We start from the raw sequence: 72,089 nt of genomic DNA on the forward strand, positions 1-72,089 counted from the left end.
TTTTCATCTTTTCCCTATCTTCTTGCTTTTGATGATCCCAATTGGGGTCTCTTAAGGGCAACTTATCCTCTGCCTGATCTGCCCCTTCAGTTCCCATGGGATGTTCCCTGTCCCAGACCCAAATGCTGCTTTCCTTATCAACCCTCTTTCTTCTCCATTAAACAAAATATTTAGTATGGACATCAATTCTGTCCAAGTATATACATGCGGACCCAGGAATTGATCAATCTGTTCTGACAAACCTACTAGTTCTTCTATACGTAGTTTCATTTCTTTTTTAAAGAACCTTACTTCCCCACTAGTTAAAGGGGCATTAACAAATCCAACTTCTCTTTCCCCAATCGGGACCTCTCTTAATGGAAGCATGTTTTGGACCAACATTTCTTCCGCCTCCCCTTTGCTTTCTTCTAATCTTCCCATTTGGCTTCTGGTGCGTTTTGCAATCGGGATCTGACTTTATCTATTTCCTGTTCTGTCTCAGACGTGGTGGGACCTTCTTCCCCCTGCCTCAGTCCTACTGCCTACCAGAAACCACCACGGGCTGTTGGATTCTTCCATATGGAGGGGGTAAATTTTCTAATACCTAGGGTGTAGGTTTACTCGCTGAGCTGTATGTTTGATATCCAGACGTTTCATTACCTGGCGAACTCATCATCAGTGATGACCTCCAAGTGAAGCAAAGCTGTTGTCTCCTGCTTTCTATTTATATCTTTCTCCTGGATGGGGTTCCTGGGGTTTATGGTGATGTCATTTCCTGTTCATTTTCTGAGGGGTTGATAGATGGCATCTAGACCTATGTGTTTGTTTATGGCATTGTGGTTGGAGTGCCAGGCCTTTAGGAATTCTCTGGCATGTCTTTGCTGAGCCTGTCCCAGGATAGATGTGTTGTCCCAGTTGAAATGTTGTTTTTATTCATCCATGCGTAGGGCTACGAGGGAGAGAGGGTTGTTTCTTTTTGTGGCTAGCTGGTGTTCGTGTATCCTGGTGGCCTACTTTCTTCCTGTTTGTCCTACGTAGTGTTTGTGGCAGTCCTTGCATGGAATTTTGTAGATGACGTTGGTTTTGTCCATGGGTTGTACTGGGTCTTTTAAGTTTGTTAGTTTTTATTTGAGAGTGTTGGTGGGTTTGTGTGCTACTAGTCTTCCAAGGGGTCTTAGTAGTCTGGCTGTCATTTCTGAAACTTCTTTGATGTATGGTAAGGTGGTTAGGGTTTCTGGCTGTGTTTGGTCTGCTCGTCGTGGTTTGTTCTTGAGGAATCTGCGCACTGTATCTTTTGAGTATCTGTTCTTCTTGAATACGTTGCATAGGTGGTCCTCCTCTGTTTTCCGAAGCTCGTCTGTGCTGCAGTGTGTGGTGGCTCGTTGGAATAGTGTTCTGATACAGCTTTGTTTGTGTGTGTTGGGATGGTTGCTGGTGTAGTTAAGTATTTGGTCAGTGTTTGTCAGTTTTCTGTGTACGCATGATTGTAGTTCTCCGTTGTCCTTTCTTTCGACTGTGACGTCCAGGAATGCGAGTTTGTTGTCGGTTTCTTCCTCCTTGGTGAACTTTATGCCTGTGAGGGTGTTGTTGATGATGTTAAATGTCTCTTCTATCTTGTTTCGTTTTGCGATGACAAAGGTGTCATCTACATAGCGGACCCAGGTTTTGGTTTGATGTTTGGTAAGGCTGTTTGTTCTAGTCTTTGCATTACTGCTTCTGCTATGAATTCTGATAGCGGAGATCCCATGGGTGTGCCGTTGGTTTGTTTGTAGACTATGTTGTTGAAAGTGAAGTGGGTGCTGAGACACAGGTCCACTAGCTTCATGATGTTTTCGTTGGTAATGTGATTGATGATGGTTGGGGGGTGTGTGTGATGGTCTCTTCTAAAAGTGTGGTAAGCGTTTCCTTTGCCAGGTCGATGTTGATGGAGGTGAACAGGGCTGTTACGCCAAATGAGATCATTGCTTCGTCTTCCTCTATTTTGGTGTTTTTGATGATTTTTAGGAATTCCTGGGTGGAGTGGATGGAGTGCTGTGACTCTTCTACTAGGTATTTCAGTCTTGTGTGTAGTTCTTTGGCCAGTCTGTAAGTTGGTGTTCCAGGTAGTGAGACTATAGGTCTGAGGGGGGCTCCTGGTTTATGGATTTTTGGTAGTCCGTAGAATCGTGGGGTGTTGGTCCTGTCGGGTTTCATTTTCTGGAATTCCGTCTTGTTTAATTGTCCGGAAATCTGTAATTTCTAATACCTCCCATGGGGATAGAGGTGGTGCACTAGGGATCTTCTTTTCATCTGTTTTTACAGTGCACATCCGTATTTTAGATTCATTCTTCCAAAAGGAGGCATAATCAGACTCCTCCTGACTGAAGGGTTCTTTTTCATTAACATATAAATTTAAATAATGACAAACCCAGTCTTCGTCCGACCTGTACTTTAGCCAAAGACGGCAGGACGAAGAATAGGTTCCTTAATCCATACAAAACAATACATTATCATCTTCTTTCTATCTTTTTGTCGTATGTGTGTTCATTTTGTTTCCAATTTCCCAACATCCTACCCAACGGACTTTCTAGAGGAATGTTGCCAGGGACGCCTCCCTTCTCAACGGAGGATTTTCCTTTACTACTTGTTGCACAACCCATTTCACTCTGGTTCACCACCCAGTGGCCTCAATCACCTCTCCCAATAGGGGTCCAATCCCTACAGAATCTGAGGATTCTTTCCCCAGAAAATCCTTGAGTCCAACGCAAGGTAGGGCACTTTTTCGGGGTTAGCCTGACCCCTGTCAGGTGATTCTGGTGTCCTTGTAAATTGCGAAAAGCCAATAGAGTTGGGGTCCCACCGCTATGAACCAGAAACCTTGAGTCCAACTCGAGGCAGGAGTTTGGTACTCCCGAACCCCCAGGTTACTTTCGTTAGTCCCTCATAACTACTAAAACCCAAACCTCAGCCACCAAGGTAGGACTTAAAAGTCAGTTTTCTTACCTTGGTCTGTGCACAGAGTTACCTGGCTATTAGATGTCTTCCGGTTGTGCCTTCCCCCTTGGGACCCCTTGAGTCCAACACAAGGTACACACACTCACTGCCAACTGGTTCGGAATGACTCTTAAAAGATTCAATTCAGGCAATCCCTCAAGCCACCCACCGCTGAAAAACACAAAACCGTTCTAAAGGAACGGGGCACGCCTTCTCAGTTATCGACGGTGGGAGCCTTTTCAGGAGCTGAAGTCCATCCCAGACGAGAGCCCCCAATTGTGAGAAATGAACCCACTTACTCAATAATTTTCAATCCGAGTCAAAGAGTTCCGAAGCAGTACATTTATTTGAACATCTTTAAGGATGGGTGAATCCTTCATTTGGTAATTCCCTGCGCCCAAGCCGATCATACTTATTGATTACCTCACTTGTTTTTCTTTTAAAATCTGTCTCATTTGGCTGTCCTTGTTCGTTACAGCCTTCCTGTTATTTTGTCCAGTTCCTCTTTTCTTTTCTAACCTTCTGACTTCTGAGACCATCCTTTACTATTTTGATAGTCCAAAGAGCGGACCTACAAACTATGAGCTTATTGCGAAATGCCCCTCCTGCTTCTTTTGTGGCCAACTACAATACTCAAAGTTATTTCTTAGCTTAAAACCATTTCTTTAAAAGACCCTCTATATTTGTTAAAACCAACATACACCTGACAACCTGAAATTTTTCTCTCTCAAGGGGAACCAGAGATTTAATTAAATGTATTACATGCTGATGGTTTCTAACTGTTTAACTGTAGCTCAGTCAAATTATTTGTAATACATCATGATTCTTGTTCAGTACAGAAGGCTAGTCCATGTTTTTTATCATGTTGGGTCTGAAAATCAGTTAAATTGTGGAACTTTGCAGATTTTGTAAACCTTGAACTTTTTAAAAAAAACAACTCTGTTAATAGTGAGATTTGATTTTAAGTGTGATACCCTCGAGAAGCTTGAGACCAGGTACAGTCATCATAGTCTTACCAGGCTTCTCTCTCAATAGGGAGAAATGACTTGTCATGGTAGTTTGACCTTGGGGGTGGGGGTGGGGGTGGGGTGAGAAACAAAACTTACTCATAAATCAATCAGCCTGAGACAAAGCCTTGGAAACAAGAATTTATTACAGCCTTGCAAGAACCAGACACTTCTGCAATCAAGCAGAAGTGCGCACGAAAACAGAGCATATTAGCTTTCTTATTCAGTTTACAAATTGCGGAATCACGCCTCCCTTTTCCCATCCTATCATAAGCTGATTACCTCACTTGTTAGTTATTTTCTTATCTGGCCATCCTGCTGTCCTTGTCTGCATTCTTTGTTCCTTGTTTGTTACTGCTTGTTCTTTTATCCAGTTTCTCTTATCATACTATGAGCTTTATTGTGAAATGCCCTTGCTGCTTCTTTTTGTGGTCAGCTACAACCCTTTAAAAGTTATTTCCTAGCTTAAAACTATTTTCTTTAAAAGACCCTCTATATTGATTAAAGTCTTAGCCTTAAGTATGCTACAAGAATACCCCACACCTCCACCTGCAAAAACAACATTTCTAATCTCCCACAGGGGGAGGGGGGGGGGTCACCATGCCTCAAGCCAGGTAAGCTTTTGAGAAGAAAACTCCGTAATAGTACCCTCAGCTAGTGCGAGAATTGAACCCACACCAGACATCCCTCTGCATTTCAAACCAGCTGCCCACCAACCTGGACAAGAAGGGACAATGGTGCTACCATTACCCAGAAGGCAGCGCGACGGCCAACTGACCCCCATGGCGCAAGCGCAGCTCTCGAGCATGCGCAGTGGTAAGAACAGTGAGGAAAGTGGATAATGAGACGCTTCATCCTCTGCTTTGGCGGCGGTTCTTTAACCTCCTGGGGAACCTGGCCGAGGTGAACGGCCGCCGACTGATTTGGGGCCGATGCGGACAATAAATAAATATGAAGCTTTGGGTGAAATCACTGGGGCCTGAGATCTCCAAGAGGGTCGCGGCAAGTCAGCTGGAAGTTACAAAGGGAACAGGAGAAAGCAGCTACAGAATCAGCAGTCGCTAGTTTCCCCCTTCACGGGCCGCCCCGTGGCCGCCATCTTTGTCCTGTCCTAAGATCAGGCAAAGCCCGTGACGGGGGGGGGCGCGCGGGCGAAGTCACGAGCTGGGGGGCGGGCCTAGAGTCTGGATTCTCCAGCAGGGGCTGGGGCGGAGCATAGTGCTGGTGGGCGGGGTCTTCGTCAGGGGATCTCTCTCGTAGGGGCGGAGCCGCAGGCGGTGGGCGGAGCCGCAGGCGGTGGGCGGGGCTCTCCCTTGGAGTTGGAGGCGAGTGTTTGGGCTCGGGAGCTGAGGGGGAGGTCTATCTGGGGGGCGGGGCGCCCTCGGAAGTGGGCGGGGCCACTCCTGGTTCCTGGGGCAGTGTTTGCTGATATGTGTTACTGTGGGTAACTGATGTGCGCTAAGACTGGGTCTGTCTCTCATACTGACTCACAGCCAAACAGACAGTAGGAGCCGGAGGATAACCTTTTGAGTCTGTTTCTCTATCCATCATGATCCTGCTCATCCTTTATCCCACTTTTTTTCCGCATATTGTTTGATCCCTTTAGACCCGACTGCTGTATCCAACTCCTTGAAATGTTTGGTGCAGACTACTTTCGGTGCTTGTGAATTTCACAGGCCCATCACTCTCTGGGTGAAGAAATTTCACTCAGCTCAGCCCTGAATGGTTTACCCTGTATCCTACCTCATCAACAACATCCTTCCTGCACCAGAGGAAGCCAGAGGAAAGACATTCTGAAGAGACAACCATTTTCTTGGTGTGTTTGTTGTGCGTAAATCCACTCTTTCCAACCCCTTGGCAAAAGAGTTTAAAACTTTACTATTTACGCTCCAGCATAGAAATTCATATCATCCCCTCCTCCTGGTCCAGGATGACCATGCCTACTCTCTGCAGCACATTGCATCAAGGTCTGAAGCCTCTGCATTCAAGGATGGCAGTTACTCAGGGTCATTTCTGCCTTGGGTCTTCATGTCACCGAACAGAGCTTTTGGACACATGAAGCAGGATGTCCCATGAGTTTGTGGGATGCAGAGATCAGGTTCTGCTTTCTTTTCTTTCCTTCTGCATTGCTGATCTGACTCATCAATAAGAGATTGGGTCTGAAAGGCAAATTCAGCTTGATAAGCTCCATTCTGAATAAAGGGCAACAAAGTCCTCCTACTCATTCTGATATTAGAGAGGTGTGCTGAGAGAAACCTCGAAAGTTTTAACAGGGCTGGACATGGTAGGTGCAGGAAGGATGTTGTTGATGAGGTAGGATACAGGGTAAACCATTCAGGGCGGAGCTGAGTGAAATTTCTTCACCCAGAGAGTGATGGGCCTGTGAAATTCACAAGCACCGAAAGTAGTCTGCACCAAACATTTCAAGGAGTTGGATACAGCAGTCGGGTCTAAAGGAATCAAACGGTATGAATTTGTAAACTTCTTTTACAGGATGTTCAAGGAGGCTGCACCGAGATCTCACCTGCTCCCTGGATACTTCCTCAACTGTAAGAGTTTTCTCTGAATTCTGTGCTTCTGATATCTTTCCATTTGCAAGTTCCAAGGGGAGACTTTCAAATTGAAGAATGAAGTTATTACAGAGGTATATATTTTTGACATTCATCTCCAACTTTGAGCTTTTAGTTCTATATTATTTTATCTGTGAGGTTCCATGGCTCTGGAGTTGGTGTGGCTGCTTTATTGTGGATCTAAATCCATGTCCATTCATTGTTCTGTTTTACCTTTCTCCTCCCTAATCACCTCTCTACAATTATCTAACTTTCGTGATGTTTTGTATTTTACTCTCCTGTTGACTATTTCTAAGTGTGGTTTCTACTGCAGCCCAGCCATGACGTAACCTCTGTTGCTTTCTGGGGAGGGATATGAAAGGCTGTGTGCCTGGAGGAGGTCACCGTGGTAGAGATAATGACAATCAGAAAGGAAAGCAAACAGGAATGAGATTTTTAAATTTTGGTAAAGCAAAGAACTGCAGATGCTGGAGATCTGAAACAAAAGGAGTTCTGAAGAAGCATCACTGGTCTTGAAACCCTAACTCTGTTTCCTATCCACAATGCTGACAGACCTGCTGAGTTTCTCCAGCAATTTCAGTAGTTTTAAAATGTTACCCTTGAGCCTTTGCTGATCAGTGAGCCTGGGCTGGTGATGGCTGAACAAGACTTGGTGCGAGTTAGCACATGGGGACAGAGTTTTTGAGAATCTCAAGATGAGATGGAGGTTGATTGTGGAAGCCTAGCAAGGAGGGTGTCAGAATAGTCAACTCTTGAGAGGTAACAAAGGAATGGGTGAGCGTTTTGGCAGCAGATGAGCTGAGACTAGCAAAGAACAACAGCTAAAAAAAAACAGCAAAGGAACAGGCCCTTTGGCCCTCCTAGCCTGCACTGATCCAGATCCTCTATCTAAACCTGTTGCCTATTTTCTAAGGATCTGTATCCCTCTGCTCCCTGCCCATTCATGTATCTGTCTAGACCTATCTTAATTGACACTATTGTGCCTGCCTCTACCACCTCCGCTGGCAACGAGTTCCAGGCACCCACCACTCTCTGTGTAAAGTATTTTCCACACACATCTTCCTTAAACTTTTCCCCTTTCACCTTGAACTCATGACCCCAAGTAATTGAGTCCCCCACGCTGGGGAAAAGCTTCTTGCTATTGTTATGACACAGGTTAATTTAAACCAGCAATGCAGAAAAGATTTATCCCAAGCAGTAATCTGTGAAAATTCGATAGGCCAAGGACTAGTTAAAGTAAAAATTAACACCTTTATTTCTTAAAGTATAACAGAGAATAATTAACTAATAACTATTTACAATTCCTTCCTCTAACCTGTTACCTTCCCTTCTATAATACTAGTCCAATAAAACTCCCGATTATGATTTACAAAACAAATCATCTGAAAACGAGGCAGCTTTCGTTTTCTCTGAATTCCGGTCTTCTTCACAGGCTATTGATCGATAAAGGGACCTTTTAAGAGAGGTATTTTTCAGGTAGGCTTTTTACATGCTGGGGCTTGGCAGATCTCTGCTCAACTGTTCAATTTTCCCAGGTCTTATATCCCAAACCGTTGGATTGTGTCATTGGTTTTTAAGATTGGCAATGTACTGAATTCAAACTGGACTGGAGTTTGGTATTTTTTGGGGTGTAATTTAAACTGATAAGCCTAATTCAAATCTGTTTTGTCATTTCCAGGCAACCAGCTAATCGTATTGTTTGATCAAATGTTACATTATATTTCTTTTCAGAGCACTTGGTTCTGTCAGGTAGGTCTGTTGCTTTTAACCTTTTTAAAGGTACAGTACACCCACATCTTCATAACACTATCCACCTGGTCTATATCTCTCATGATTTTGTCGCCCTCAGGTTCCTCTTCAACCTTGTTCTTTCTAATGACAATAGTCCTAATCTACTCAGCCTTTCTTCATAGCTAGCACCCTCCATACCAGACAACTAGAGTGGAGTTGAATGATGTTACTGAGTTAGAAATAAGTGGTTTTGGTGATAATGGGGAAGTTGGAAACTCATCTTGGGGTGAAATATTTCACCATAGCTGAGAACTGTGTAGTTCAGCCTTCGATCATTGTCAGGGAAAGGGACAGAATTGTGACGAGGGAGTGGAGTTTGCAGGGACCGAAGACTTCAGTCTTCCTAATGTTTAAATGGAGGAAACTTCTTCTCATCCAGTCTAAGGTGTCACACAAGTCAGGACAATGGGGAACTTGGAGGTGACTGTATCAACATAAATGAACAATGCTTTTCTTCTTAGCTGATGGAGTTTGTGAAATTCTCATAAAGTTGTGGTTGATTTGTAGATATATTAAAATCATAAACTACACCCCTGCCATTCATTTTCTCTCTCCAATTCTGTTTCTTTGAGTTTACCTTCCTAAAAGGTCAGTGTCTTATGTATGTCCAGACTGATAGCAGGTTGCCTTCCCTGAAGGACATCAGGGAATCAACTTTGCTTTTTATGACAATCTAGCAGCTTTCATGGTTAGTTTTTTACATATACCAACTCCATAAATTACCAGATTAATTAATGTAACGAAGGCTACATCAGGTTCCAAGCAATCGATTGTGATAGGGGAAATTCTTGTCAGAGGCACAGACAGATGGTTCTACAGCTGACAACAAGAAATCAGAATAGTATATTGCCTCCCTGGTACCAGGATCAAGGATATCTCAGAGAGACTGCAGAATATTCTCAAAGGGGAGTGGGGCCAACAGCAGGTCATTGTACACATTGGAACTAACGACATAGGAAAGAACAAGGATGAGATTCTGAAGGGAAAATATAGGAGCTTAGGTAGGAATTTTAAAAGGAGGTCCTCAAGAGTCGTAATATCTGGATTACTCCCAGTGCTACAAGCTAGTGAGGATAAGAATAGGAGGTGAGAGCAGATCAATGAGTGGCTGAGGAGCTGGTGCAGGGGAGAAGGGTTCACATTTTTGAATCATTGGAATCTCTTATGGGGTAGAAGTGACCTGTGTAAGACAGACAGATTGCACTTGAATTGGAAAGGAACTAATATACCGTCAGGGAGATTTGCTAGAGCTGCTCGGGAGGATTTAAACTAGTGAGGTGGGTGGGACCCGGGGAGATAGTGAGGAAAGAGATCAGTCTGACACTGGTATAGTTGGGAATAGAAGCAAGTCAAACAGTTAAGGCAGGCAGGACCAAAGCAGAGAGCAAGGTAAACTAAACTGCATTTATTTCGATGCGAGAGGCCTAACAGGGAAGGCAGATGAACTCAGGGCATGGTTACGAACAAGGGACTGGCATATCACAACAATTACAGAGACGTGATTCAGCATTGGACTGGCAGCTTAATGTTCCAGAATACAAATGCTACAGGAAGGACAGAAAGGGAGGCAAGAGAGGAGGAGGAGCGGCATTTTTGATAAGGGATAGAATTACGGCTGTACTTAGGGAGGATATTCCTGGGAATACATACAGAGAAGTTATTTGGGTGGAACTGAGAAATAAGAAAGGGATAATTATTTTATTGGAATTGTATTATAGACTTCCCAATAGTCAGCTGGAAATTGAGAAACAAATTTGTAAGGAGGTCTCAATTATCTGTTGGTAGTGGTAGGGGACTTTAACTTTCCAAATATAGATTGGGACTACCATAATGTTAAGGGTTTAGATGGAGAGGAATTCATTAAGTGTGGACAAGAAAAGTTTCTGTTTCAGTATGTGAATGTACCTACTAGAGAAGGTGCAAAACTTGGCCTACTCTTGGGAAATAAGGCAGGGCAGGTGACTGAGATGTCAGTGGGGGAGCACTTTGGGACCAGAGACCATAATTAAATTAGTTTTAAGATAGTGATAGAAAAGGATAGACCAGATCTAAAAGTTGAAGTTCTAAGTTGGAGGAAGGCGAACTTTGACGGCATTAGGCAAGAACTTTCAAAAGTTGATTGGGTGCGGATGTTCACATGTTAAAGGATGGCTAGAAAATGGGAAGCCTTCAAGCAGACAGTAGGTTCCTGTTCGGGTGAAAGGCAAGGCTAGTAGGTGTAGGGAACGCTGAATGACCAGAGAAATTGAGATTTTGGTCAAGAAGAAGAAGGAAGCATATGTCAGATATAGACAGCAGAGATCAAGTGAATCCTTAGAAGAGTATAAAGGCAGTAGGAGTATACTTGAGGGAAATCAGGAGGGCAAAAAGTGGACATGAGATAGCTTTGACAAAAAGGGTTAAGGAGAATCCAAAGGGATTTTATGAATACATTTAAAGACAAAAGGATAACTGGGGAGAAAATAGGACCACTCAGAGATCAGCAAGGCAGCCTATTTGTGGAAGTACAAGAAGTGGGGGAGATACTAAATGAGTATTTTGCTTCAGTGTTTATTGTGGAGAAGGATATGGAAGACACAGAATGTGGGTAACTAGATGATGACATCTTGAAAAATGTCCGTATTACAGAGGAGGAGGTACTGGATATCTTGAAACATGTAAAGGTGGATAAATTCCCAGGACCTGATCAGGTAAACCCTAGGACTCTGGGAAGCTAGGGAAATGATTGCTGGGATGTTTGGATCATCGATAGTCAGAGGTGAGATGCCAAAGGACTGGAGATTGCTAATTGGTGCCAATGTTTAAGAAAGGTGGTAAGGAAAAGCCAAGGACCTATAGACCGATGAGCCTGACGTTGGTGATGGGCATTTGATGGAGGGAATCCTGCTGGACAGGATGCCCATGTCTTTGGATAGGCAAGGACCGATTAGAGATAGTCTGTGTGGATTTGTGCTTGGGAAATCTTGACTCAGTAACTTGATTGAGTTTTTTTCAAGACTTAACAAAGAGGATTGATGAGTGCAGAGCAGTAGACTTGATCCATATGAACATCAGTAAGGCATTTGACAAGGTTCCTCATGGTAGATCGGTTATCAATACAGGGAGAACTAATCATTTGGATAAAGAACTGACTCGAAGGTAGAAGACAGAGGGTGGTGGTGGAGGGTTGTTTTTCAGACTGGGGGCCTGTGACCAGTGAAGTGCCATAAAGATCGGTGCTGGGTCCACTACTTTTCATGATTTATATAAATGATTTGGATGTGAGCATAGGCGATATAGTTCGTAAGTTTGCAGATGACACCAAAATTGGAGATGTCATGGACAGCAAAGAAGGTTACCTCAGAGTACAATGGGACCTTGATCAGATGGGCCAATGGGCCAAGGACTGGCAGATGGAGTATGATTTAGATAAATGTGAGGTGCTACATATTGGAAAAGCAAATCAGTGCAGGATTTACACACTTAATGGTAAAGTCCTGGGGAGTGTTGCTGAACAAAGTGACATTGGAGTGCAGGTTTGTAGATCTTTGAAAGTGGACTTTCAGGTAGATAGGATAGTGAAGAAGGCGTTTAGTATGCTTTCCTTTATTGGTCAGAGTACAGGAGTTAAGAGATCATGTTGTGACTATATAAGACATTGGTTAGGCCGCTTTTGGAATGTTGTGTGCTGTTCTGATCTCCCTGTTGTAGGAAGGGTGTTGTGAAACTTGAACGGGTTCAGAAAAGATTTACAAGCATGTTGCCAGGGTTGGGGGATTTGAGCTTTAGGGAGAAGCTGAATAAGCTGGGACTGTTTTCCCCAGAGTGTTGCAGGCGGAGGAGTGAATTTATAGAGGTTTATAAAATCATGATGGGCATGGATAGAGTAAATAGACAAAGTCTTTTCCCTGAAATGGGAGAGTCCAGAACTAGAGGGCACAGATTTAGGGTGAGAGGTGAAAGATTTAAAAGGGACATGAGGGGCACGTTATTTCAGGAAAAGGCTGGAATGAGCTGCCAGAGGAAGTAGTGGAGGCTGGTACAATTACAACTTTTAAAAGGCATGTGGATGGGTACATGAATAGGAAGGGTTTGAGGGATATGGGCCGGATGATGGCACATGGGACAAGATTAAGTTAGGATATCTGGGCGGCATGGACAAGTTGGACTGAAAGGTCTGGTTCCATGCTGTACAGCTCTATGACTCTAATTCACTCAAATTATTAAAATTGACCGGGCTTTGAACGAAAACAGACACTCGGTTGTGCGTAATGGCACTTTTGGATAGCTAAGAAATACTAAAACAGGGATAAGGTTCAGGTGAAGAGAAATTTTGAAATCCAAAGAGGAAGGTTGAAGCAGATGAACAATATGGTGAAATAATTAAATATAGCAGAAAAGAACAGGAGAGGACAAAGAGTTTAACTGAAATTGTACATAAGTGAATCAGCATTGTACATGATAGAAAATAGTGGTAAAATGTATATGAAAGATTCTTTATTTGAATGGCCAAACTATCTGCATTAAGATAGATGAACATATGACACGAGAGAGGGAAATGATTTTGAATCAATCAATGTCAGGGAGACATGGTTAAAGGGTGATCAAGGGTTGGACGTAAACATTCCAGGGTATATTGCAGGGAGCCAGTCAGGATGGGAAAGCAGAAGGGAAAAGGAAAAGGAAAGTCCTTTTTGACTCAACTATTGGATTGTTTCTGAGGACATGCTGACAACAGATGATAAGTCCATATGTAGAATGAGGTCCGACCCACGCCGTGCTTGACACATGCCCCTAAAATTTCCTGATGTGTACACTGACAAGAAGAGTTGTAGCATCCAATGTTCATAAGAGTTTTTGAGAAATGTTGTGGCTGGAAGAAGATGTAAAGATGGAGAGGATTCTAGGGGATGAAATGTGTTTCACTGACAGAGAGGGCTGTGTAAGGTGGAACAAGTTCTTTAGAAATGGTGGAAAATTCACAGGAGTGGAACCAAGTTCCAGGAAAAGAGATGGACAGCTGCAGGGCTAGGTGAGACTACGGTATGAGGAATAGAGGGGATGGAGGATGTTACAGGAGCATGTCGATTGTAGAGTCTAAGGAGGTTACATTGAGGCGATTTGCATGGAGTTGGGACTGTTGTACAGGCTGAAAGAACACAGAGTTATAGGGACTAGATGATATTATTAGCTTAGGAATAATGGGCGGCATGGTAGCTCAGTGGTTAGCACTGCTGCCTCAGAGTGCCAGGGACCTCGGTTCGATTCTGGCCTTTGCCGACTGTCTGTGTGGAGTTTGCACATTTTCCCCATGTCTGCATGGGTTTCCTCCGGATGCTCCAGTTTCCTCCCACAATCCAAAGATGTGCAGATTAGGTGAATTGGCCATGTTAAATTGCCAAGTCGGGTAAATTTAGGGTAGGAGAATAGGTCTGGGTTGGTGACTGTTCGGAGAGTCAGTGTGGACTTGTTGGGCTGAAGGGTCTGTTTCCATACTGTAGAGAATCTAATTTAAACATTTTAGCCACTTGATGGAATGAAGAGAAAGGGAGCTTTGTAGGTGCTGCAGATATTAAAGGGGTAGTGAGGGTTCTCGTAGCAGAAGGAGGAAACATTGGATTTAATGAGATGATAGGAATCAGGAGAGTTGTGAAGTGTTGGAATTGGTGCCAGAGATATGGATTGTGCTAATGGCTGGAAGAGTTTAGAGTTAGGGAGGGGAATATGTGCTGCAGTTGGTTAAAGAGGTATGGAGGGTTACAATGGCATAGGAGGCAATTACAAATCCAGAGCATATTGTCGGACCCAAAACTGTATTTATAACATATTAAAAGTATGCATGTGCATACCGTTCACACTTCGCAAGATAAAGATGCCCTCCATACCTGCACACACAACTGTCAGTTCACAATCTACAGGATAAGGATCACCTACACGCTCACACATGCAGAACTGAACAGATTCACAATCCACAAGACAAAGACCCATACACTCCTCCACCACACACATACACGTGTGTGCATTTGCAGAACTGATGATGCACAATCTACAAGATAGAGACCAGCACCTCAAACAAGCATGCGCAGTGAGGAGGGAAAGGGGCCCAAAAACCAGGGGTGGGAGGAAACATAGAGGGTCCGTGACACAGAAGGCCCTCTGTCTCCCTTCTCCTATACTCCCCGCTTTAGCTCTTCCGCTTTGGATGACCACCACCACCATCAGCAATCACCCCACCCCAGTACCCCTCACTGACCTTCTGGGTCCCTCCCAGATCCTGGCCACTTTACCTCCCACTTTTCTTGGGTGCTCATCTCTTTCCACACAACTCGCCCATTCCTCTATCTGGACCTCTTTTTATCCTGTTCTGAATGATGCCTCTTGTAAACTCTCTCTCCAGAGTATAAGAAGGGGAGGATTAACAAAGAGCAAATGCAAGCCTCACATCAAAATCTGACTGAGCTGCTCCACTCATCAGCACCATCACACTCGTCTGTATTATCGGCCTCTGGATATGGAAGGCATTCGATTTGATTTCCTTACCTCTTTTTGACAAAAGAAACTTCAGTGGAAGTTCTCCAGTATACAGACTCTGGGACAAGTTGTAACCAACCTGACCACACAAGCAGGGAGAAACCAGCTGATGCTAGGTTGCTTTAATTGTTTGTGTTGCCTGGAAGCGCTCAAAGAACACTAATGCCATGGAGAGTCCATGGAAGTGCCAGGACTGCGGCAAAAGGTTCGGTTGTCAGTCCCGTCTGGAGTACCACCGACGGGGGCACACCGGGGAGAGGCCATGGAAGTGCGAGGACTGTGGGAAAGGGTTCAACCATCGGTACCTGTTGGAGTACCATCGGCGTGGGCACACTGGGGAGAGGCCTTTCAGCTGCACTGTGTGCGGGAAGGCTTTCACTCAGGCAGCCAACCTGATGTTGCACCAGCGGATTCACACAGGAGAGCGACCATTCAGCTGCAGCACCTGTGGAAAGAGGTTCAGTTGCTCAGCCAATCTCATTGGTCACCAGCGGATTCACAGTACGGAGAGGCCCTTCACCTGCTCCCTCTGTGGGAAGGGATTCACTGGGTCCTCTGACCTCCTAAAACACCAGCAGACACACACGGATGAGCGTCCCTTCAGGTGTCCCGCCTGTGAGAAGCGCTTCCGGAGGGCATCCACTCTTGCCACCCACCAGAGGATTCACACCGGGGAGAGGCCTTATGCCTGCCCTGATTGTGGGAAGGGTTTCACTGGGGCATCTGGCCTCCAGTCACATCGGCGGATTCACAGCAAGGAGAAGCCGTTTGGCTGCTTGTTGTGTGGGAAGAACTTCAGGCAGTCGTCCGCCCTCAATGCACACCAACGTGTTCACACTGGGGAGAGGCCATTCACCTGCTCTGTCTGTGGGAAGGGGTTCACCCATTCTTCTGGCCTCCAATCACACCAGCGAATTCACACCCAGGAGAAGCCGTTTGGCTGCACATCTTGCGGAAAGAGTTTCAGGCATTCAACAGCCCTCAGTGCGCACCAACGTGTTCACACTGGGGAGAGGCCATTCATTTGCTCCGTCTGTGGGAAAGGATTCACTCATTCATCCAACCTGCTGTCACACCAACGAATTCACACCCAGGAGAAGCCATTTAGCTGCACTTACTGTGGGAAATGTTTCAGACAGTCATCCACCCTCACTGCACACCAGCGTACTCATACTGGGGAGAGACCATTCACTTGTCCTGTGTGTGGGAAGCGATTTACACAGTCTGCCAACCTGCTGATGCATCAGCGGACTCACACTGGAGAGAGGCCATTCACCTGCACCGTGTGCAAGAAGGGCTTCACTCAGGCTTGCAGCCTGCTCTTACACCAACGTACTCATGCTGTGAAAGATGCCTCAGCTGTTCGGAGGATGGGAGGGAGTTCACCCAGTCGTCAGTTATTGAGGAACGCGAAACAAAACCACTTGGCTCCTGACTCTTCAAAGCCTGTCCACCATCTAGCAGGCACAACTCAGGAGTGTGAAGGAATACTCCCTACTCACCTGGATAAGTGTGGCTCCAACAACACTCCAGAAGCTTGATACAAACCAGGACAAAGCAGCCTGCTTGACTGACAAGTCATTCAAAAGCATTCAGTCCCTCCACCGCTGATGCTCAGTAGCAGCAGTGTGGATCATCTACAAGGAGCACTGCAGGAATTCGTCAAGGCTCCTGAGACAAACTCCTGACCACTACCATCTGGACGGACAAGGGCAGCAGATAACATGAGAACACGTGTGACCTGCAAGTTCCCCTCGAACCACTCACCATCTTGACTTGGAAATGTATCATTGTTCTTTGAGTGTTGCTCATCAAAATCTTGGTACTCCCTCTCTGACAGTGTTTTGGACAGCAACTCACAACACCTTCTCCAAGGCAGTTAGAGATGGGCATCACTGACTGGGCCAAACTTTATAGCCAATGTCCCATAAACAAATAAAAAGAAATGGGCATATTGCTTTAGGCAGAATCTGTGACAAAGACTGGTTTGAGACCTATTCACCAGAGGTGGCAACTGCCATTGAAGCAAATAGACCAGTCCACACAATGTCCAATGTAAATGCATCAGCTATAATATTGCATCAATTTGAAGTTATTGTGGGGGATATCCTGAACACAAAGACCAGTTCAACCTTTGTCAAAAAATACCAACTGCCCCATGATGATGTGCTTCTGCTTCTATCCCAGATACTATCTTTCAAGACAAAACGTTTGGGTAGGGGAGATATGGGAGTGTCTCCAAACTGTCGTTGCGAGTGTCTTTGTGTCTAATTATAATATCCAACAAAACAGTAAAATTGTTCCAGGGCTCATGGATAATTTAGAGTTGTAATGAATGGGTCGTCCCACTTAGATTAAAAGACAAAGAAAGTTCCATTACAAAAGGCAACTGGAACCATTCGCTCATAGTTCAGTGGAATAAACCAATCTGGTATCTCTATGCATTTCAATGAAAGGAGAGTAGATGAGGAAGTGGCCATCTCTTACAGATGTATGTATCTATGCCATTGAACATCGAAAGAAAACAGCATTTGACTCTCTGGTTGCTGGCTGAGACATCAGAATCATATAGGATAGGGAGAGATCATTGTACAGACAATTTAATGTTGTCTCATTTAACATTTTAAATTCCTGCAGTGAAGTGCTGTGTATTAGTAATAAATGTCACATCAGCAAGGCCAAGAAAACACAGGCTGACTTGGGAGGAGCCTTTAGGATTACTCTTCAGAGTGTTGACAGTTTGGAACTTTATCTTTTGCTATATTTCAATGAACTTTCCTGTTTCTACAACTAGTTCTGAATTCCTTTAAAGGAATATCTGTATTATCTTGCTGTTTATTTTGGTCCTAATGAAATCAATCTGGTACTATTATACACTAGAACATAACTGTTTATAAAGAATATTCAATTCCACACTTTTTAGTGAGGGCTTTATTTCATTTACTCATACCATAAAACACTCATGCCATTGATTACTAGCTTCCATCTATATAGTCAAATCGAACCCAATTAATGATCAACCATAAATCCATCAACTGTTGCCTCACTCCATTAGATTGCAAACATTCATTCAGACCTTATTAGATGATAATAGATTCCCTTTTAATGTAATAATTGTGAAATTAAACATACGGAATAAAAACACATTTCATTCCTTTTTTTTATTAAAGAGATCATTAAATTCCTAGGTGTCCTTCTTCCTGTATGTCCAATAGAACTAACTGCTGCTATCCACCCATTTCAGTTTGGAGATCTCCTCATTCTTCAGCATCAGATTAAAAACTCCATTATCGATCATCATTATTTTCTCACTCACTCATTCAGTAAAGCATACATTATCCCACATTGACTTATGGATAAGATACTCAATGGGTACTGCTGCTGAATTCCCTTTTAAATTTTCTTCCAATAATTTGTGAACAAAATACATATATGGCCATCTTTCCAAGAGTGAGCTTTTCTGTTGCTGAGGTAGTTTTTACAAGTCTTCTGATCTTTTTAGCTTCCCAAGGTATAGGGCAACACTTACCTCCCTTTCTGACAGGAGAAATTATAAATCCTCTTGCACTGAAAAACCATTGCAGAGATTTGCAAAACCAGTGTCACGAAAAACAAGAAGTTCCATGTTCCTGGCATCTCAGTGATGGAAATTTCACAAATCGAATCATTGAAGAAGTTTTTTTCAATTTTTTTTGCAGCAAATGATGTCTTGCCTTGGAATATAATGCAAGCTCGAGGAACAACTCCTCCCTTTCTGCTGAGGCACTTTACAGTTCTGAATGCTCTGTATTGAATTCAATGCATTTAGAAAATGTGCAGGCTAGGTGGATTAGCCATGGTACCCAAGGGGTTAGGGGGATTGGGTGTGGGGTGGGATGCTCTTCGGTGGGTTATTGCAGGCACGATGGGTCAAATGGCATTTTTCTCCATAGGAATTCTATGTAAATGTTATCTCTCCTCTTTCCACAATTTTTCTGTAATTCGTTTATTGGATATGGGGATTGCTGGTTCCACCAACATTTATTGTCTATCTTTAAATTGCCCAGAGGGCAGTAAACAGTTAACAATATTGCTATGGGAGTGGAGTCACACAGAGACCAGACCAAGTAAGAACACCACTATTACCATCCCTGGACTTTTTAAAATATTCCATCATGGATGAGGGTATCACTGGCTAGGCCAGCATTTATTGCCCATCCCAGTTAAGAGCCAGACCGCTGTGGGTCTGGAGTCACATGTAGTCCAGACCAGATAAGAATGGCAGTTTCCTTCCCGAATGGACATTCTTGAACGAGATAGATTTTGCCTGATAACCGACAATGGTTCATGATCATCTTCAGATTCTTAGTTCCAGATTTTCATTGAATTCAAACTCCACCATCTGCCATGATGGAATTTGAACCTGGGTCCCCAGACGTGGGTTTCTGGATTAACAGCGCAGTGATAATACCACTAGGCCATCGTCTACCCTAATGTCCTGTCTAACCGGCAGGACTGACACACCAGGGCACAGTGGTATATGATCAGGGATTTTCCCTGGGACTCTTCAACATTGAATCTACATGAAGTCTTATGGTATCAGGCTAAACATGGGCAAGGATACTTCATGCTGATTACTATGTGTTGTCCTCCTTTAGATGATGAGTGAGTACTCATATTGAACAGTCCTTGGTGGAAGCACTGTGGGGGGAAGGGGCACAAAATGTTCTCCAGCTGGGGATTTCACTGTCTACATACAAGAGTTGCTCAGCAACAGCACTACTATCAAGACGATCAGGTCCTAAAGGACAGAGCTGCTAGATTTGGTCTGTGGCAGGTGTTAAGGGAATCAACAATAGGGAATAAAATATCTGACTTTATTTCTTACCAATCTGCTGGTTGCAAATGCATCTATCCGTCATGGTATGTGTAAGAATGATCACTGCATAGTCCTTGTTGAGAAAAGACTCATCTTCATTGTGTTGTGTGGTACTATCACAGTGTTAAGTTTTTGAATAGATCTGGCAAATCAAGGCTGGGCATCCATAAGGGACTGTAGGCCATCAACAGCAGCTATACTGTACTCCAATATACAACCTGATGGTTGGCATATCCCCATCTCAACTATTACCATCAAGTCAGGGGATCAGTGTAGTTCAGTGGAGTGTGCAGGACAGCATGCCAGGAGCAATGTCAGGTTTAGCTAAAAAGGTGAAACGTTCAAACAGGACTACTGTAAGCCAAGCAGCAAGTGATAGAGCTATGTGATCCGACAACCAATAGATCAGATCTAAGCTCTGCAGTCCTGCCACATCTAATTACGGATGATGGCGGGCAATTCAATAAATCACTGGAGAAGGACCCTCCACAAATATACCTATCCTCAATAATGGGAGAGCCCAGCTCAACAATGCGAAAAATAAGGCTGAAGCATTTGCAGCAACCCTCAGCCAGAAGTGCCAAGGTGATTATCCATCTTGGCCTCCTCCAGTGGTCCTCAGCATTGCAGATATCAGTCTCCAGCCAATTTGATTCTCTTCACATGATATTAGGAAACAGCGGGAAGCATTGGATTCTGAAAAGACTGTGCGCCTTGACAACATTCTGGCTATAATACTGAAGACTTCTGCTCCAGCACTTGCCAATGCCCTCACCCAGCTGCTCCAGTACAGCTGCAACACTGCCAGCTATCCAACAATGAAAAATTTGCCCATGTACATCCTATATGTAAAAAAAGGACAGATCCAACCTGGCCAGTTACCATCTCATCAATCTACTTGTGATCATCAGCAAGGTAATAGAAGCTCTATTGAGCTCAGCAATAACCTGCTCGGTGGTGCCCAGTTTGGGTTCTGCCAAAGCCATTCAACCCCTGACCTCATGATAATCCTGGGTCAAACATGTTTAAAAGAGTTAAATTGCAGAGGTGAGGTAACTGTAGCAACCCTTGACATTAAGGTCACGATTGACCAAGTATGGCATCAAGGAGCCCGAGCAAAATTCAAAACAAATGTGGCACGGTGGCTCAGTGCTTAGCACTGCTACCTGACAGCACCAGGGACCCGGGCTTGATTCTAACCTTGGGCAATTATATGGAGTTTGCACGTTCTCCCTGTGTCTGAGTGGGTTTCCACTGGGTGCTCCGGTTTCCCCCCACACTCCAAAGATGTGCAAATGAGGTGGATTGGCCATGTTAGATTGCCCATAGTGTTCAGGGATATGCAGGCTAGGTGGGTTAGCCATAGGGAAAAAAAATGCAGAGTTACATGGGTAGGGGAATGGGTCTGACTGGGATCCCCTTCAGACAATTCGCATGGACCAGTTGAGCTGAATGCCTGTTTTTACACTGTAGGGATTCTATGATTGTATGAATGTGACTTCGGGGAAAACTCTCTGTGGATTGGAGTCATAGATGGCGCAAAGGAAGATGGTTGTGGTTGTTCGATGTCAGTCATTTCAGTTTCAGGACATCTCTGGAAGAGCTTCTCAGGGTAGTGTTCTTGGCCTAACTGTCTTTAGCTGTTTCACCAAATACCTTTCATCCATCATAAAGTCAGTAGTGGGGATGTTCACTTAAGATTGAACAATGTTCACCGCCATTTGTGACTCCTCATACCGAAGCAGTCCACGTTCAACTGCAACAGGATCTGAACAATTCCCAGGCTTGGGCTGACAAGTGGCTGACAGTGCATTCAAATGCTCTGAAAAAAAATAGCACGAATGGTCACCCCTTCCCAAGTTGATAACTTATTACTAATGAAACTTCTTATTAAACATTCTAACTGACATGGACTATATCCTTCTAACATCTTGATTCTGATCATTTTACCAGGAATGATAATTCCTCAAATCTGAAAATGTTGGAAGTCTCAAATGCCTAAACTTTTTACCAATCCTTATTAATCAGAGTCCAGGTAGTGTTTTAGACAGTCTATTCCACACACTGTCGAGATGTGTGAACTAGAAACCATAAGATGTAGGAGCAGAAGTAGGCCATTCAGCCCATCGAGTCACCTCCACCATTTAATGAGATCATGGCTGATTTGATAATCCTCAAGTCAACTTTCCTGCTTTTTCCCCATAACCCTCAATTCCCTTACTGATTAAGAATATATCTGAGCCTTGAATATACATAATGACCTAGTCTCTTCAGTCCTCTGCAATAAGGAATTCCAAAGAATACCTATTTTAAATGTATAACCCTTAATCTGAAATAATGCTGTCTTGTTCGAGACCCTTCCATATTGGGAAACAACCTTTTTGCATCTATCCTGAATCTCATATTTTAATAAGGTAGCCTCTCTTTTTTAAGCTCCAATAAGTATAAGCCCTATCTCTCCTTGTTCCTTCATCAGCAGTATCAACCTAAGGAGCCCTCACTGGACTGTCTTCATTGCAAGTAATTCTTTCCTTAGATAAGGGGTCCAAAACTGTTCACAGTATTCTAGTTGTGGCCTTATAAAGGTTTCTTTTTACAAGAATGTGTGATTTTTCTACTTCGTTCCCATTGAAAAAAGGACAACATTCCATTTACCTTCCCTATTACCTGCTGAACTTAGATGTAGTTTTTTGTGATTCACACATGAGGATTCCCAAATCCCTCTGTATAGTAACTTCCTGCAGTCTTTCTCCATTTAAATAATATTCAGTTCTTCAATTCTTCTTTCCAAAGTGCATAATCTCACATTTTCTCACACATCAACTGTTCAACAATGCACAACTGCTGAACTCTGTCAGTAATGTGTTCATCACCGGGCTAAACCTTTTGTAATCAATACAATGCCCTTTCTTGGATCTGAATGTCTATCTTCTTCTTCCAAATCGTGCATGTCATTTTTCGTTTTGAGTTCTCCATTCCACCATTTGGGAAACTTCATGATGTAATGTTACTTTAAATCACAACTGAAACATTGGATGACTACACTCTGAGTAGTTCTGGGGTTCATTCTCTTATTGGAAATCTGAAATTATAGAGTCACAGAGTCACACAGCACAGAAAAGGCCCTATGCACTGACATAACTACCACTAAAGGCTCAATAATCCCAATTTCCTGCACTTCTCCCATATTGTTGAATGTTAGGATATTTCAAGTGCTCATCCAAATATTTTTTAAAGGTTGTACGGTTTCCAGCCTCCACTACCCGCACAGGCAGTGCATTCTAGATTCCCACCACCCTGTGACTGAATTATTTTTTCTCAAATTCCCTCCGAATCTCCTGCTCCTTACCCTAAAACTATGTCCCCTCATGATTGACCCTTCAATCAGGGGAAACAGCTGCTCTCTGTTCACCCTGTCTATACCCCTCACAATCTTATACACTTCAATCATGTTTCCCCCTCAGTCTTCTCTGCCCTTAAGCTTATCTTGTCTCTCCTTATACCTCAATTTTTCCAATCCAGACAACACTTCGGTGAACCTCCTCTGTACCCGGTCTTGTCCTTCACATCCTTCCTATAGTGAGACGACCAGAATTACACGTAGTGCTCCAAACCAGCATTCAGTACTACGCCAACACTACCTCCTTGCTCTTGTGTTCTTTGCCATGAAAGCATGTGACCATTTGTTTTCTTAACTATCCTATTCTCATGCTCTGCTGTGAATAAGTACCCCAAGATCCTCTGTTCCTCCAAGTTACTCAATGTTCTGCCATTCACTATATACTCCATCATCTTGTTTGCATCACCTCACACTTAGCAGTGTTGAATACCATCTGCCGCTGTTCTGCCCAACTGACCAACCCACCTATATCTTTCTGTAACCTACACCCATCTTCAGTGCTGGCCACTGTACCAATCTTGGTGTCGTCTACAAATTTGTGTCGTCTACATTCCCCCCACATTTTCATCTATATCATTTATGTATATAACAATCAAGGGTCCCAGTACATTTTTAAAAATTTCTAATAGATTTGTTAGCTTCCTCTGACAAAGCCTTGCTTACTATCCCTAATGAACCCATGCCTTTCCAAGTGGATATTAATTCTCTCCTTCAGAATTTTATCCAATAGTTTCCCTATCACCAACATGAGACTCTCTGGTCTGTAATTTCCTGGTTCATCATGACACCTTCCTTGAAAAGTGGAATCTTACTGATGACAACCACCATCTCCCTGGTCCTGCACTCATCCCTGGAACATCTGGATAGCAAGGATAGCTACGTCAGGCTACATTGACGATAACAGTGCGTTCAACACCATAATTCCAACTATACTCATCTCCAAACTCCAAGACCTAGGTTTCTGCTCCCTCCACCACGTAACTGGATCCTTGACTTCCTGACCCATAAACACCAGACAGTAAGAACAGCTAATAACATCTCCTCCACATTAATCCTCAACACCAGTGCCTTGCAATGCTGTGTGCTCAGCCCCTTATGATACTCTTATAGAGTCATGACTGTGTGGCCAAATTCCACTCGAGTTTACTGATGACAAGCTTGCTGACGACACTACCAAAGTGGGTCGGATCTCAAGCAACTACAAGAGAGAGTACGGGAAAGCGGTAGCATGCTTAGTGTCATGGTGTAAAGACAGCAATCATAGAGCATAGAATATTAGAGCACAGTATAGGCCCTTCAGCTCTCAATGTTGCACCGACCTGTGAAACCAATCTGATCTAACCTACACATTTACATCCATATGACTATCCAATGACCGTTTAAATGCCCTTAAAGTTGATGAGTCTACTACTGTTGCAGGCAGGGTGCTCCACGCCCCTACTACTCTCTGAGTAAAGAATCTACCTCTGACATCTGTCCCATATTTATCACCCCTCGATTTAAAGCTATGTCCTCTTGTGGTAGCGATTACCATCTGAGGAAAAAAACTCCTACTATCTATGCTAGCTGATTCTCTGATCATCTTGTATGTCTCAATTAAGTCACCTCTAACCCTCTTCTCTCTAACAAAAACAGCCTCCAGTCCCTCAGCCTTTACTCATGAGACCTTCTCTTCATATCAGGCAACATCCTAGAAAATCTCCTCTGCACCTCTTCCAAAGCTTCCACATTCTTCCTATAATGCGGCGAACAGAACTATATGCAATACTCCAAGTGCACAAGACTCCATATTCTGTGTCTTATGATCTTATACACCACAACTACCTGATGAAGCAGCAGCGCATCAAAGGCTAGTGCTTCTAAATAAAACTGTTGGACAATAACCTGGTGTTGTGTGATTTTTTTTGTGCCATTCCAACACCGGCACCTACAAATCCTGACCTTAGTGTCATCCGCAAATTTACTAACCCATCCTTCTATGCCCTCATCTAGGTCATTTATAAAAATGACAAACAGCAGTGGCCCCAAAACAGATCCTTGTGGTACACCACTAGTAACTGAAGTCTAGGATGAACATTTCCCATCAACCATCACCCTGTTTTCTTTCAGCTAGCCAATTTCTGATCCAAACCGCTAAATCACCCTTAATCCCATGCCTCCATATTTTGTGCAATTGCTGATCATGGGAAACCTTATCAAACACCTTACTGAAATCCATATATCCCACATCAACCACTTTACCCTCATCCACCTGTTTGGTCATCATCTCAAAGAACGCAATAAGGTTTGTGAGGCATAACCTACCCTTCACGAAACCATGTTGATGATTCCTAATCAACTTATTTCTCTCTGATTATAAATCCTATCTTTAATAACTTTTTCTAACACTTTACCAACAACCAAAATAAAGCTCACTGGTCTATAATTACCAAGGTTGTCTCTACTCCCCTTCTTGAACAAGGGGACATTTGCTATCCTCCAGTCTTCTGGCACTATTCCGATAAACAATGGTGATATAAAGATCAGAGCCAAAGGCTCTGCAATCTCCTCCCTGGGTTCCCAGAGAATACTAGGATAAATCTCATCCAGCCCAGGGAACTTACCTATTTTCACACTTTCCAGAATTGCTAACACCTCCTCCTTGTGAACCATCTAGTCTAGTAGCTGGTATCTTAGTATTTTCCTCAACAACATTGTCCTTTTCCAGTGTGAATACTGACAAAAAATACTCATTTAGCGCTTCCGCTATCTCCTTGGACTCCACGCACAATTTCCCACTACTATCCTTGATTGGCCCCATTCTTTTTCTAGTCATTCTTTTATTCCTGATATACCTACAGAACTCCTTAGAATTTTCCTTAATCCTATCTGCCAATGACTTCTCATATCTCCTCCTGGCTCTTCTTAGCTCTCTCTTTAGGTCTTTCCTGGATAACTTGTAACTCTCAAGCACCCTAACTGAGCCTTCATATCTCATCCTAACATAAGCCTTTTTCTTCCTCTTGACAAGAGATTCAACTTCTTTAGTAAACCAAGGCTCCCTTGCTCAATCGCTTCTTCCCTCCCTGACAGGTACATACTTACCAAGGACACACAGTAGCTGTTCCTTGAATAAGCTCCACATTTCAATTGTGCTCATCCCCTGCAGTTTCTTTCCTCATCCTATGCATTTTAAATCTTGCCCAATTACATTATAATTACCTTTCCCCCAGCTATAACTCTTTGCCTGTGGTATATACCTATCCCTTTCCATCACTAAAGTAAACATAACCAAATTGTGGTTACTATCACCTAAAAGCTCACCTATCTCCAAACCTAACAATTGGCCAGGTTCATTACTAAATTCAATGTGGCCTCATCCCTTGTTGACTTGTCTGCATACTGTGTCAGAAAACCCTTCTGCCCACATAGGCCCATCTAAAGTACTTGAACTATAGTATTTCCAGTCAATATTTGGAAAGTTAAAGACCCCATAACAACTACCCTGTCATCTTGCTCCGACCCAGAATCATATTTGCTATCCTTTCATCTACATATCTGGAACTATTCAGATTCAGAACCCTATAGAAAACTCCCAACCTTTCCTTTCCTGTTTCTAACTTCAGCCCACATTACCTCAGTAGACGAGTCCTCAAACATTCTTTCTGCCACCATAATACTGTCCTTGACTAATAACGCCACATCTCCCCCTCTTTTCCCATCTTCTCTGTTCTTACTGAAACATTTAAATCCTGGAACCTGCAACAACTATTCCTGTCCCTGTTCTATCCATGTCTTCAAAATGGCCACAACATCTTAGTCCTAGGTACCAATCCATGCTTCAAGTTCACCACCTTATTCTGGATGCTTATCAAATGCCTTACGGAAATCCATATACACCACATCAACAGCTTTACCCTCATGCACTTGTTTGGTCATCTTCATCACCCCATCAACATTGGTAAAATGAAGGAACTGGGCATTGACTTCAGGAGGCAGAGTGGAGGTCATGCCCCTATCTGCATCAATGGTGCTGAGATGAAGATGGTTGAGAACATCTCATTCCTGGGACTGATGTTCAGTAACAATCTGTCCTGACCCACCCACATTGAAATGACAATCAAGAAAGCACAACAATGCTTCGACTTCCTCAGAAGGGTACAGAAACTTGTCATTTCCATGAAGGCTCTTACCACTGTTTATAGATGCACCATAAAAAGCAGCATCTCTGCGGGCATCATAACTTGTTATGGTAACTGATTTGTCCAAGACACTAAGAAATTACAGAGAATCATAAATACACTCTAGTCCAAGGAACAAAACAACTTTCCATCCATACACGCCACCTATACGTCCAGCCATCTCAGGAAAGGAACCAACATAATCAAAGACCCCTCTCAGCCCAGTTATACTCTCTTCTATCCTCTACCGTCGGATACAAAGAACAAAGGACAAAGAAAATTACAGGCCCTTCGGTCCTCCAAACCTACACTGATCCAGATCCTCTATCTGAACCTATTGCCTATTTTCTAAGGATCTGTATCCATTCATGTATCTAGATAGATAGATCTTAAATGATGCTGTCATCCTTGCCTCTACTGTCTCCATTGGCAACATGTTCCAGGCACCTACCACCCTCTGTGTAAAGAACTTTCCACGCCTATCTCCCCTAAACTTTTCCCACCTCACTTTGAACTTGTGACCCCTAGTAATTGAGTCCCCTACTCTGGGAAAAAGCTCTTGCTATCCACCCTGTCTATCCCTCTCATGATTTTGTAGCCCTCAATCAGGTTCACCCCTGAACCTTTGTCTTTCTAATGAAAATAACCCTAATCTACTCAACCTCTCCTCATAGCTAGCGTCTTCCATACCAGACAACTTATTGGTGAACCTCCTCTGCACCCTCTCCAAAGCATCCACATCCTTTTGGTAATGTGTTGACCAGAACTATACACAATATTCCAAATGTGGCCGAAACAAAGTCTTATACAACTGTAACATGACCTGCCAACTCTTGTACTCAATACCCTGTCCGATGAAGGAAAGTATGCCGTATGCCTGCTTGTACATTGTATTGACCTGCGTTGCCATCTTCAGGGAACAATGGACCTGAACACCCAGATCTCTCTGTACATCAATTTTCCCCAGGACTTTTCCATTTACTGTATAGTTCGCTTTTGAATTGGATCTTCCAAAATGCATCACCTCACAATTGCCCAGATTGAACTCCATCTGCCATTTCTCCACAGAACTCTTCAATCTATCTGAATTCTGCTGAATTCTCTGACACTCTCCTTCACTATCTGCTACTTCACCAATCTTAGTGTCATCTGCAAAGTTCGAGGGGAAAGTGAGGACTGCAGATGCTGGAGATCAGAGCTGAAAATGTGTTGCTGGAAAAGCGCAGCAGGTCAGGCAGCATCCAAGGAGCAGGAGAATTGATGTTTCGGGCGTGAGCCTTTCCTGAAGAAGGGCTAATGCCCGAAACATCAATTCTCCTACTCCTTGGATGCTGCCGGACCTGCTGCGCTTTTCCAGCAACACATTTTCAGCTCATCTGCAAACTTGCCAATGAGACCACCTATACCTTCCTCCACATCATTTATGTATATCACAAACAACGGTAGTCCCAGCACGGATCCCTGTGGAACACCACTGGTCACAGTTCTTCATTTTGAGAAACTCCCTTCTGCTACTACTCTCTGTCTCATGCTGCCCAGCCAGTTCTCCATCTGTCTAGCTAGTATACTCTGGACCGCATGCAACTTCACTTTCTCCATCAGCCTACCATGGGGAACCTTATCAAACACCTTACTGAAGTCCATATATATGACATCTACAGCCCTTCCTTCATCAATCAACTTTGTCACTTCCTCAAAGAATTCTATTAAGTTGGTAAGACATGACCTTCCCTGTTTTCTATCACCGATTAGCCCATTTTTTTCCAAATGGGAATAAATCCTATCCTTCAGTATCTTCTCCAGCAGCTTCCCTACCACTGACATCAGACTCATCGGTCTATTATTACCTGGATTATCCCTGCTACCCTTCTTAAACAAGGGGACAGCATTAGCAATTCTCCAGTCCTCCAGGACCTCACCTGTATTCAAAGATGCTGCAAAGATATCTGTTAAGGCCCCAATTATTTCCTCTCTCATTTCTCTCAGTAACATGGGATAGATCCCATCCAGACGTAGGGATTTTTCCACCTTAATGCCTTTTAGAATATGCAATACTTCCTCCCTCCTTATACCAACTTGACCCAGAGTAATCAAACATCTATCCCTAACCTCAACATCCGTCATGTCCCTCTCCTTGGTGAATACCGATGCAAAGTCCTCATTAAGAATCTCACCCATTTCCTCTGACTCCACACATAACGTACCTCCTTTGTCCTTGAGTGGACCTATCCTTCCTCGAGTTATCCTCTTGCTCCTTAAATATGAGTAAAAAGCTTTGGGATGTTGCTTAACACTGCTCGGTAAAGACATCTTATGACCCCTTTTTGCCCCCTCAACTCATTTGAGATTGATCCGACATTCTCAATGTTCTTCCAAAGCTTCGTCTGTTTTCATTCATGTAGACCTTATGTACGCTTCTTTTTTCCTCTGAGCTAGTCTCATAATTTCACCTTGTCCTCCATGGTTACCTAATCTTGCCATTTCTATCCCTCATTTTCACGTGACTATATCTCTCCTGCACTCTAATCAACCTCTCTTTAAAAGCCTCCCACATGTCGAATGTGGATTTACCTTCAAACAGCTGCTCCCAATCCACATTCCCCAACTCCTGCTGAATTTTGGTATAGTTGGCCTTCTCCCAATTTAGCGGTCTTCCTTTAGGACCACTCACATCTTTGTCCATGAGTATTCTAAAACTTACGGAATTATGATCAGTATTCCCCTACTGAAAATTCAACCACCTGGCTGGGCTCATTCCCTAACACCAGGTCCATTATGGACCCTTCCTGAGTTACACTATTTACATACTGCTCTAGAAAACCCTCCTGGATGCTCCTTACAAATTCTGCTCCATCTGGACCTCTAACACTAAGTGAATCCCAGCCAATGTCAGGAAAATTAAATTCTCCCATCATCACCACCCTGTTGATACCAAAAGGGTAGAAGATACAAACGTTTGAATACAAGTGCCAACAAGTAGGGCTGGCATGGTGGCTCAGTGGTTAGCACTGCTGCCTCACAGTGCCAGGGACCCAGCACCAGTTTGAATCCAGCCTTGGGCAACTGTCTGTGTGGAGTTTGCGCATTCTCTCAGTGTCTGTGTGGATTTCCTCCGGGTGCTCCGGTTTCCTCCCACAATCCAAAGATGTGCAGGATAGGTGAATTGGCTGTGCTAAATTGCCTGTAGTGTTCAGGAATGTGTAGGTTAGGTGCATTCGTCAGGGGAAAAATAGGGTAGAGGGATGGGCCTGGGTGGGTTACTCTTCGGAGGGTCGGTGTGGTCTTGGGCTGAAGGGCCTGTTTTCACACTGTAGGGTTTCTAAATTTTAATTAAAAACAGCTTCTTACCCTCTATTCGAAGACTTCAGTGGACTTCAAGTTTTAATATTGAATTGAATTTATTGTCATGTGTACTGAGGCACAGTGAAAAGTTTCTGGATTAGTGGTGCTGGAAGAGCACAGCAGTTCAGGCAGCATCCAAGTAGCTTCGAAATCGACGTTTCGGGCAAAAGCCCTTCATCAGGAATAAAGGCTTTAATCCTGATGAATGGCTTTTTCCCGAAACCTCGATTTCGAAGCTCCTTGGATGCTGCCTGAACTGCTGTGCTCTTCCAGCACCACTAATCCAGAATCTGGTTTCTAGCATCTGCAGTCATTGTTTTTACCACAGTGAAAAGTTTGTCTTGTGAGCAATACAGGCAGATCACAGAGTTAAGTAGCATAGATAAGTAAATAATAGGTAAACAGCAGCAAAAACAAAAACACAGGTACAAGCAAATGTTAAGGGTTCGTGAGTCCACTCAGTATTCTAACAACAGTAGGGTAGAAACTGTTTTGAAACCGGTTAGTGCGTGTGTTCAGGCTTCTGTACCTTCTCCCTGATGGTAGAGGTTGTAGATAAACATTGCCAGGATGGGATGGATCTTTGAGAATGCTGGCTGTCTTTCCTTGACAGCGGGTCTGGTAGATGGATTCAATAGGTGGGAGGTTGGCTTTTATGATTGTCTGGGCCGAGTTCACCACTCTCTGTAACCGTCTCTGATCTTGAATGGTACAGTTGCCATACCAGGTAATGATACATCCAGACAGAATGCTCTCAATGGCACACCTATAAAAGTTGGCAAGGGTATTCACCGTCATGCCAAATTTCCTCAGCTGCCTGAGGAAGAAGAGACAGTGTTGGGTCTTTGTAAGCAGTGCGTCCACATGAAGAGTCCAAGAAAGCTTGTTGTGGATGATCACTCCCAGGAGCTTGACACTCTCCACTCGTTCCACGTCTGTGCTGTTAATGCGGGGGAGTGGGGGGGCATGAGTAACATTCCGCTGACAGTCAATAGTGAGTTCCTTAGTTTTGCCGGCATTGTTGTTCTCAATGCACCATTTTCCAGGTCTTCCATCTCCCGTTTGTAGTCTGTTTCATTGCCATGTGAGATTTGAGCGATTATGATGGTGTCATCAGTGAACTTGTAAATGGCATTAGTCTGGTATTTGGCGACGCAGTCATGGGTATACAATGAGTACAGTAGGGGGCTGAGTACGCACCCCTGAGGGGCTCCAGTGTTGACTGTTAGTCAGGATGAAATATTGTCCCCAATCTTCACTGAATGTGGCCTGTGGGACAGGAAACTGAGGATCCAGTTGCAGAGAGTGGGGCTTAGTCTGAGATCACTGAGTTTAGGAATCAGTATCGAGGGGATAATAGTGTTGAAGGCTGAACTATAGTTAATAAATAGGATTCTTATGTAGCTGTTCTATGTGTCAAGATGTTTTAGGGAGGTGTGAAGGGCAAGTGATATGGCATCTGACATGGATCTGTTGGTCTGATAGGGAGATTGGAGTGGGTCAAGAGTAGTGGGGAGGCTGGAGTTGATTAATGCCGTGACCAGCTTTTCAAAGCACTTCATGACCATCAAAGTTAGGGCACTGGGCGGTAGTCATTGAGACATGCTGCATGAGCCTTCTTAGCCACAGGGATGATGTTGGCCCTCTTGAAACAGGCAGGGACAGTGGTCTGACGCAGGGAGAGGTTAAGGATATCTGAGAAGACCTCTGCCAGTTGATCTGTGCATGCTCTGAGTGCACGGCCTGGTCCTGCACCTGGTCCCATCACTTTCCATGGATTCACACGAAGGAAAACTGATCTGACCTCTGATGCAGTTACTGTTGGGATAGGTTTGTCAGGACTTGATGGAAAATCCTGCTCAAAGTGAGCATAGAAAGTGTGGAGATGATCTGGGAGGGATATGTCACCATCTACTATCTTGCACTGTCTCTTTTTAGAACCTGTGATGTCATTTAGCCCTTGCCATAGTCATTGGGTGTCTGTCTGGGTCTCTAGTTTGGATCGGTATTGGTCTTTAGCTGTCTCAGTGGCTCTGTGAAGGTTATACTTAGATTCTTTGTATTTGAGTGGGTCTCCTGATCTGAAGGCCTCACACCTGGTTTTTAGCAGGTTCTGTATGTCCTGATTCATCCAGGGTTTCCTGTTGGAAACTCCCGGATTGAGTTCCTCAGTATGCCGTCCTCCACACACTTGCTGATAAAGTCTGTGACGGTGGTGGCGTATTCGTCAAAGTTACCTGCGGTCTGTTTGAACACGGCCCAATCAGCCGATTCCAGACAGCACCAGAGTTGATCCCCTGCCTCCTCCAACCAGCACTAGACCTGTATCCGCGAGGGGGGTCTCCTGCTTGAGATTTTGCCTGTGAGCCGGGAGAAGAAACACGGCATTGTGGTCAGAAGGAAAAGTTGAGGAAGCTCTGGACGTGCTGTACACCAACACTAACACCCTGAGGGTGGGGGATGGAGCGGTAGGCATTCTTCACACTGGTGTGGCAGTGGTCTAAAAGGTTCAGGCCCCTGGTGGGGCAGGTAATGTTCGGGTGGTACTTGGGCAACACCTTCCTTAGATTGGCTTGATTGAAGTCACCAGTTAGAATAAACAGGGCCTCAAGGTGTTCCATCTCCAAGGTGTTAGTGGTGGAGTACAGCACATCCAGAGCTTCCTCAACCATTGCTTGTGGTGGTCTGTACCCAGCGGTTAGTATAGCAGCGGGAAATTCCTGTGGGAGATAGATGGGGCGGCATTTGATGGTGAGGAATTCAAGGTATGGGGAGCAATGGCTGTCCGGGGTTGTAATGTCCATGCACCACAAATTGTTGATTGAAAAGCAAAGCCCTCCACTCTTTGTCTTACTTGTGGAAGCTGTACAGTCCATACGATGGATAGAGAAACCATCAGCTTGAAGTGCGCAGCTGGGAATGGATGGGTTGAGCCAGGTTTCTGTGAAGCAGGGTGCACAGCAGTCCTGCAGTTCACGCTGGAAGCTGAGCCGTGATCGGAGTTTGTCCATCTTGTTCTCCAGAGATTGTACATTTGCTCGGAGTAAGCTTTGAACGGGGGTCTTGAAACCATGTAGTCTCAGTCTTACCAGCAGGCCGGCATGCTTATCCTGCTTCCTTGCAGGTTTCTCACTTGTTGCTCTCTCTCTCTGCACCCTTCTCTGCAGCTGGAGCAATGTATTCTGCACTCTGTTCTATTACGCTGCATATATCCGCTGCACCCGATGTGGCCTCCTCTATATTGGGGAGACAGGCCGCCTACTTGCGGAACGTTTCAGAGAACACCTCTGGGACACCCGGACCAACCAACCCAACCACCCCGTAGCCCAACACTTCAACTCCCCCTCCCACTCCACCAAGGACATGCAGGTCCTTGGCCTCCTCCATCGCCAGACCATGGCAACACGACGGTTGGAGGAAGAGCGCCTCATCTTCTGCCTGGGAACCCTCCAACCACAAGGGATGAACTCAGATTTCTCCAGTTTCCTCATTTCCCTTCCCCCACCTTGTCTCAGTCCCAACCCTCGAACTCAGCACCGCCTTCCTAACCTGCAATCTTCTTCCTGACCTCTCCACCCCCACCCCACTCCTGCCTATCACCCTCACCTTGACCTCCCTCCACCTATCGTATTTCCAACGCCCCTCCCCCAAGTCCCTCCTCCCTACCTTTTATCTTAGCCTGCTGGACACACTTTCCTCATTCCTGAAGAAGGGCTTGTGCCCGAAACGTCGATTCTCCTGCTCCTTGGATGCTGCCTGACCTGCTGCGCTTTTCCAGCAACACATTTTCAGCTCTGATCTCCAGCATCTGCAGTCCTCACTTTCTCCTACTCTGTTCTATTACCCTGATATACTTTTTACGGTGTGATCTGCCTGTAAGGAACGAAAAACAATATCTTGGTACATGTGACAATAATAAATCAAAATACAGTGGGCCAAAAGCTGGAAAGTGAGACGAGTAGAAATTTAATACAGTTTTGACTGTTTAGATTAAATGGACCTAACCACCCTATCTATATTGTGTCTATGATTCTATATGCTCAAATTGGTCTCCAAACACACTGCTATGACTTCCACAGATTAAAATGAACAAAGCCTACTTCAGCCATATAAACTAGTGGCTCTGTAAAATAGTTCATCACATTATAAAGCATCTATTAAAAGTCTGCAAAACAGCAGATCCTTGATCTCAGTACATTCTGTGTCTTGGAAAATGTGCCGGGAATGTAATATAAGTGGGAATTGTTCGTTATATAACCAACGCATCTTTTGTTTATTAGCATCTAATTAAATCTGTGTTGTCACCTTTGTAGTGACTGGACTTTGATGAAGTCAAATTAATCATGTCTTACGGTTCCACAGTGAGATGTAACAAAATAAAAGTGGTGATGACTGTATTAAGTGGAAAATTAACATATTGAGCGGTAAGTATGTATTAGACAGTATATATATATATATATATATATATATATATACATCTAAAAGTCAGTAAATGTATCGTGACACTGAGTCTTTCGCCCTTTTGCCAGTCGGGGACTCCACATACAGTCACTATCCTATCCGAAATATACCATGTCCAATTAATCACAGAGCTTTGCTATGCTCCTCCTATTTCATAAGTGGCACTGTCTGATAATACCCATGTCAAATGAGCAGATCAGGTCGAAGCAAAACCACTCGTTTTGTCCTTCGGTTTTTCCTAATGCCCAACAGCACGCTAACAAAAGCTTGTAGCGAGTTGCAATCTCGGGTAGTTTCGGTGACGAGAAACCAGAGAGAACTTGCTTCCCGCGATTTTGCCGTCGCCTCTAAAACGCTATATCTCAGCTCGGGGACTCCTGCAATATGAGGAGGGTCCTGAACAATCCGAGCCAAGGGGAGAGCCTGTGGCACCGCTTTCTCATAACCCTCACAAGGATTGTTGCTGTGTGCTGCATTCCAAATGCGACTTGTTCCTGGTAACAGCGTGAAGGGTTGTGCGCTATATCATCGTCAACATCCTAACAACTCTACAAAACGTTAAGCCTGTTCTTTATTGTGGGGGACGGCCATTTCTTGTATTTGATTTTGCACCTTCTCGGGAATCCTTTGCTTACCTCAAAATTGCACAGATTTGCTTGGTCCCGGTATTTTCTTGGGATTGATTTCCCATCCCCATGTTGTAGTGAAGTTCCAATGCCTCACTTCTCACTTCTTCGGGTGGCCCACTTTTGAAAACATTTATGTCATGTGTTATTGGCATGGTAGGCGCCAGTGTGCACACATCCACATCCCCTGGGTCACGAAACTATGACATAAGGTCAGACTATACATTCCTTGCAGTCAAAAGCTATATTGTTTACATTCCCACGTGAAAGTAAATTGACACTGAGGTTATTCTGTAATATGTACATAGAAAAAAGGCTTTTGCTAAATCCACTACTGTTTACATTAGATGGGCCTTACCACCTTTTCTACATTGTGTGAACCTATGATTCTGTAAATTCTATAAATCTACCACTGCAGATTGACACCTTGTCATAGTTGCTCTATAATCCTGGCCATGATGGCACAGTAGCAGTTAGTGGGGCTGCACATTTATTCAAGAGTCTCCAGGCCATTGTCATTGTCCAACTGCCATCAGGCTTTCCTATTGGTCACCTTGGATTACATTCCGATACAGCCATGACGTATGAAAACTGATTTTAACAGTCCATCTCAAGATTGTCCTATTTCCTTGTGCCCGGCAGGCATAGTGTATACCGTATTGTATCATGATGTAAGTTTTGTGGGGCATGGGATGATAACAGGTTCCCATTCAGCTTCCCCTGCCAACACACTTACAGCTAAACCAAAGGTGAATTTACCTCCAGGTGTTTGCAATGTAATACCCCTTAACAAATCCATACTAATTGTATAAGGTTTGATAAGGCTCCCCACGGTAGGCTCATTCGGAAAGTTAGGAGGTATGGGATACTGGGAAATTCGGCTGGACACAGACTTGGCTGGCCCATAGAAGACAGCGAGTGGTAGTGGATGGGAAGTATGCCGCCTGGCGGTTGTGACCAATAGTGTCCAACAGGGATCTGTTCTTGGGCCTCTGTTCTTTGTAGTTTTTATAAATGACTGATGAAGAAGTAGAAGGGTAGGTTAGTAAGTTTGCTGATGACACAAAGGTCGGTGGTGTTTGTAGATAGTGTCGAGGGCTGTTGCTGGCTACAACAAGACATTGACAGGATACAGAGCTGGGCTGATGTGGCAGATGGAGTTCAACCTGGATAAATGCGAAGTGATTCTTTTGGTAGGTCGAATTTGAATGCTGAATACAGGGTTAAAGACAGGATTCTTGGCGGTGTGGAGGAACAGTGGGATCTTGGGATCGATGTACATGAATCCCTCAGAGTTACCATCCAAGTTGATTGGGTTGTTAAGAAGGTATATGGTGTGTTGGCTTTCATTAAACGGGGATTGAGTTTAAGAGGCTGCGAGGTTTTGTTGCAACTCTATAAAACCCTGGTTAGACCATACTTGGAATATTGTGTCCGGTTCAGGTGACCTCATTATGGGAAGGGTGTGGAAGCTTTCGAGAGGTTGCAGAGGAGATTTACCAGGACACTGCCTGGACTGGAGGGTTTGTCCCGTGAAGAGCGGTTGAGTGAGCTTGGGCTTTTCACACTGGAGAGAAGGAGGAAGAGAGGTGTCTTGATGGAGGTGTACAAGATAATGAAAGGCCTAGATAGAGTAGATAGCCAGAGACCTTTCCCCAGGGCAGAAGTGGCTGTCAGCAGGGGTTCTAATTTTAAGGTGATTAGAGGAAGGTAGAGGGGAGATGTCAGAGGTAGGTTCTTTATGCAGAGAGTGGTGAGTGTGTGGAATGCACTGCCAGCGGTGGTAGTAGAGTCAGAGACATTAGGGACATTTAAGTGACTGCTGGACAAGCACGTGGACGGCAGTAAATTGAGGGGTATGTACGTTAGGTTGATCCGAGATTAAGATAAATGCTCAGCACATCATGGGTTGAAGGGCCTGTACTGTTCTATATTTTCCTGCATTTTTGAATATTAATAATTGGTGGGTTCCAGTTTCCAATGCACATAACTTCGCACTGCGGGGACTACCACCCCTTCAAAGCCGTTTGTTGTCATTTTGGTTTCTATTTGCCTACCCCCATTCCTATTTACGGTTGCTGCTTCTGCACCAGTATCGACTCATGCGATGTCTATTACCTCACCTTCAGTGCAGTGTGGCCTCAGGTCTCAGAGAATCCGACTTGGCACTTTTCTCACGGAAACCGGAGTCCTGGCCCACCCCTAACTGATAGGATTACTCTGTTCTCCCTCCCCCAATTTAGGGTGGCTTCGGGGGGAGGGGGGGGGGGTGCGGTGTGGAGTAGGTTCGACACATCTCATTCCCTCCTCAGCTTTATTTTCCTTGTCTGATAGTACTTGGCTCACTGGTGATTTTCCTTGAAACCCATTGTCCTTAGGGGCAAAATACCGCTTCCATTGAGTTTACAAAGTATTCGTGGGTATCCCATTGATCTCCTCACAGCATCAAACTTGTCCCATCCATGGAGCCTTTACAAAGGACTCGACACCCAGCATGAGCAAAAACCAACGTAGTGTACAAAATCCCATGCAAGGACTGCACAAAACACTACATAGGACAAACAGGAAGACAGCTAACGATCCGCATCCATGAACACCAACTAGCCACGAAACGACACGACCAGCTTTCCTTAGTAGCCACACACGCAGATGACAAGCAACATGAGTTCGACTGGGACAACACTACTATTATAGGACAAGCTAAACAGAGAACAGCCAGGGAATTCCTAGAGGCATGGTACTCATCCACAGATTCTATCAATAAACACATCGACCTGGACCCAATATACCGGCCACTGCAGTAGACAGCTGGAACTGACAACCGGAAGCGGCAGAGACAGGCCACTATAAATGCCGGAGGAAACAGCACGGAAGCGCTTCACAGGAGGCTCCCAAGCACTGAGGATGTCACCTAGACAGGGGACAAAACATCTGCAACATAAATTCCTAGCTCGGCAAACAGAACCACAACAGCCTTTGTGTGAGCCCAGTACCACCTGATGGCGCTTTCCCCCTGCACTGTCACCTTTCCCCCTTCCACATCCTCTAACCATCCCAGAAGCAAAATTCCCTCTCCCACTACTCGACCCTGGACTGGTCCTCATAATGTCAACAAAGTGTCCCTCCAGTGTGGAGGTCCAAACCTCATTAGCCGAGCTCTCACCCCTGCTGTAAACACTTCCTGATCGGTCCCTGAACATCTTGATTGTGCATCCCATTTATGCTGATACGTCCCTCAATCTAGTTATACCCTCCTAGATTTGTGCTTAGGAAAATTATCCCATTTTGCATCCATAGCTGATGCTGTTTGAATACTTTGAACACTGCACCAAATCCTAGGATGTAACAAAGTATGAATGAAGTGATTCTAATTAACAAGTTTGTTAACAGTAGCATACACATATCCAAATATTAAGTAGTGATGAATATATTAATCGTTAAATTAATATATTGAGTGGTGATATATATTAACCAATAAATACATATGCAAAGCAGTAGATACATTATATATATGTTAAACAGTAAATGTGTAAATGCCCATTGGGAACCCCGCTTTAGAATGGCCGATCTGGGGTTCCTGGCACTGTTCCTGAATTGGGTCCGAGGTGAAGTCTGACAGCTGTGTACAGCCACAAATCCCAATCCAATGCGAGTCGGGCAAATTACATGCTGTTTCAGCCTTCCAAGGCACTTGCATTATCTTTCCAGATATTCCATTATACAGAGAAGCATCTCCAGGTGGCTTCCCGTGATAGCCCAGCAGAAGTCTCACAGTCAATTTAGTATCACGTGGTAATCTCTCAGTCAAAACAGGCTGTTTTATCATTCGGCCTGTTTTCCACTCCTTTTCCACTTTATTTCAATTGCTCGTCAAATTAACCCTTAATGATTAACCCTTGATTGTCCGTTCTGATGTTGTAATTTTTGACTCTACCATCACATCATGTCGTTGGTAGCAAGATTATAGATGGCACACTTAATATTCTTCCTCAAGTAATTGCCTGGTATATCACATCCACAGCTGTACAAGACAAGATAATTAATCATCTTGCACAGAGGACAACTGTATGGATACTGAGTTTGATGGATGAATTGTATAACCTGAGCTAATACTTCCCATGGTGATCCCTTTCTGAGACTTGAATACTGTTATGACTTCTCAATGAGAACTGTGAATAGGGTAACAGGTATGACAACTTGTTAAATTTTCAAAGTAAAAACTTATGTTAAAGATCGATACTAGCACTCTGCGGGGGGGGTTTAAACTAATTTGGCAGGGGGATGGGATCCAGATTTGTATTGTATCCGTTGCTCCCGATGTGGTCTCCTCTACATTGGGGAGACTGGGCGCCTCCTAGCAGAGCGCTTTAGGGAACATCTCCGAGACACCCGCACCAATCAACCAAACCGCCCCGTGGCCCAACATTTCAACTCCCCCTCCCACTCTGCCAAGGACATGGAGGTCCTGGGCCTCCTTCACCGCCGCTCCCTCACCACCAGAAGCCTGGAGGAAGAACGCCTCATCTTCCGCCTCGGAACACTTCAACCCCAGGGCATCAATGTGGACTTCAACAGCTTCCTCATTTCCCCTTCCCCCACCTCATCCTAGTTTCAAACTTCCTGCTCAGTTACTGTCTCCTTGACTCGTCCGACCTGCCTATCTTCTTTTCCACCTATCCACTCCACCCTCTCCTCCTTGACCTATCACCTTCATCTCCTCCCCCACTCACCAATGCTACTCTCTCCCCACCCCCACCCTCCTCTAGCTTATCTCTCCACGCTTCAGGCTCACTGCCTTTATTCCTGATGAAGGGCTTTTGCCCGAAACGTTGATTTCGCTGCTCGTTGGATGCTGCCTGAACTGCTGTGCTCTTCCAGCACCACTAATCCAGACTTGTAGTCCAGCAAGTAGGTTAGCTGTTTGTCAGGATGTCCAAGAATGTAGGGAGGCTGTGGAGAAGGTAGCACTAACAGGGAATACTTGCGGACACAGAGATGGGTTCAAGTGTGTATACTTCAATGCAAGGAGTATCAGAAATAAGGTGGGTGAACTTAAGGCGTGGATTGGTACCTGGGACTACAATGTTGTGGCCATCACGGAAACGTGGATAGAAGAGGGACAGGAATGGTTGTTGGAGGTTCCTGGTTACAGATGTTTCAGTAAGATTCGGGAGGGTGGTAAAAAAGGAGGGGGTGTGGTGTTGCTAATTAGAAATGGTATAATGGCTGTAGAAAGGCAGTTCGAGGGGATCTGCCTTTGGAGGTAGTATGGGCTGAAGTCAGAAATAGGAAAGGAGCAGTCACCTTGTTGGGTGTTTATTATAGGCCCCCCAATAGCAGCAGAGATGTGGAGAAACAGATTGGGAAACAGATTTTGGAAAGGTGCAGAAGCCACAGGGTCGTAGTCATGGGTGACTTCAACTTCCCAAATATTGATTGGAAGCTCTTTAGATCAAGTAGATTGGATGGGGCGGTGTTTGTGCAGTGTGTCCAGGAAGCTTTTCTAACTCAGTATGTTGATTATCTGACCAGAGGGGAGGCCATATTGGATTTGGTACTCGGTAACGAACCAGGACAAGTGATGGGCTTGTTAGTAGGTGACCACAATTCTGTGACTTTCACCTTGGTTATGGAGAGAGATAAGTACATGCAACAGGGTAGGTGTTACAATTGGGGGAAGGGTAAATACGATGCTGCAAGACAGGATCTGAGGAGCATAAGTTGGGAGCATAGGCTGTCAGGGAAGGATGTCATTGAAATGTGGAACTTTTTCAAGGAACAGATACGACGTGTCCTTGATATGTATGTACCTGTCAGGCAGGAAAGAGATGGTCGTGTGAGGGAACCTTGGTTGACGAGGGAGGTTGAATATCTAGTAAAGAGGAAGAAGGAGGCTTACATAAGGCTGAGGAAACAAGGTTCAGACAGAGCGTTGGAGGGATAAAAGGATAGCCAGGAGGGAGCTGAAGAAAGGGATTACGAGAGTTAAGAGAGGGCATGAAAAATCTTTGGCGGGTAGGATCAAGGATAAACCCAAGGCCTTTTATGCGTATGTGAGAAACATGAGAATGACGAGAACGAGGGTAGGTCCGATCAAGGACAGTAGTCGGAGACTGTGTATTGAGTCGGAAGAGATAGTAGAGGTCTTGAATGAGTACTTTTCTTCAGTATTTACAAATGAGAGGGACTGTATTGTTGAAGAGGAGAGTATGAAATGGACTGGTAAGCTAGAGAAGATACTTGTTAGGAAGGAAGATGTGTTGGGCATTTTGAAAAACTTGAGGATAGACAAGTCCCCCGGGCCTGACGGGATATATCCTAGGATTATGTGGGAAGCAAGAGAGGAAATTGCAGCGCCGTTGGCAATGATCTTTTCGTCTTCACTGTCAACAGGGGTGGTACAAGGGGCCTGGAGTGGCGAATGTTGTGCCCCTGTTCAAAAAAGGGAATAGAGATAACCCCAGGAATTACAGGCCAGTTAGTCTTACTTTGGTGGTAGGCAAAGTGATGGAAAGGGTGCTGAGGGATAGGATTTATGAGTATCTGGAAAGACATTGCTTGATTAGGGACAGCCAGCATGGATTTGTGAGGGGTATGTCTTGCCTTACAAGTCTTATTGAATTCTTTGAGGAGGTGACCAAGCATGTGGATGAGGGTAGAGCAGTGGATGTAGTGTACATGGATTTTAGTAAGGCATTTGATAAGGTTCCCCATGGTAGGCTTATGCGGAAAGTCAGGAGGCACGGGATAGAGGGAAATTTGGCCGGTTGGATAGAGAACTGGTTAACCGGTCAAAGTCAGAGAGTGGTGGTAGATGGTAAATATTCAGCCTGGAGCCCAGATACAAGTGGAGTTCCGCAGGGATCAGTTCTGGGTCCTCTGCTGTTTGTAATTTTTATTAATGACTTAGATGAGGGAGTCGAAGGGTGGGTCAGTAAATTTGCAGATGATACGAAGATAGGTGGAGTTGTGGACAGTGAGGAGGGCTGTTGTCGGCTGCAGAGGGACTTAGATATGATGCAGAGCTGGGCTGAGGAGTGGCAGATGGAGTTCAACCCTGTCAAGTGTGAGGTTGTCCATTTTGGAAGGACAAATAAGAATGCGGAATACAGGGCTAACGGTAGGGTTCTTAGTAAGGTGGAGGAGCAGAGGGATCTTGGGGTCTATGTTCATAGCTCTTTGAAAGTTGCCACTCAGGTGGATAGAGCTTGTAAGAAGGCCTATGGTGTATTAGCGTTCATTAGCAGAGGGATTGAATTCAAGAGTTGTGAGGTGATGTTGCAGCTGTACAGGACCTTGGTAAGGCCACATTTGGAGTACCATGTGCAGTTCTGGTCGCCTCACTAAGGAAAGATGTGGAAGCTTTGGAGAGGGTGCAGAGGAGATTTACCAGGATGTTGCCTGGAATGGAGAATAGGTCATACGAGGGTAGGTTGAGAGTTCTCAGCCTTTTCTCGTTGGAACAGCGAAGGATGAGGGGTGACTTGATAGAGGTTTATAAGATGATCAGGGGAATAGATAGAGTAGACAGTCAGAGACCTTTTCCCCGGGTACAACAGAGTGTTACAAGGGGACATAAATTTAAGGTGAAGGGTGGAAGGTATAGGGGGGATGTCAGGGGTAGGTTCTTTACCCAGAGAGTGGTGGGGGCATGGAATGCGCTGCCTGTGGGAGTGGCAGAGTCAGAATCATTGGCGATCTTTAAGCGGCAATTGGATAGGTACATGGATAGGTGCTTAAGCTAGGACAAATGTTCGGCACAACACGTGGGCCGAAGGGCCAGTTCTGTGCTGTATTGTTCTATGTTCTATGTTCTATAATGACTGATTGGAAAGTCCAGTCCCATGTGAGGTTACTAAGAAACTTGGCAATGTATGCACTGAGGAGGTCTGTACCATTTTGTGATGTGAACAGACCAGTGTGGAGTTACCATGTGTTATATCACATAGAAGGCTAGGGATGCAGGAAGGCTAGTGATGGGAGATAAGGAAATAGCTGAAGAACTTAATAAATACTTTGTGTCGGTCTTCACAGTGGAAGAAATGAGTAATATCCCAACAATTAAGGAGAGTCAAGGGGCAGAGTTGAGTATAGTTGTTATTACAACAGAGAAAGTGCTAGAAAAGCTAAAAGGTCTAAAAACTGATAAACCTCCTGGCCTGGATGGGCTATATCCTAGAGTTCTGAGGGAAGTGGCTGAAGAAATAGCAGAGACATTGGTTGTAATCGTTCAAAGATCACTGGAGTCAGGGAAAGTCCCAGGTGATTGGAAAATCGTTGTTGTAACACCCTTGTTCAAGAAAGGATCAAGACAAAAGATGGAAAATTATAGACCAATTAGCCTAACCACGGTTGTAAGTAAAATTCTAGAATACATCGTTAAGAATGAGATTTCTAAATTCTTGGAAGTGTTGGGTCGGATTAGAACAAGTCAGCATGGATTTAGTAAGGGGAGGTCGTGCCTGTTAGAATTACAAACCTGTTAGAATTCTTTGAAGAGGTAACAAATAGGTTAGACCAGGGAAACCCAGTGGATGTGGTCTATCTAGACTTCCAAAAGGCCTTTGATAAGGTGCCTCACGGGAGGCTGCTGAGTAAGATGAGGTCCCATGGTGTTTGAGGTGAGCTACTGGCATGGATTGAGGATTGTCTGTCTGACAGAAGGCAGAGAGTTGGGATAAAAGGTTCTTTTTCGGAATGGCAGCTAGTGACAAGTGGGATCCCGCAGGGTTCAGCGTTGGGGCCGCAGCTGTTCACTTTATATATAAATGACTTGGACGAAGAGACTTGGAGGCATTCTGGCAAAGTTCACCGATGAAGTTAGATGGACAGGCAGGTGGTCCTGAGGAGGTGGGTAGGCTGCAGAAATATTTAGACAGTTTAGGAGAGTGGTCCAGGAAATGGCTGATGAAATTCAATGTGAGCAAATGCGAAGTCTTGCACTTGGGGAAAAAGAATACAGGCATTGACTATTTTCTAAACGGTGAGAAAATTCATAAAACCAAAGTACAAAGGGATCTGAGAGTGCTAGTCCAGGATCCTGTAAAGGTTGATTTGCAGGTTGAGTCCATGGTTAAGAAAGCAAACATAATGTTGTCATTTATCTTAAGAGGGTTGGAATGTAAAAGCAGTGATGTGCTACTGAGACTTTATAAAGTTCTGGTTAGGCCCCATTTAGAATACTGTGTCCATTTTGGTCTCCACACCTCAGGAAGGACATATTGGCACTGGTGCGTGTCCAGCGGAGATTCACATGGATGATCCCTGGAATGGTAGGCCTAACAAATGATGAACGGCTGGTGATCCTGGGATTGTATTCATTATAGTTTCAAAGGTTGAGGGGAGATCTAATAGAAACTTACAAGGTAATGCATGGCTTAGAAAGGGTGGACGCTGGGAATTTGTTTGCGTCAGGCGGGGATATTAGGAGCTGTGGGCACAGCTTTAGAATTAGAGGGGATCAATTTAGAATGGAAACGAGAAGACATTTCTTCTGCCAGAGAGTGGTGGGCCTGTGGAATTCATTGCCACGGAGCGCAGTGGAGGCCGGGACATTAAATGTCTTCAAGGCAGAGATTGATAAATTCTTAATCTCGCAAGGAATTAAGGGCTACGGGAGAACGCGGGTAAGTGGCATTGAAATGCCCATCAGCCATGATTGAATGGTGGAGTGGACCTGATGGGCTGAATGGCAGAGATCAGTGTTAAGTGGGGTCCCACAGGGCTCTGTTCTTGGGCCTCCTCTCTTTGTAGTTTTTATCAGTGATTTGGATGAGGAGATTGAGGGGTGGGTTAGTAAATTTGCAGATGACACAAAGGTTGGAAGTGTCATTGATAGTATAGAGGGTTACTGCACGCTGCAGCGCGACATAAACAGGATGCAGAGCTGGGCTGAGAAATGGCAGATGGAGTTCAACCTGGATAAATGTGAAGTGATGCATTTTGGAAGATCGAACTCGAATGCTGAATATAGGATCAAAGACAGGATTCTTGGAAGTGTGGACGAACAGAGGGATCTGGCTGTGCAAGTACATAGATCCCTCAAAGTTGCCACCCAAGTGGATAGGGTTGTTAAGAAAACATATGGTGTTTTGGCTTTTATTAACAGGGGACTGAGTTTAAGAGCCGCGAGGTTTTGCTACCGTTCTACAAGTCCCTGGTGAGACCACACTATGAATATTGTGTCCAGTTCTGGTCACCCTACTATAGGAAAGATTCAGAGGCTTTGGAGAGGATGTAAAGAAGGTTTACCAGGATGCTGCCTGGACTGGAGGGCTTGCCTTATGAAGAGAGGTTGACTAAGCTTGGACTTTTCTCTCTGGAGAGGAGGAGGAAGAGAGGAGACCTGATCAAAGTATATAAGGTAATGAGAGGCATGGATAGAGTCAATAGCCACAGACTTTTCCCCAGGGAAGGATTGACTGGCACAAGGGGTCATAGTTTTAAGATATCAGCAGGAAGGCATAAAGGAGACATCAGAGGTAGGTTCATTTACGCAGAGAGTTGTGAATGTATGGAATGCATTGCCAGTGGTGATGGTGGAAGCAGAGTCACTGGGGAGATTTAAGCGACTGCTGGACATGCACATGGATAGCAGTGAGTTGAGGGGTGCGTAGGTTAAGTTACTATATTTTACATTAGGATTAGCCTCGGCACAACATCACGGGCCAAAGGGCCTTTTCTGTGCTGTACTCTTCTATGTTCTATGTTCTAAAGCGTCGATGTGGACTTGTTGGGCCAAATGGCTTGTTTCCATACTGTAGGGATTCTATGAAAAAGGGGTTATTGGCTGATTATTTGTGTAGAAATAGTGTTCAAGGGTACAGGGAGAAAGCAATTTATTGACATGTGGTAATGATGATCGTTTGAAGAGCTAGTGCATCAGCAAAGGGCAGACTGGCCTCGTTCTGTGCCACAGCAATTCTGTAGTTTTCTCTTCCCTTGCACAATGTACTTCTAGCTCTTGTTTTGTTTCTGACCAGATTTACCAACCTGCTTTGTTAGCTACAAGCCTACATTTTTTCTTATAATGAGATTCACTCATTTATTAAATAAATTGATGTCTTATTCTGAAAAGACCATGACCATAAAGTTTCTTTATGAACAAACTTGCACCAACACACATAGTGTGAATTTGAGCTACAAATGAAGCTCACAATCTCTCAACTACTCCACTGTGTTTAGACTGATGCAGTCCAAGCTCATGTTTAAGAGTTCTTCTGAAGTCTTATGACAGTGTCAAAGAACACTCGAGTTGTATAATACGTTTGTAGTGTCAGCATTTTTGTTTCATAAGGCCACATGTGAAAAATTTCAGTTTGATTTTTTTTCAAAAACTAATTTGCACAACCGACGAATTGCTATGGAGAGAAATAAAGACTGAAAGAGGACAGGTTTGCTGATAACCACAAGTAGAGTACAAAGATGGACTTACAATTAGAAGTTGTGAGTATGTTATGTTATGATTGGATAACATAATCATGTGTATTAGTTTAAACATGACTGTTCAATGTAGTCATGTGGACCCACCTGCAATATAGACAATGTAAAAATTATTGGACTCATAAAATTTGATTTGATTTATTGTTGTCACATGAACCAAGATCCAGTGAAATGTGTTGTCTTGCGTGGTATCCAAGCAGATTGTATCATACAAAGTGCATCAGGGTAAATGAACAGCCTGCAGTGTTACAGCTGCAGCTGGCCCTGGAGTGTCATAGAGTCACAGAGTCATAGAGTGTGTTCAGAGGAGATTCATGAGATTGGTCCAAGGACTGCAAACCTTGACAGATGAGGAACGTTTGAGGACTCTGTTTATACTTGATGGAGTTTAGAGGGAGGAGGGGAGATCCAATAGAAACTTCCAGAATACTGAATGGAAAATGGATGTTGGGAAGATGTTTCCATTTTTAGGAAAGATGAGGACCCAGGGCACAGGCTTAGAGTAAAGGGAAGGCCTTTCAGAATGGAGATAAGGGGAAACATCTTTAGCCAAAGAGTTGTGTCATTGGAATTCCCTCCCATAAAGGAGTGTGGAGGCCAGGTCATTGAATATATTTAAGGTGGATATAGCTAGGTTTTTGATTGTCAATGGGATCAAGGGTTCCAGGGAGAAAGTGGGAGAATGAGGTTGAGAGACTCATTAGCCATTATTAAATGGTGGAGCAGACTCTGTCTTATGGTCTGAAAAGGTGGAGAGGGAGAAAGAGACAGAGAGATGTCAATTCAAAAGCCAGATCACACCAGGGAAGAAGCTGTTCTTGAATCTGTTTGTAAGTATGTTCAAACTTTTATATCTTCTGCCTGTTGGAAGATGGTGGAAGAGATTATAACCAGGATGGGTGGGGTCTTTGATTATTTTGGCTGCTTTCCCGAGGCAGCAGGAAGTGTAGACAGAGTCAATGGTTGGAAGGCTGGATTGCGTGATGGACTGAGTTGTGATCACGAGTGTCTATAGTTTCTCATGGTCTCGGGAAGAGCAGTTGACATTACCACACTGTGATGCATCCAGTTAGGATGCTTTCTGTGATGCATCTATAAAAATTGATAAGCGTCTTTACTGACTTGCCAAATTTCCTTAGCCTCCTGAGGGATTAGAACCATGATTGTGCTTTCCTGACAGTTGCGTCGATGTAGGTGGACCAGGACGGATTGTTGGTGATCATCACTCCCAGGAACTTGAGTCTTAGCTGCAGTGTCAGATAGAGGATATAGACGTTGGGGAGTAAATGTTGATTGGAATTTTTATTATCTGTAGAAATCATGGATGGGAATGTCATGGTGTGAAAATAGCATTCCTTGATAGCAAAGATATTTTGTTGTAAGCCATCTCTTGATGTGTGCTCTTCCCCTGCAAGCATGCATAAAAGATTTAGAAGGAAGCCTGGGTCTTGTTTAGTCTAAGAGGAAGGAGCAATCACAGTATGGGTGAATTCAGAATACAGATGGAGAGTGTGAAGCTAAAATCCAATACCAGGATCCTGTGCTTAATTAAGGGATGCAACAATAGAATGAGGGAGGACTTGGCTAAAGTAAACTGGAAACAAAGATATTCTGGTGGGACAGTTGATGAGCAGTGGAGGACTTTCAAAGCAATGTTTCAAAGTGCTCAGCCAAGTATATCCCAGTGAAAAGGAAGGACTGTAAGGAAAGGGGTAATCTGCTATGGGTGCCTGAGGAAATAAGGGAGGCTATCAAATTGAAAGAGAAGGCATACAAAGTGGCCAAAAACAGCAGGAATCTAGAAGGTTGGGAAAACTTTAAAGGTCAACAAAAAGCCATAAAAAGAGCTATAAAGAAAAGTAAGATAGAACACGAGAAAAAACTAGCACAGAATATAAAGACAGATAGGAAAAGTTTCTATCAATCTATAAAACGAAAAAGAGTGGCTAAAGTGAATGTTGGTTCTTTAGAGGATGAGGACGGCATTTAGTTATGGGATATGATGAAATGGGGGAGCCTTGAACAGGTATTTTGTATCGGTCTTCACAGTGGAGGGCACTAATAACACGCCAGAAATTGACAAAGAGACGAAGGTAGGTGAGGACCTGGAAACAATCATTATTATGAAAGAGGTAGTGTTGGGCAAGCTAATGCAGCTAAGGATAGACAAGTCTCCTGACCCTGAAGGAATACAAACTAGGGTACTGAAAGAGATGGTGGGAGAAATAGCAAGTACACTTGTGGGAATTTTCCAAAATTCGCTGGACTCTGGGGTATTTCCAGCAGATTGGAAAACAGCAAATTGGACACCACAGTTTAAAAGGAGAAGTAGACAAAAGATGGGGAATTATAGACCAGTTAGCTTAACCTCTGTAGTGGGGAAGATGCTTGAGTCCATAATCAAGGAAGAAATAGCAAGGATCGAGATAGAAATTGTCCTGTTGGGCAGATGCAGCATGAAGGGCAGGTCATGCTTACAAATCTTTTGGAATTCTATGAAGACATTATGAGCAAGGTGGACAATGGGGAGCTAGTGGATGTGGTGTACCAAGATGTCCAAAAGGCTTCGACAAGGTGTCGCACAAGAGACTGCTGCATACGATAAAGATGCATGGCGTTATCGGTAAAGTATTAGCATGGTTAGAGGATTGGTTGACTAACAGGAAGCAAAGAGTGGGGATAAATGAGTGCTATTCTGGTTGGCAATCAGTAAATATTGTTGTGTCTCAGGGATCGGTATTGGGACCACAATTATTCCCAATTTATATAGATGATTTGGAGTTGGGGACCACGTGTAGTGTGGCAAAGTTTGCAGATGACACAAAGATGAATGGAGACCAAAGTGTGCAGAGCACTGTGAAACTTTCCAGAGGAACAAAAATACTTTAAGAGAGTGGGCAAAGGTCTGGCAGATGGAATACAATGTTAACAAATGTGAAGTCATCCATTTTGGTCAGAGTCACAGTAAAAAGGATTATTACTTGAATGGTAAAAAGTTGCAGCATGCTGCTATGCAGAGGGACCTGGGTGTCCTTGTGCATGAATCACAGAGGGTTGGTCTGTGGGTACAACAAGTAATTAGGAAGGCAAATGGAATTTTGTCCTTCATTGTTGAAAGGATTGAGTTTAAAAGCAGGGAGGTTATGTTGCAGCTGTACAGGGTGCTGGGGAGGCCACACCTGGAATCCTGCATGCAGTTTTGATCTCCTTACTTGAGAAAGGATGTACTGGCACTGGAGGGAGTGCAGAGGTTGATTCTGGAGTAGAGGGGGTTGGCTTATGAGGAGAAACTGAGCAGACTGGGATTATATTCAGAAGAATGAGGGAGGTCTTACAGAAACATATAAAATTATGCAGGGAATAGAAAAGACAGAAGTAGAGAGGATGTTTCCACTGGCAGGTGAAACTAGGAAAAAGGGCATAGCCTCAAGATTAAGGACAGCAGATTTTGGACTGAACTGAGAAGGAAGTTCTTCACCCAGAGGGTTGTAAATCTATGGAATTCCTTGCCCAGTGAAATAGTTGACACTACTTCAATAAATGTTTTTAAATAATAAAGGAATTAAGGGATATGGTGAGAGGGTGGGAAATGGATCTGAGGCCATAAAAAAGACCACCCATGATCTTATTGAATGGCAGAGCTGGCTCGAAGGGCCAGACGGCCTACTCCTGCTCCTAGTTCTTATGTTAGATTAGATTCCCTACAGTGTGGAAACAGGCCATTTGGCTCAACAAATCCACACCGACTTTCTGAAGAGTAACCCAACTCGTACATTTACCCCTGACTAACACACCTAACACTATGGGCAATTTAGCATGGCCAATTTACCTGACCTACACATTTTTAGACTGTGGGAGGAAACCGGAGCACCCGGAGGAAACCCACACAGACATGGGTAGAATGTGCAAACTCCACACAGACAGTCATTCAAACCGGGAATTGAACCTAGGTCCCTGGCACTTTGAGCCACTGTGCCACTACATTCTTATGTTTAACTGTGTCCCAGATATGTGTTCTAAGAGTCGTGTCACAATGGTGAGAGTTCCCCACATACATGATATGCACAATATAAACATGAGTATCAAAGTTCATGATCTATACAAGTGATACGTGATGTCAAATCGAGGCATTGTGTTTATTTTGTGCAACTCGGGAAATCATAGCAATGGAGACAAGAGAATAAACAGGGTTACAGACATATAAGGGGCAATGTCACTGTGGCTAATCCTGGAGAGACATTTTAAAATTTGAGGTGCTGGAGGTTTGGATCAGCAGATAGGGTTGATGGGGTATAGACTTAAAGTTGTATCAATTCCCAGATTATCAAGTGGGAAATGTGAATAATGAAAAATATTCTTAAAATGTCACATTGGAAGATATCAAATAGTTGGAAATATAAATCATTGAAGATAGTTTAAGGTTGCAAAGAATTGTAGCCTTTGAGATGAGTGGGATATGGCAAAGAATTTTATCTGGCAATAGTTTAAGGCATGGGTGGAATTATATAAAATTTGGATTATCATGGCAGTTTGGGGCTGTAATGTTCATCCAAATGTGCCTATTTTATATCATCAGATTTGGCCCTATAATAAAAGTTGTCTAAATTCAATAATATAACATTACCAAATTCAACACATTAGTCAAGGGTTGTGAGGAACAGAAAGGAAGATCAAGTTGAGGATTATCAGATCAGTTTTGATTTAATTGAATGGGGGAGCAGGCTCAATTGTCTGGAATGTCTGCTCCTGTGTACTATGGTCTTATGATAGTGGGCTTTTTGTTGCCATGGTCTTGAACTGCTGTCTGAAATTTGACTGTTTTATCCCACAGATAAATATATTAGTGTAGCACCTTAAATCGTATAGCATATATTGTGTCACTGGAGAGTACACAAAGAATTATTGTAATGGGGATTTGCTCACATATCAGTGTAATATAAGAAATGTACAACATCTACTAGCCACAAAAGAATGAAGCTGTCAGATATTATGATGTGAAAAACCACAGACTTTTTCCTGCTCTCTGTCTCTGGATGAATCCCATTCAGTGCCTCTCTCTGACCTCTCAGTCCCTCACAGATTCGGTTCCACACTAAGATATGTTGGATTGTCAGAATGTTGAGCAACAGAATTAAAGCGAATGGGAAGTGGAGGGTTAGCAAGTTGCCAAAAGAAAAGCAAAGCCAACCTGACCAGGTTCACTAAATAACTTCCCTTTGTAGGACACAACCATAATATGCTGTCAATTGTTTCCCCAGGTTCCTGGACAAATTGGAGGGAATATTTTTTCAAATTGAGTATCATACTGGTTATTCCCAGCAATTGCTGTATTCCCACAAACTATTGTTTCCTTGGTACATTATATTTCCTTGTCAGTCTCTGCAAAGGCCACCAATCAATTAAAAGTGAATGTTACAATGAAAATCAGTGAACGGCCTTGGGGTGCATGAGTTACTACAAATAGAAAACTTCACACAGGGGTTATGTAAATGAAAGTTATTTGGAAGTAATAATAACTGATTCATCTCAGTATAATCTCAGTGATAATGGCCAATTAATGCACCACTGGCACGCCTATGAGGTAGGGAGTGGTACATGTGGGAAAGCTACACTCTTCCCAGGATAGAATCGCAATTGCCATGAAACTAATTGAAAGAGAATGAAAAGAACATGCTGAAAATTATTGTCAAAGAATATTCTTATGTGAACTTTGAAATTAATGGTTCCACTCTATCACAAAAAGAAAGAGGCTTAGTTCTAACTGAGTTAGAGAATAATTCAGACAAAATCAACCCCTACCATCTAGCCATAAGATAATGAAGCAGAATAAGGCCAATAGGCTCATCTAGTGTGCTCCACTGTTCAATTGTGCATGACATATTTCTCAACCTTAGTCTCCTGACTTCTTTTTGTAACCCTTGATCTCTTCCACAAATAAGAACACATCATTCCTGTCTTAAAGACCCTCAAAACTTGATTTCTGCAGCCTTCCACAGAGCCACCACCCTCAGAATGAAGAAATTCCTCCTCGACTCAGTTCTGAAGGTCTGTCCTTTCACATTGAGTCTTTTCCCCCAGGTCCCTCATCTCCCCTTCTAGTGGAAACATCTTCTCCATGTTCACTCTATGCAGATCTCTCAATAGAGTCACAGAGTCATACAGCCCGGAAACAGAACCTTGGGTCCAAACGGTCCATTCCGAACATAAACCCAAACTAAACTAGTCCCACCTACCTGCAATCCCGGGAGCAGCTGCAAGACCCATGCTGCTGTGACTGAAGTTTAAATCAGATCAGATCTCCCTTCTAAACTCCATCGAGTATAGACACAGAGTCCTCAAACACTCCTCAAATGACAAGGCCTTCATCCTCAAGATCATTCTTGAAAACCTCCTCTGGACCCCCCTCCAAAATCAGCACATCTTTCCTTCAATATGAGGCCCAAAGCCACTCACAATATTCCAATGCAGTCTGACCGGAACCTTATATAACCTCAGCAGTACATCTCTGCTCTTGATTTTAATTATTTTGAAATAAGTGCAAGCATTACATTTGCCTTCCTAACTGCCAGTGGAGCCTGCCTGCAACCTTAAGAGAATCCTGAACCAGGACTCTTAAGTCCCTTGTGTTTCATATTCCAAAGCCTTTCCTCATTTAGAAAATAGTCCAAGTCTCCATTCTTCCGATAAAAGCGCATGACCTCACAATTTCCCAACTGCCATTTCTTTGGCCACTTTTCTAGCCTATCTAAGTACATTTACAGTCTCCCCATTTTCTCAAAATTACTTGCCCCTCTACCTATCTTTGTGTCATCTCCAAACTTTGCAACAATGCCCTCAGTTCCTTCATCTGTATCGTGAAATTATAATGTGACAAGTAGTGATCTCAACACTATACCCTGCAGAACTCCACTAGTTTCCAGCTGCCATCCTGAGAATGGTCCCTTTATCCCTACCCCCGTCTCATGCAAGTCAACCAATCCTCTATTCATACCAGCCTAACATCATGGGCTCTTATCTTATTCAGCAGCCTCACGTACATCACCTTATCAAAGGCCTTCTGGAAATCCAAATGCATCGCATCCATGGGCTCTCCTTTGTCTAACTTACTCATTACCTCTTAAAACATTCTAACAGATTGGTCAGGCCTGACCTCCCCTTAAAAAAGCCATGCTGACTCCGGCCTATTTTACCATCTCCTTCCAAGTACTCCACAATCTCATCTTTAACAATGGACTCTAAGATCTTACCAGTGATCAAGATTAGGCTAACCGGCCTGTATTTTCATGCCTGCTCCATGGATTGTAGAGAAAACAACTTTAGTTTTTTAAAAAAATTAGACAACATTTAAAAGGGAAGGTGAGATGATGGCTTAATGGTATTATTGCTAGTTTATTAATTCAGAGATCCAGAAAATGTATCCCGGAATTAGGCGTCTACTGATGACCATTGTTGATTGCGAGAAAAACCCATCTGGTTCAGGAATGTCCTTCAGGGATGGAAATCTGCCATACTCACCTCATCAATTCTGAGGAAGGGTCACCAGACTGGAACGTTAACTCTGATGTTTCTTCACAGATGCTTCCAGAGCTGCTGAGTTTTTCCAGTAACGTCCGTTTTTGTTCCTCCTTATCAACATCTGGGTGCTAGCACCACAATTGGGCGAAACGTCTCACAGACTTGCCAAGCAACAGCCTGACAACATCATACTCACAGAATCATATGTCATAGATAATGTCCAGACACCACCATCACCATCCCTGAATATGTCCTGTCCCACCGGCAGGACAGAGCTAGCAGTGGTGACGGCACAGTGTTATACAATCTGGATGGAGTCCTCAACATTGACTCTGGACCTCATTAAGTCTCATGGCTTCAGGTGAAACATGAGCAAGGAAACCCCTTGCAGATTATCACATACCATCCTCCCTTGGCTGATGAATCGGTACTCCTCCATGTTGAACAATACTTGGAGGAAGCACTAAGGATGGACAGGACACAAAATGCACTCTGGGTGGGGATTTCAACGTTCACCGCCAAGAATGGCTTGGCAGTAGAACTACTGATTGAGCTGGTTGTGTCCTAAAGGACATCACTGCTAGGCTGGGTCTGCAGCAGGTGATGAAGGAACCAACAAGGGGGCAAAACATACTTGACTTCATCCTTATTAATCTGCCAGCTGCAGATGCTTCTGCCCATGACAATATCAGAAGGAGCAACCAGTGCACAGTCTTTGTGGAGACAAAGTCCCACCTTCACTTTGAGAATAACCTCTATCATGTTGTGTAGCATTATTACTGTGCTGACTGACACAGACTTTGAACAGATTTAGCAACATTAGACTGGGCATCCATGAGGTGTTGTAGGCAGCAGGGTTGTACTCCAGCACAATATGCAACTTCATGGCCCAGCATTTCCCCCATTCAACTATTACCATCAAGCCAAGTGATCAACCCTGGTTCAACGGAGAGTGCAGGAGGGCATGCCAGGAGCAGCACCAGGGCATATCTGAAGATGAGGTGTCAACTTGGATGATTTGACACTGAACAGCATAACTGGTAATTGATGGACTGAGCTGAGTGATCCCACAACAAACAGGTCACATCTAAGCTCTGCCATATCCAGTAGTATGGTGGTAGATGATGAAAGAACTCATTGGAGGAGGAGGTTCTACAAATATCCCCATCCCCAATGATGGGAGAGTCTAGTACATCAGTGCAATAGATAAGGCTGAAGCATTTGCAGCAAGCCTCCTGTAGTGGTCCCCAGTGTTACAGATAGCAGTCTTCAGCCAACTGGTTTCACTCCACATGATTATTAAGAAGCGGTTGAAGACACTAGATACAGCAAAGGCTATGGGCCCTGACAATATTCTGGCAATTGTATTGAAAACTTTTGCTCTAGAACTTGCTACTCCCCTAGTCAAGCTGTTCCAATACAATTACAACACTGACATCGACCCAGCAATATGGAAAGTTGCCCAAATATGTTGTGTACAAAAAAGCAGAACAAGCCCAACCCAGTTACATACGGCCCCATCAGCCTACTCTCAGTAAGTGATGGAAGGTGTCATCAACAGTGCTATCAAGCAATACCTGCTCAGTGATGCCCAGTTTGGGTTCTGCCAGGAACAATCAGCTTCTGATCTCATTACAGCCTTGGTTCAAACATGGACAAAAGATGTGAATTCCAGAGAGGAGGTGAGAGTGACAGCCCTTCATATCAAGGCTGCATTCGACTGAATGTGGCATCAAGGAGGTCTGGCAAAACTGTAATCAATGTGCATCAGAGGATAAACTCTCCAGTGGTTGGAGCCCATACCTGACACGTAAGGGGATGGTTGTGTTTGTTGGAGGTCAATCATTTCAGCTCTAGGACATCTTTGCAGGAGTTCCTCAGGGTCATGTTCTAGGCTCAATTCTTCAGCTACTTAACCAATGACCTTCCCGCCATTGTTCAACACCATTCGCAATTCCTCAGATACTGAAGCAGTCTATTTTCAAATGCAATATACAGATTTGACCTGACAAGTCGCAAGTAACATTTATGCCACATAAATGCCAGCCTCTGACCTTCACCAATAGGAAGTGATGAAGCATGCCACTCGGCCCAACATGTCCACACTGACTCTCCAAAGAACATCCCACTCAGACTCACCCCCCTGCATTTCTCATCTAACTTGCCAATCTACTTAACCTGTACATCTTTGGACTGTGGGAGGAAATCCACATAGACACAGGGAGAATGTGCAAACTCTGCACAGTCAGCTGAGGCTGGAATTGAACCTGGTAGGAGAAAGTGAGGACTGCAGATGCTGGAGATCAGAGCTGAAAATGTGTTGCTGGAAAAGCGCAGCATGTCAGGCAGCATCCAAGGAGCAGGAGAATCGATGTTTCAGGCACGAACCCTTCTTCAGGATTGAACCTGGTAGCTTAGCACTGTGAGGCAGCTATACTAACCACAGTGCTGCCTGACCACTGCTTGTTCACAGTTAATGATGTTATCATCACTGAATCTCCCACTGTCAACATCCTGGGGGTTAACATTGACCAGAAACTCAGCTCGACTCACCACATGAACACATTGGCTACAAGAGAGGTCAGAGGCTAGAAATACTGTGGCATGTAATACACTTCCTGGATCCCCAAAGCCTGTCCACCATCTACAAGGCATAAGTCAGGAGTGTGATAGAATACTCGCCAGTTGTCTTAATGAGTGCAGTTCCAACACTACACCTCAAGAAGCTCGACACTATCCAGGACAAAGCAGCTTACTTGACTAGCACTACATCCATGAGCAGCCACTCCCTCCACCACCGGTACTCAGTGGCAGCAATGTGCACTATCGCCATGATGCATGGTGGAAATTCAACGAAGATCTTCAGACAGCCCCTTCCAAACCCATAACCACTTCCATCTAGAAGGACAACGACAGCAGATATATGGAAACATTGAGCATCTAAAATTTGAATTTAGATTATTATTAGAAGCAACAAGTAGATGTAGAGTTTTACTAACCACAAATGGTTTTTCAATTTAAAAGAATACAAGAAAATAGCTGAGAATAGTGATTGAATCCTAAGAAGTTGTACTGCTGATTTGCAGAATTAAGCTGAAATCCAAAGATAAGAGAACAATAGAGTTTTCATAAAATGAATACTGACACATTAATTGACTATTTGAACTAAGCTTGAACTGCTACTGATTTATGGAAATAAGATTTCTTTCCCAAGGAATACCATTGGATTAGCCTGTTGTCAATCATTTTACCACATTACAGTTGATTGGACTTCTCTTGTAATTAAGAACCCTTTCCCAGGAAATATCATTGGATTAACTTGCTGTAAATCACGTCACCTTATTACATGTGATTGGTCTTTTCTTGTAATTAAGGCTGTACTATCTCTTAAAAAATATATAAATAGTGTGTAATTTTCAAATGTAATTGCACAACTTCACCATGGAACACAGAAGCTTTAACCTCTGTGTTGCTGGACAGAATTGTGTCAAGGTACCTTAATTCAATAAACTAATGACCCTTGCTTTTGTACAGACCGCATTTCATTGAATCTTTTGACCGATCTCGAACCAAGAGGCCCCTTTTGAGGGTTCATAAATCTTCAACATCACCACCTTCAAGTTCCCCTCCAAGCCAATCAGCATCCTGACTTAGAAATATAACGCTGCTCCTTCACTGTCGCTGGGTCAAAGTCCTAGAATTCCCTCCTGATTGGCATTGTGGATCAACCCACTGCAGGTGGACTGCAGCAGTTCACCACCACCTTCTCAAGGCAACTAGGGATGGGCAATAAATGCTGGACCCAGCCAGCGATACCCACATCCCACAAATAAATGAGAAGCATGAGTGGAGTGACACCCACACAGACCCAGGGCTTTTGCTTTGCTTCTGATTGTTGAAATTGGGGCTTTGCAGTTTAGATTCGATTACTTACATTGTGGAAATAGGCCCTAAGGCCCAACAAGTCCACACCGACCCTCCGAAGAGCTATTCAGCCATACTCCTACACCTAACACTATGGGCAATTTAGCATGGCCAATTCACCTAACCTGCACATCTTTGGACTGTGGGAGGAAACCGGAGCACCCGGGGGAAACCAACGCAGACACTGGAAGAATGTTTAAACTCCACACAGCCAGTTGCCTGAGGCGGGAATTGAACCTGGGTCTCTGACGTTGCGAGGCAGCAGTGCTAGCCATTGTGCCACCATGCTACCCTGATCGAAGCTGTTGGCAAGCTCTCTCCCTCTCTGCTGCTGGAAAACCTGGAGATCTCACACTCTGCTGCTAGATTTGTTCTGTCGATGTTCCTTTTCCTGGACTAGAGGCATGTGTGTGTTGCTATATTTTCCTTTGCTATGGCTGTGTTTATGGGATGCTACGATGTGGGAAGAGTAGATAATATATATTTACGACCCCTCAAATAATATATTTTTTTGCTAGGTATTTCATTAGAGTTAAAGTTAATTCTTCCCTTTTTTGTTTGTATTTTAACTGTGGTTTTATGTTTTGCTAAAAGCTTAGTAGTTTGTCTAAATGAATCACATCTGGATCCGGGACCCTTACACTTAGCATGAAAGCAGATAAAAGGTAGGATCTAGGCTATCTCCTTGATATTTTTGAGGGAGTCTGGTCTGGTCCATGACACTATGCTGGGATGCACATCATTTGAGATGAACATTGATCAGGAAATTCCAGCACTTCTTTATACAAATGCCTTATTAAATGCCTCAGTAGGAACTCATCTCAAAATCAAATTAAATGCTTCCAAAGTGAAATGAATGTACCTGTCAAACCATATTTTGTTTTGCCCTTCCTCCAACCTCTGTACAAATCCCTTACAAAACCCTTCCTGAAATCATTTTCCCTCAACCTTTTTGCAAAACTCCTGTCACAATCTACAAGGCACATGTTAGGAGTGTGATGGATTTATTGTGCATCATCCGTTTTGGTCTAGCTCCCTAAGCCCTGACAGCACAGTCAGATACCCTTTTTCTAACTGTAGAGAGAATACTTTGGACAGCAATTGATACAGGTAAGTATGAGGTGTGCGATCTGGCATTTTGAAAAGTAGGAATTTCATATGAATGGTTGAGGCCTTAAGGAGTGTAGTGGAACAGGGACCTTGGGGTTCAGGTGCACAATACTCTGAAAGTGGAGTCACAGGTAGACAGAGCAATGAAGAAGGCTTTTGGCACACTGGTCTTCATCAGTCGGGGCACTGAGAATAGGCATTGGGAAGTTATGTTGCAGATGTTGATGAGGCCGCCCTTGGAGTATTGTGTTCAGTTTTGATCACCTTGCTATCGGAAGGATGTTATTAAATTGGAAAGACCGCACAAGAAATTTACAAGGATGCCCTGGTCTGAGTTATAGGGAGAGTTTGGATGAGCTTGCATGTTTTTCTTGACAGGGTAGGAGACTGAGGGGGCATCTTATAGAAATGTAAAACATCATGAGAGACATGGTTAGGCTGAATGCATTCAGTCTTTCTCCCAGAGTTAGGGAATCAAGGACTAGAGGGCATTAGCTTAAGGTGAGAGGGAAAAGAATAAAAGGGAACCTGATGATCAATGTTTTTACACAGAGGATGGTGTGCATATGGAATGAACTGCTAGGGGAAGTGGTTGAGGTGGGTACATTAACAACATTTAAAAGGCATTTGGACAAAACCTGAATAGGAATGGTTTAGAAGGATATTGGGCAAGTACAGGGAAACGATGTTCGCATGGGTGGACATTTTGGTCAGCATGGGCCAGTTTGGACTGAAGAGCCTATCACCATGCTGTCAGACCCTATGACTCTATGAGCAAGGAATGCACCAATTTCTCTATCAACCTTTTATCCTTTCATAATTTCAACTTTTTGGTTGTTATAGGCCAGACCACACCCCCTCAAAATATTCTAAGAAGGTAACCTAGACCCTAACTTCTTCTTATTTATAAACAACTCAATGTTGAGCAAAATACATATTATTTAAACAAATTCGTTGGAATACAACCAAAGAAAGAGAAACTTAACTTAATTCTATTGGAAATAGATTCTCACATACAGTTCTCCAATACAGGGAGAAAAGAATCAAGAGAAAATTCAGAAAGAATAGCAGCCAGGCAACATTCACTGAAGCTTCCAACGCTGTTACGGTCTCAATATCTTCTGATGTTCCTGACAAACCAGAAAACCTCATCTGTGGAAACTGGCCATACCTATTCAGGGTATTTAAAAAAAAAGACCAAGGCCTCCCAGGCTGTTTACTCACATGGTCTTAATTAGCCACCTCGACACATCTCATTCAGTGAAATAAGATAAAGTAAACCAGAACAAAGTAGCTGCTTCAAAGTACTGCATCGCTGACCTTCCCACTTGTTTCTTCACATACAGTAAATTTAATCCAGCACTGAATACAAAAAAAAACTTAAAAATCTCAATGGTCCCAGTATAATTTGCTGACAGATCGGTTAATACCTTTCCTGTTTATTTCTTTTCCAGTAATTTAGTAATGATTACGGTCTGATCTGGGGAAAACATACTTTCACACAATGAAGAAGGGTCACCGGACTTGAAACATTAACTCCGATTTCTCGTTACAGATGGTGCCAGACCTGTTGAGCTTTTCCGGCAACTTCTGTTTTTGTTTAACACAGTGTATTGCTTGTCATCTATGGATCATAGTATTGGTAGATTGCATGGTCTTTATCCTCAAGCTAATGTCCATGTTTTTTCCATCAGCACAGGTCCTGACACAGCTATTATGCTTTAAACGGTCTTCACTTCCCTGTCTGGTTCACTCACAATCACTCACAGCTCTGATAAACTTGTCTCATTTCCTTTTTTTCTTCTGCTTAATGCATTGTAAGTCAAATTTCATGAATAGTCACTCATGAAATTCCAGACTCATACATTTTGAGAGAATCTCAGACATTTTGTGAACATTCAAAGGATACTTATCATTTTGTGAATTTAAAAATATCTTGGGCTGAGCAACAATAATCTAGTAGGTTCAACATTTGTATTGTTATTACTGACTCTGAAGCAGCATGAGATTTATGGTTGAGTCTAATGGTTCTGAGTAAATTACACCATGGTTGGTGAATTACAATTTAAACAGCAAGTAATTTAACTGTTGAAATCAGAATTCTGCAGCTGAACCTTATTACTAAATAGTTTCCATCACAACAGGGAATTAGCTGTCATGATATGCTTTTTGAAGTGTCATGTTGTAACCTCAATGCTCTCGTTGATATCCAATAGCATATAAATTTAATGCCCTGAGAGACTATTGATGCAGAGTTTACCTGAGCGAGATTCTCTGCATCAGAAAAGACAAACCTCTTCAGATAGAAATGCATTATCCAATTGACAGTGTGTTGAAAATATACTACAATACTCTTGCTGTTATTGGTGTACCAGGTAAGTGGGTCATAATATAATTGAATTTCTGTAGAATTCAGCTGGTCACTGGTTTTCATTCTGCAATGGATATGTTTACATTTCTATTCTACTATTCACCATTAGATGGGTACCCAATCAATGACATTGTTTTATGTAGACAAATGTCCTGAATTATTCTTACTGTTTGATTGTGTGCCGTGAAGCAATGAGCGTCTGTTTGCAGCTCATGGACTCTCTGAATCATCAAGAAATTTCCTTCCCTGGAATCAGGTTCACAGTTAAAGCAGCCCTCAGTGCAAGCAACCCACTGATAGCAGATATTGGGGGAAGAGTATGTTACAGTTGATTTCTATTAATTGTACATCACTAACATGAGTGGGTTAGCTAATATGAATGGCATACAATGAATGGGAAATCACTGTCTTCAGAAATGCACTGAATAGATCAATAGACAATAATAGATACCTGACCCTGAAGACATATTGCTAGAAGTATCTGTCCCTGAAACATTTTCCTGAATATGGATTATTAACTGGAATAAGCAAGTTAGTTTTGTTTCCAAATCAATCTTTAGGTAATCCTAGTCAATGTAGCTTCCTAGGTGTGTTTATAAATGATAAACATTAATGAGAGTTTAATACTTATGTTCTTTCTTTATAATTGTACTCAGTGAAATGTGTTTTTTCATGTTTATGTTTTTGGCTGCATCAAAGAAGTTTGTTAACTAATTATTAACAGACAAACAGCTGGATAGTGTTGCTATGGTGTTCACCTTCACCAATGGGTGAGGGGATGATCTGAGGGAGTGTTATGTCATGTCCACCTGGGCAGAGGTATGGTCTGTTCAGGTGCAGGTGGACAGAGATGATCAGGTCCACCATGGGATATTGTGGATTTGTAACCTGTGATGTACAAGAAGGTCGGATCTGGGTGAGGCAAAGAGCAAGGAAGGTTGTAAGGGGGCTGGAGGCACGATAGTGGTGGCTGTGTGATGTAAGTATTGAGTTGATTCAGTGGTTACTCAGGAATTGGCCAAAGTCCTAACAGTCTGAATTTCCTTAAGTGGTTTTTAAAAAAAAATTCTATGGAAACATTAAATTTAGATACAGACTTCAGAATGATCGAGGCATGGAACAATTGTCCAACAAGGATTTCAATTTAAGATAGGTATCCATAATTAACCAGACCAATCAAAAGCATTGGGAAAGACAAGAAAATTCATGCAATAGTACAAAAATGGATGTCAGGTCAGAAGATTCAACAACATGTGTTAAAAAACGGTAATAATTAGCGTACAAGAGAAACTAGCCAATAATATGAAAATAGATAATAAGAGATTCTATTTAAAACAAATTTAAAGAAGAAAAGATTTAACAATGTGAATGCTGGGCTTATAGTACATGAGACTGGAGAATTAAACATGGAAAATATGGAAAATGCAGATTTGAATTGGTATTTTGGATCAATCTTCCCTGTAAGAGATAGAAGTTCAATTGAAGAAACAGTCATCAATTAGGAAAGGAAGTGATTGAAAAACTCAGAAACATCCCTATCCAAGGATGTGCAGGTTAGGTGAATTGGCCATTCTAAATTGCCCATAAAGTGTCTGGTGGGTTACTCTTCAGAGGGTTGGTGTGGACCTGTTGGGCTGAAGGGCCTGTTTCCATACTGTAGATAATCTAATCTAATCTAAAACTGGTCCTTAGAAGAATCCCTCCAGTGTGGAAACAGGCCCTTCAGCCCAACAGGTTCACACTGACCCTCCGAAGAGTAACCCACCCAGATCTGTTACCCAACCCCTGACTCATCCACCTAATGCTACGGGACAATTTAGCATGGTGAATTCACCTGACCTGCACATCTATGGACTGTGGGGGGAAACTGGAGCACCCAGAGGAAACCCACGCAGTAATGGGGAGAATGTGCAAGCTCCAGAGTTGAACCCAGATCCCTGGCACTGTGAGGCAGCAGTGCTAATCACTGAGCCACTGAGGTTTAATGACGTTGAAGTCGAAATAGTATGTGAAATTGGTGTTGCATTGTTTTAAATGTTCCCAATGTTTTAAATGTTTCAAGGATGCTCCCATTTTATTAGAAGACAGCAAATGTTATTCGTTCATTCAAAAAGGAAGTTAGAGTGCAGTTGGCTGAACAAGAGTCAACAAGAGTCTCTCACTTTGGAAGTATGGTTGACAAGTCTATTGGAGCTCTTTGTGATGGTGACTATTGTTGTGGTAAAAGTGATTGAGTGGATGGACAGCAATTTGAATGCAGAATTTCATAAGGTGCAATGTCATAATTTATTGCAAAATTTAAATATTCGTGGTGGAGATGCTCACATTTTGGCCTGGCTAGATTCGTTACAGGAATGAATGTCAGGTTGGATTTTGTATTTTTGAATGTAACATGATGTAATGAGTAACTTATTACAGAAATTGGGATTGCAACTGCTTACAGTTTATGTAAATGAGCAGATGAACAGACCAATAATATCATGGTTAAAATTTGCTGATGGCTGAAAATACGTAATGTTGTGAAGAGGACATTAAGAGACTCCAAAGGAGTACAGATAGGTTACATGAATGGGCAAAGATATGGGAAATGGAATGTAATACGTGGAATCTGAGATGGTCAAATTTAGCAGGAAGAACAAAAAGAGCAGCAGATTACCATAACACTGAGAAACTGCACAATACTGAGAAGCAGAGTCTGGAAGAATGTTAGAATTTACATGAATAGTGTCTTTTTATCAATTTTCACATTTTTGAACATTATGGTTGAAAAGGATAAAGAACTGTTCTAAGACACAGTGCTTGAAATGGAACCTGTATGTTGAAAGTAACAAACCAGGCAGCTACTGCAAGCATTGGGTAAACAATAGCTTAACCAAGCAGTGATTGATGTTGGAGCTGCAGGAGATTCAGAGGTGTCTGGGTATAGGGCGACAGCTTCTGCTGGCAACAAGAGGTCCATTGATATCTGGACGAATGACCAATTAGAAACTATAGAGACCTTTTACTTACCAACAACGTCATAGCTAGCTCTCAGCTTGAAGCTGGGAAGAAATTCGTTAAAAATCACACAACACCAGGTTATAGTCCAACAGGTTTAATTGGAAGCACACTAGCTTTTGGAGCGTCACTCCTGATGAAGGAGCAATGCTCCGAAAGCTAGTGTGTTTCCAATTAAACCTGTTGGGCTATAACCTGGTGTTGTGTGATTTTTAACTTTGCACACTCCAGTCCAACACCGGCATCTCCAAATCGGGAAGACATTACAAAGAGATGGAAGTATTCAGTCCTTCTCCAGCACAGAGAATACTCTTTATTTTCTGTGATCAAAATTCATTGGAAATCTGAAGAAAAAAAGTTTATATTTCATGCTGTAAACTGTGACTTTTAGCTGATGAGGCAAGGACTTTTTATGAGTGATTTGGCCATTTTATTTCTCTTACCAAGGAGTGGAGGCATTCAGAGAAAGGCAACTGAAGTAACACACTGGCCAGTAGAGGAGTCATAAGGGTCATCTCAATAACAGAACATGAGAACAAAAGCAACTGAACTGTATTTCCAGTTCATAATCTATTTCTACCTTTTGTGTTTGGCTGTGATTGCAAATTGGAGCTGAAAAAGAGTTAACAGTATTATTCGTCATTTTAAATGCTGACTACTTATACTTATTTACCTGTAGCTACATTCCAATTCACAGAATCACTGCAGTGCAGATAGAGGCCACTCTGCCAATCAACTCTGCACCAACCCTCCAAAGAGCTGTGCTCACCCCATCTCCATGGCCAATCCACCTGTACATCCCTGGCCAGTATGGGGTAATTTACCATGGCCAACCCCCCATCTGTACATCCCTGGCCATTATGGGGTAATTTACAATGGCCAATCCACCAAGCCTGCACATCATTCAACGATGGGAGGAAACTAGACATTCAGCAGAAACCCATGCTGGCACTTGTAAATGGCACATGAACAGTCGTCCAAAGCTTGGATTGAACCCATACCCCTGGCACTATAAGGCAGCAAGCACTTTGCTGCCCCGGGCACCCCACCCATTCCAAAAATGACTCTTGTTCACAAGAGAAAGCTAATCAGTGATTTATATTAACCTGGATGTGAAAACCAGATAAATTGGGGAACTTTCTCTACATTATAAAATATGTAAATTGTATAATGACTCTGGAATAGTAGAGCTTGATTTCCAGGGTGATACCCAATGAACTGTAATACATCATGTACTGAATTCTATGGAATCGTATTGAATTCTACAGTGATACAGAGTATTGATGAAACTACATCAGAGTACTGGACTCATATTGTTCACCTTATTCAAGGAAAGAGTAAATGTACTGCCGACAGTTCAATATATTTTATCAGGCTAATACCTGAAATATGGGACTGTCTATTGTGGAAAGATCTTGCATGCCAAGCCACCATCTGCTGGAATCTAGATGAGTAAGATGGGACCTGACTGTAAGTTAAATGATATTACGGCATCTTGATTGAAACATATACTATTCTGTGGGGAGTTTGAAAGAAGAAAGGTGAAGAGAATGTTCTCACTCACAGACTGAAACTAGAACTGAATATTTCAAAAAACACTGTTTCAAAAATCAGGTTTTCATCATTTTAAAAAAAAAAGTGAAAATATCTTTGGATTTAACTTTCTGAAAATGCAGTGAACGCAGATTCCTTTAATGTTTTTAAAATAGACGTAGATAAATTCTAGTTAGTGTTATGGACTAGGCCAGACCACTCAAAACATTCTTAAGGAGGCAGCCCAGACCATAACTTTGCAATTTGTTTCGGTAAGTGTACAGTGAAAATTACCCGGAGTAAGGTGGCGAAGGTGACTACCAGGTTAAAAACAGACAAAAGGTTATTCACAAAATTACACAATGAAACACAAAGAACCCCTACAGAACTCAGTCTATCCAAACTTGACTTAATTATGTTGTTCCAAATAGACAACAGTCCCAATAAGCAAACCCCCTTAGAAGCCAATATAAATGAATGGAACTGCATTCTAAGTTGCAGTTAGAAGGGCAGGGGGAGAGAGAAATTGTTTCCACATAGCCCACTGATGAACTCCTAACTAGAGTCATAGAGATGTACAGCATGGAAATAGACCCTTCGGTCTAACCCGTCCATGCCGACCAGATATTCCAACCCAATCTAGTCCCACTTGCCAGCACCTGGCCCATATCCCTCCAAACTCTTCCTATTCATATACCCATCCAAATGCCTTTTAAATGTTACAATTGTACAAGTCTCCACCATATATATGAACTTATAGTATATATATTTGGGCATTCTGATTAGTAGGTTTGCAGATGACACGAAGATTGGTGGAGTTGCTGATAGTACCAAAGATTGTGAAAAGATAGGACAGGATATGACAGATAGATTGGCGATTTGTGCACAGAAATGACAGATTGAGTTTAATCCAAACAAATACCACATGATGCATTTTGAAGGATCAAATTGTGATGATGCTGCTCCTTTAACAAGGTTATTTCATCCTCGTTTTTTTTCTGCTAGGGCTTTTTATTCTTTTTCTCTTTCCTCGGCTTTTAATCGTAATTCAAACAGCTTCATTTCTTTCCCTTTTGAATCTAGCTCAAGCCGTTCATTTTCAATTGAATTTTCGCCATCTCCAAAAATTCCATTGGTGTTTCCAGCAAATGTATATGCTCAGCTACTGCCATAATTACATTTCAATTTCTTCCAGATGAAGGTAACCCCATCTCCAGCTTGACTAACAATTCCAGCAGCCTTGCCTTGTTCACCTTTTGTAAAGCTGCCAAAGTCACGTCTTCCACCCCCAGAAAGCTCTTGGTCACTGAAAGAGTTATTACTACATTAAACACGGTTTAAACCAACCAAATTCAAAACCTGGAACGAAAGACACTAACACCTACCATTTGCTGCTTTTGTGTCCAACATCCCTAATCCCAAATTGGAACTATAGAACCAATCCTGCAAAGAAGCCCCAATCTGCAAGATCCCCTCAAAACATTGAAGAAGGTAGCCCAGAACCTAACTTTTCTAGCTGTTTTCAGCTGAAGTAAGGTGAATATTTCAGGAGTGATGTAGTAGGTCAAACCACTCGGTTTTAAACAAAATAGAATTTATTTACAAATGAACACAAGAAAACCAAATTTATAATATCATAACTATTTGAAAACTTAACCGACATGAAGATGCAACTTAACAAAGTGCTGTTCTGATTTCCTGCAAAATCCCATAAACATTACCTTGGCAAAAAGGTAAATTCAAATGCAGGTTCTTACAGGAGAAAGATGTCAGAGAGAGAGGATCAGCATGGAGCTGTTTCTTTGGGTTTCCAGCTAAAACTAACCCAAAACTAGAAAAATACCCTGAACTTGAAGAACTGGTCACTCCCCTTTCATTGTACAAGTGTTTTTTAAAACAATAAACTGGAAGCTTTTTCTGCTTGTTGACGTAGGCAGCATGTGTTGGACATTAATATAACCAGTTCAGACATTTCAGCACCCTGCTTTTGTGACCCCTCTTGAAAATAAAACCCAAGGGCCAAATTACCTTGTTAAAGGAGCAGCATTGTCACAAAATGTAGGTATGAAGTATACTGCAAATGCTAGAACCCTTACTAACATTAATGTACAAACGGATCTCAGTGTGCAGGCCCCACAGTTCCTGTGATGAAACTGTCACTTTAACAAGGTTATTTTGTCCTTGGCTTTTTCAAGAATGGTTTGTAAAGGCAGAGGTTCCTGAAATGTTTTGGCAAGAGCATAGTTTAACAATGGCAGGGGAGTGGTCAGTTCTCCTCGTTCAGGCTTTTTTCTAGTTTCAGTTAGTTGTAACAGTGAAAAGCTACTTGCAATGGAGAAAGGTTCCAAGCTTCAGCAGATGGTACCTGACTGGCTTTCTCTCTGAAATCGCTTTGGAAGTTATGACTTTCTGCCTGTAAGAACCTGAATCTGAATTTATATTTTGCCAAATGATGTGTTAATGGGATGTTACGGATTTGGAGCAGCTGCTAAGTGAAGTTGCTATATCAAGTCAGTTGGGTTGTCAATTAGTTAAGTTATTTTAAATTCTGTTATCTTTTGTTCATGTTCCAACTGAAGTGTTTGCTAAAAGCCGAGTGGTTTGACCAGTTGCATCACTCCTGGAATCTTCACTTCACATCTGCCTTTAAAATGAGAAAATGTTAGGGTCTGGGCTAACTGCTTGAAATATTTTGAGGGGGTCTAGTCTGGTCCTTAACAGTTCCCTAAAATTGGCAACACAGGTGGTCAAGGTGATGTAGAAAGCATATGGCACGTTTGCCTTCATCCGCCAGGGCATGGAGTACAAGAGTTGGCAAACCATGTTGGGGCTATGTAAACTCCTTGTTAGGCCGCATTTGGATTATCGTGTGCAGTTTTGGGTGCCACACTACCAGAAGGGCATGGAAGCTTTGGAGAGGATGCACAGAAGGTTTACCAGGATGTTGCCTGGTCATGAGGGCATAGGCTATAAGGAAAGGTTAAAAAGACTAGGTTTGGCTTTTGTTGGAAAGATGGTGACTGGCAGGAGATCTGATAGACTTCTACAAAATTATGAGGCATAGATAGGGTGGATAGTCAGAGGCTTTATCCCAGGATTGAAGTTTCAATTACAAGGGGACCCAGGTTCAAGCTGAGAGGAGGAATGTTTAATGGAGATGTGTGAGGGAAGTCTTTCATGCAGAGAGAGCTAGGACCAAGGAACGCACTGCCAGTGGAAGCAGGCACATCAGTGACATTTAAGAGGCATTTGCATGGTTACATAAATAAGGAGGAAATAGAGGGAAATGGTCCGAATTAAGGCAGAAGGCTTTTTTTTAGTTTAGTTAGGACATGATGATTGGCACTGGCTTGGAGGGCCAATGGGCCTGTTCCTGTGCTGTATTTGTCTTTTGTTATTTTGTTCTTTGAATGTGAGTTTCTGCTTTTCAATTTGACACTATTTATGAACAGTGGACCTGTCACCATTCCTTACAGAACAGAACTTTTTGCCTTCGAACAAGCTGTTCTGTACATTTAATAACCACTTCACTATCATTGCATTCTTCAAATTATCCCCTCAATACATAGTTTAGATGTAACTCATGAGTGTTATATAAGTCGGACTGAACAACAATTACTGCATTGCTTCTATCTACTCTTTGTGATGATCAATTAAAAAAGGTAAATAAATCTCTCTCTTCTATTGCCCCTCAAAACTCTTGTACTGCCTCTTTAAGAACAAAGAACATTGAATAGTATACAACAGTACAGGTTCTTTGGCCCTCAATGTTGTGCCGACCTTTTATTCTACTCTAAGATCAAACTAAGCCACATACCCTACATTTTACTATCATCCGTGTAACTATCCAAGAGTTACTTAAATGTCCCTAATGTATCTGACTCTACTACCACTGCTGGCAATGCATTCACCACACCCCTAAATCAACCTCATGATAGATGTTTCCACCCCAGGAAAACGCCTCTGGCTATCCACTTTATCATCTTGTTCTCCTTTTTCAAGTCACCTCTCATTCTTTCTTGCTCCAATGAGAAAATCCCTAGCTCCCTCCACCTTTCTTCATAAGACATGCCCTCCAATCCAGGCAGCATTCTGATAAATCTCCTTTGCATCCTCTCTAAAGCTTTCACATCCTTCCTATAATGAGGCAACCAGAACTGAACACAATTTTCCAAGTGTGGTCTAACCAGGACTTTGTAGATCTGCAGCAAAACCTTATGGCTCATTACATCAATTCATCTGCTAATGAAAGACAACACAACTTTAAAACTTGGGTGGCACCTTTGAGGGATTTATGGATATGGACCCCAAGATCTGTTCCTTGACACTGCCAAGAATCCTGTCTTTAACTCTGTAATCAGCATTCAAATTTGACCTTCCACCTCACACTTTTCCGGGTGATAACTCCATCTGCCACTTGTCAGCCCAGTTCTGCATCTTGTCAGTGTTATGTTGCAATCTACAACAGCCCACCACACTATCCACAACTCCACCAACACTTGTGTCATCAGCAAACACACTAACCCACCCTGCCACTTCCTCATCCAAGTCATTTATAAAAATCACAAAGAGCAGAGGTCCCAGAACAGATCCCTGAGGGACACCGCTGTTTAGCGAGCTCCAGGCTGAATACTTTTGATCTACTACCACCTTCTGTTTTCTGTGGGCCAGCCAGTTCTGTTTCCAGACAGCCAGATTTCCCTTTATCGTATGCCTCTTTAGTTTTTGAAAGAACCTTCCATGGGGAACTTTATCAAACACCTTGCTAAAATCCATGTACACCACATCCACTGCTCTGCCTTCATCAATGTCTTTTGTCACATCCTCAAAGAATTCAATAAGGCTTGCGAGGCTTGAACGGCCCCTCACAAAGCCATGCTGACTATCTCTAATCAAACTATGCTTTTCCAAGATCATCACCAAAGGTGCAGCAATCTCTTCCCTCACTTCCTGTAGCGACCTTGGATAATCACATTTGGCCCAGGGGATTTATCTATGCTCATGTTTTTCAAAATTTTCAGCATATCCTCCTTCTTAACATCAATCTGTTCGAGCTTATCATCATGTTCCATGCTGTCCTCACAAACGACAAGGTCCCTCTCACTAGCGAATACTGAAGCAAAGTATTCATTAAGGACTTCTCTTACCTCCTCCGACCACCATCCCTGTTTGGCCCCATCCTCACTCTGGCAATCTGATTGTTCATCACATAAGTGTAGAATGCCTTTGGTTTTCCTTAATCCTACCTGCCAAGGCTTTTCCATGCCTCCTTCTCACTCTCCTAAGTCCATTCTTCAGCTCCTTCCTGGCTACCTTGTAACCCTGTAGAGCCCTGCCTGATCCTTGCTTCCTCAACCTTAAGGAGGAATAATCCTTCCTCCTCTTGACTAGATGTTCCACACCTCTTTTCATCCAAGATTCATTTAGTCTACCATCCTTTCCTTGCCTCAGTGGGACAAACCTGTGCAGCAATCACATCAAGTGCTCCCTTATGGGCGGCATGGTGGCACAATGGTTAGC

General features: G+C 43.3%; 2 protein-coding genes across 4 annotated transcripts in view; both read left to right on the forward strand.

Annotated features, from left to right (window-relative positions):
* Positions 1-4,776: 4,776 nt before the first annotated feature.
* Positions 4,777-17,743, forward strand: LOC140467263 (uncharacterized). Of its 3 annotated transcripts, none has more exons than XM_072563511.1 (4): positions 4,777-4,862; positions 6,453-6,603; positions 8,208-8,278; positions 14,697-17,743. In XM_072563511.1, the coding sequence occupies exon 4, from the start codon at positions 14,998-15,000 to the stop codon at positions 16,369-16,371; it is 1,374 nt and encodes a 457-aa protein (XP_072419612.1). In that variant the 5' UTR covers positions 4,777-4,862; positions 6,453-6,603; positions 8,208-8,278; positions 14,697-14,997; the 3' UTR covers positions 16,372-17,743. The 3 variants fall into 3 exon arrangements, with proteins under 3 accessions (XP_072419612.1, XP_072419614.1, XP_072419613.1); XM_072563512.1 differs by lacking the exon at positions 4,777-4,862 and adding an exon at positions 5,721-5,775; XM_072563513.1 differs by lacking the exon at positions 8,208-8,278.
* A 31,928-nt stretch (positions 17,744-49,671) lies between these two features.
* Positions 49,672-72,089, forward strand: part of LOC140467074 (probable G-protein coupled receptor 139) — a 26,115-nt gene continuing 3,697 nt past the window's right edge. Inside the window, exons 1-2 of the mRNA XM_072563135.1 lie at positions 49,672-49,742; positions 61,922-62,043. Coding sequence (XP_072419236.1) covers positions 49,672-49,742; positions 61,922-62,043 — 193 coding nt within the window. The remainder of the gene's footprint in view (positions 49,743-61,921; positions 62,044-72,089) is intronic.

This window comes from Chiloscyllium punctatum, chromosome 45 (assembly GCF_047496795.1).
Source record: "Chiloscyllium punctatum isolate Juve2018m chromosome 45, sChiPun1.3, whole genome shotgun sequence".
NCBI classification, from domain to species: Eukaryota; Metazoa; Chordata; class Chondrichthyes; order Orectolobiformes; family Hemiscylliidae; genus Chiloscyllium; species Chiloscyllium punctatum.

Excerpts from the sequence above, each read along its gene's own strand:
- LOC140467263 (XM_072563511.1), top strand. The coding sequence starts at position 14,998 with ATGGAGAGTCCATGGAAGTGCCAGGACTGCGGCAAAAGGTTCGGTTGT.